Source organism: Cynocephalus volans, chromosome 15 (assembly GCF_027409185.1).
Source record: "Cynocephalus volans isolate mCynVol1 chromosome 15, mCynVol1.pri, whole genome shotgun sequence".
Classification (NCBI taxonomy): domain Eukaryota; kingdom Metazoa; phylum Chordata; class Mammalia; order Dermoptera; family Cynocephalidae; genus Cynocephalus; species Cynocephalus volans.
Window position 1 is genome coordinate 35089457 of NC_084474.1, and position 72089 is coordinate 35161545.

The following is a 72089-nucleotide window of genomic DNA, read 5'->3' on the forward strand; positions in this document are numbered from 1 at the left end:
ATCATTGTCGTGTCTCCTGGTGCAAGTATTCCTTTCTCTGGAACCAAGACCTATAGATCATCAGAGCCTACAGTTGAGGAGACAGGAAGCAAACGCTTTGCCGATGGATCACTAGGTTTAATAGTGTATAGAGTTACTCCCATTTCATCCCTTAATTCCTGAACCCATAAATCCTGGCCATGGCAGAAATAGCAACATATATTGGATGCTGACTTAAAGCACATACCTCATCCTGGAGGGAATTGCCCCAATCCTGCCTCCGGCTAGGTATTTCCATCTAGGTGGCAATGTAACTGAGTCTTCAAAAAACCATCCAACATTCTATCAAGCCAGCTGCTTCAACATGACTTGGAACATGGCAAGACTAGTGAATATCATGAGCATGAGTCCATTGTCACATTTAATTGCTATGAAGTGAGTTCCTTTGACCAGAAGCTGTGTGAAATACCATGATGGTGGATAAGGTATTCTGTAAGTTGATGGGTGTGTTTTGGCAGAAGCATTGCGTACAGGGAAAGCAAATTTATATCCAGAGTAAGTGTCTATTCCAGTAAGAACAAAGCACATTCAGTGATGAAAGTAGTTTGCTGTAGTTGACCGGCCATCACGTAGCTGGCTGATCATCTTGGGGAATGGCTCCATACTGGGGACTCAGGGTTGGTTTCTGCTGCTAGCGGAGTATAGGCCCAGGGGTGGCTATTGCCAGGTAACCCTTGGTGAGTGTAACTCCATGTTTCTGAGCCCATGCATGACCTGAAACTATAGCCACTTTGTACATGAGCACATTGGGCAGTGACAGAAATGACAGAAGAAAGAAATGATTGGTATCCATATAACAATTTATCCCATTTATTATTAAAAATCCTTCTCTGTTGAGGTCATGCTTTGCTGAGGATTCACATGAGACACAAATATATTCACCTACTTTGTCCATTCAGAGAAGTATATCTACACACCTCTTTCCCAGACCTCTTTGTCACCATTTTTTCCACTTATTTGTTTTCCAAGTTCCTGAACATGAGTCCAAATAATTGCCCTCAGCTTACTGAATGATATAGAATCATATCTATGATGATTTCTATTTCCAAGGAAAATGAACAACCAGGTAAACTGCTCTAAGTTCTGCCCATGGGAAAAATTTTCCTTCACTACTGTCCTTCGGGGATGTCCCAGAAAAAAGCTGTAGTGATGCAGCTGTTTGGGGCTGGTGCTGCATATAGTATAGAACATCTGTAAACCAGGCCTGGATTTCTCTTCCTCAGTCAACTGATAGTAGGAAATTCTTCATGAGACCATAGGTGTAAGCTAAGATGGAGAAGGTAATGTAGCAGGAGCAGGGGCATGGGCATTTGGATCACTTCCTCATGCAATTTACTGATGCCTTCAAAGCCTTTTCAAGCCTAGTCTCATATGTATCACTTCCATTCGATGACAAAATGCTGCTGTGAAAACCCAACTTTATGGCTTATTGGGTTAGACAGCACCCAGTTTGTGATGGGTAGTTCAGATCACATGATAACTTTGTGGTGCTCAATTAAATGATCGGTCTCCATTGAAGTCAAGTAGCAAGCCAAAACTGTTTCACAAAAGTAGAGTAATTACCTGTAGAGAATAGCAGAATTTTACTCCAAAATCCTAAGGATCTGTGTTGTGATTCATTTATAGTTACTGCCAAAGACTGCAAACAGAAACTCTCTCTGCTCTTGACACTTTAAACATCATCAGGTCTTCTAAATCATGCCTTGATGAGACACATGGCCCAAGTGTCAGAGCAGCAGGTTGGATCTGTTGCAAAGCCCTCTCTTGATCTTGGTCCTACTCAAAATTAGCAGCTTTTGGGGTCACTCAGTAAATGGGCTGAAGTAGCACACGGAAAGAACAAAGTGCTTCCTCCAAACTCTAATGAAGCTCGCTCGACATTGTGTATCTTTTATGGTTGTAGGAATGCCAGATGCAAAAACTTATTTTCCACCTTAGAAGGGATACTTTGACCTGTCTCTCAACATTAAACACCTAAACACCTAGAAACTTAGCTGAGATGGAAGGCCCCTCAATTTTCTGGGATATATTTCCCACTATCTGAAACAGAAACGTCTAGAGCAGTTGCTACTTTCTGCTCAGGTTCAATCAGCTTAATATCCTGTGGAACAGTGTAATATCCTGTGGAAAGGAAAAGCAATCAAGATATCCTTGGACTAAGTTATCAGCTATACTAAGAATTGGTACGTACCTTAAGTAGGATGGTGAAGGTGTATGGATTTCTCTTCCAACTGAAAGAAAACTATTTCCGTGATCTTTTACTAATATATATAATTTTTTTAAAAAATCATTTTTCAGGTGAATAGCTGCCCACAAAATATCAGGGGATGTGTTAATTTCCTCAAGCAGCAAAACCAGCAAAAATCTGTAATAGCAGCTGCAATTAAAATCACCACCTAATTAAGTTTATAATAATCACTGTCATTCTCCAAGATCTGTCTGTTTTGGGCACAAGCCAAATGGGTGAGTTAAGTGGAGGTGGGGTGGACAGTCACTGTGCCTGCCCTTTTCACATCCTCCAGGATTGCATTGTTGCTCTTGGTTTACTATTTTATTTTCCTAGGTAGAGGCAGTAATAGTGGCTTCCACTTGGTCTTTGCTTTTGTAATATCCCTTACTCCACAAATCAGGGAATCAATGTCAAGATTCTGCCACTTTCTCAATATGACTATTCTAATTATGATTCTGGAACTAGAGAAAAAAACCACAAGATGGGTTTGGGCACACAGTGAACCCAATGTGAGACAGACATGAGCTAAAATTCCTTTAATCATTTGACCTCCATAAGCCCCTACTATTATTGGTGGACACAATTATAGAATAAGAGTGAACACAGAGTTCTCAAGGATGCTGGAATTCTCCTTATAAATTTATTTATCATAGTCTTGGTAACGTGTGTACTCCGGACCCTCCTAATTGGTGAGCAGGTCTTATTGATAAATCCATCCTAAAATTCTAACTTTCACAAGACTTTGGATATGTTCCTCCACAATATACCAAGGCAGTCCTGGCATTTCAACTTAATTTAGTATAGGCTACCTTTAGGTCCACATTTCAACCAATGAACTGTCATCTCTCTCCCCCTGGGTGATGGAGATGCAAAGGATTACTCAAAGTCCATTTCTTCTGAGTAGTGAGAAGCCCCAAAGGGGTTAATTTTCCAGAAACCCTCAAGAGAGAGGCATTCCTCCTTAGAAAAATAACACTGGACTGGGGTCTTCTCCCAGTATTTCTTTTCCAGGGCAGGAGGTTACAGAAGAGGAACATAGGTGGTTAGAAAAAGAATACTAAGGTAATTGTCATGGCAACACTCATTAATTTGTAAAAAGTTAAGTCAATCCACCAACAAAAACTTGTTCTTAACAAACACTTTCTTTTCCTACAGCAATCTCCTCAGCATATTTACACAACAATCAAGCAACTTTCTCAACATATCAATCAGTAGGTTAATTTGTACTAAGGACATCTGCCGTTTGAGCCAGCAATTTTGCTGTGTTACAGTTCTTTATGTACAACAGAGCCTTTAGCTTGGGGAAAGTTTCCTGTCTTTTGCAAGCTTAACATTTCTATGTGTAATTTCAAAAAGTTAGGTCATGTGAAATACATTTGTTTTGTTAATGTTAGTACTTTCCATGATGAACCGAACAAACTGTTACTGCCCTTTCTAGTCCTTTGATCTTAATGAACCCATATTAATAAATTCAGCCTGATTCAACTTTATATTCCATGAGCCTACACTCTTAACATCCACTCCCACTCCTATTCCCCCAGATTTCTGTATATACAGATTAGAAAAATCGTGTTATTCTCATTGTGGATCATACTTCATACCTTACCCTTCGGGGTCTGCTGGGACTTACATCTAATTATAGGGCTAAATGCAGAGAGGGGTGATGGAGCTAGGTCCTGAGAAGAATCAGCAGTACCTTGCAAGGCAATTAAAGTTTCTTCAGGAAAAACAGGGATAACCTCCTCAGGCAGGGCAAAATGGCTACTTCTACTGGAGACAATCTGCAAAATTAGTGTTCAAGGTCCCCAGATTCACTGAAATCTATTAATATGTCCTCATTTCAATTTTCAGGATCTCATTCCTTCCCAATCATGTTAACATAAGACACCTTGTGAGGCTGGAAATTCAATTTGTGTTGTAATTCAGCCACTCACAGGATTAGACTCTGGATTTAAATTTCAGAAATCTCAGCCCCATAGCTATAGAAGTTAAGGGTTCCTTTCAGGGCATAAAAAGAGGGCATTAGGTCATTAATGTGAAACTTGAGCTGGAATTTGAAGCCCTGAGCTCATCCTTTTCTTTCCCTACTTTCTCCAGCACAATTAGAAGCAACTGACCAATTCCCTTCCACTCCTTATTCTGGCAAAAATATTCTAAGGTAGCAAACACATGGTGACCCATGACCTCACCTTGTATAGGAATTTGATCAGAACTGTTCAATGGTGATATTTTCCAGAACTCTTTTGCCATATTATGCCAAATAGAGGTGTAAAGAAAATGGAGTCAGTACGGTCAGGCCCCCCTCGCCCTCATATCGAGTTGGGTATGATTCAGCACATCTGTTGTAAATAAGTTGTGTAAGAGTAGTGTTACTGTGCTTGTGTCCCCAGATACTCCTTGGCTCATTGCCACTATTGTGTACTTTTGGTATAAAAGAAAACAGCTCTGGACCATGAGCAGGCATAGTCCATGTTGAAATAAAGCAAGTGTCCTTTGCCAACGGCTTCCAGGATCTCTTCTCAATTACCTACTCACGACCTGCACAGATCAGGGCTGAGAGATCTGTGATCCAGCCCAACAATGGGTTACTAGTGTCCTCTTTATCACTAAAAATAGAGTTATTAATGCTTTAAAATTTAATCACATTTAAAAACCAATTCCCAAAACAGTTCAGAAAACTCATCCTCTAGAGCAATATCTGGTACCAAATTGTCATCAGTCATCATTTATCCAGTGAAACAGACCAGAAGGATATATTTTAAGGGATTCTTTTTTTTAAGAAATTGGTTTACATGATTGTGGGCACTGGTGAGGCTAGTCTAAAATCCATAGGACAGATGACAGAAAGGCTGGCTGGAACTCTACGTTCAGGGTTGCAGCTGCTGGCCACAGGTGGAATTTCTCCTGCCTCAGAGAAGCCTCAGCCTTACTTTCAAGTCCTTTCAACTGATTAAATAAGACCCTGCCAGTTTATCTAGAATAATGTCCCTCTATTAAAGTAAACTGAATATTAACTTTACTTACCTCTACAAATTACCTTCCCAGCAACACCTATATTACTATTTGATTGAAAGCTGGGAACTGTAGCCTATCCAAGTCAACAATAAGTGCATCACAACATCACATAACAAAACTTCTACTTTATAGAAAAATGAGCTATAAGAGCCTAATGACTTTGTAACTTCTCTTCTCATATAAATTTTCTTTTAGTTCTTAAAGAAATTCCCCCAAATCTCCATATATCAATGTATTGAATTCAAGGGACCACAGCAAGATGAAGTTAAATATCAGTAGTAAAATTACTACACCAACATTTTAATGGTATCAGTTGAGTATGATATTGTTAAATATAAAAGTATTTTATGTATCATAAACCCACTTAAATCAATACACTTTCTAAAATTATTGAAAATGTTTGTAATAATATGTTAAGTGAAATAAAGCAGGGTGCTCTGATCTTAATGATTTCTTTCCATCTGCTAACTTTGGGTTTGGATTGTTCTTGTTTTTCTAGTTCTTTAAAGTGAAGTATTAGGTTGTTCACTTGCCATCTTTCCATTCTTCTGAAGTAAGCATTTAATGTGGTGAATTTCCCCTTAGTACTGCTTTTGCAGTATCCCACAGGTTTTGGTATGATGTATCATTGTTTTCATTAGTTTCAATAAATTTTTTGATTTCCGTTTGATTTCTTCTTGGACCCACATGTCATTAAATAGAATGCTATTTAATTTCCAAGTGTTTGTATAGTTTCCAGAATTTTATTTGTTATTGATTTCTAATTTTAATCCACTGTGGTCTGAAAAAATACATAGGATAATTCCAATTTTTTTGAATTTGTTGAGACTTGATTTGTGACCTAACATGTGATCTAATCTGGAGAGTGATCCATGTGCTGAGGAGAGGAATGAATATTCTGAGGTTGTTGGACAGAATGTTCTGTAGATATCTGCCAAGTCCAATTGGTCTAGAGTATTGTTTAGATAACATCTCACCCCAGTTAGGGTAGCTAATATCCAAAAGACTGTGAATGGTAAATGCTGGCAAGGTTGCGGAGAAAAAGGAACTCCCATACATTGTTGGTGGGACTGCAAAATGGTGCAGCCTCTATGGAAAATGGTATGGAGGTTCCTCAAACAATTGCAGATAGATCTACCATATGACCCAGCTATCCCACTGCTGGGAATATACCCAGAGGAATGGAAATCATCAAGTCAAAGGTGTACCTGTTCCCCAAAGTTCATCGCAGCACTCTTTACAATATACAAGAGTTGGAACCAGCCCAAATGTCCACCATCAGATGAGTGGATACAGAAAATGTGGTATATCTACACAATGGAATACTACTCTGCTATAAAAAAGAATGAAATACTGCCATTTGCAACAACATGGATTGACCTAGAGAGAATTCTATTAAGTGAAATGAGTCAGGCACAGAAAGAGAAATATCACATGTTCTCACTTATTTGTGGGAGCTAAAAATAAGTAAATAAATACACGAATAAACTGTGGGGGGGAGGGAAGAAGATACAACAATTACAATTCCTTGAAGTTGATATGACAAGCAAACAGATATGAGGTTGTTGGGAGGGAGGGGGGAGAGGGAGGAGGGAGGGAGGTTTCAGTAATGGGCCACAATAATCAACCACATTGTATATTGACAAAATAAAATAAAATGAAAAAAAGAGAAATAGAACAGGGTGTAAAATAGACTGAATACAATAATATTTGTGTTTGAGGTAGGTGTCTGAAGACAGAATTCAAGACATTATGTCAGTATCTTCCATGAATGAAGAGAGAACTGAAAATCAGCTTAGGGCTTATTTTTGTGATTTTGGCTTAATTATTTGAGTAATTTTCTTTATTTGTGATATTGTAAGCCATTCTATCAATCATTACTCCACAGCAAGTTGAAACAAGGCCTGTTGTGGCCAGAAAAGATGGCAATACCACTTGGTACAAGGAGTTCTCTTTATGGGAAGAAGTGGACAATTTACATAGGGACCAAAGATTCTCTTGGGAGGAAAGGAATGCCAACCTGATCCTTCCTCGTATAAAAATACACCATTGAATTGAGGCAGTCTGGATCAGGTCTCCTGGTAGAAAAGGACACCAAAGAGTCCAAAGAGGAAGTCATCTCCAGGGAAGGGGACATTGGGACTAGTGACTAGAGCTTAACATAAAAACTGAAATGATCCTGGGCAGGAGCTGGTTCTTCCTCAGCATGTGAAAGGAGGCAGAATCCCAAGTGCATGTGATGTCAGAGGTAGTTTCAGGGGACCTGATAGCCAGCCTCAGAACAACGGGTCCTCTTACCAGGTTGCTGACTCTGCCACAGGAAAGAATTCAAGGGCAAAGTCACAGTAGAAAGTGAGAACAAGTTTAATATAATAGATGAGAAATACAGGTTCCACAGACAGAGTGCAGCATAGCTCCAGAGACTGAGCAGGGCCCACACCAACTCTGACACAAAAGAGAAAAATACATACTTAAAGCTCAGTACAGAGTGCAGGCTGGCTCAAAAGAGCAAGCAGCTGCTTGCTGAAAGTAAGTTTGACACAAAAAGAAAGAAATATACACTCCACAGGCAGAGTGTGGGCTGGCTCCTTGAGAGTGGGCAACAGCCCTGCTTTCTACTGGGATTTGGCTTTTGTAGTTTTGCCATCTGATGAATATTAGGTTAAGGGGGCAGTTCCCCATTAGGTAACATTAGTCTCACACATGCTCAGTTGGTCACTTCTTGGAACATATTCATTGGTCAAATCCTGTCACATGCACCAGGCATATTCAAGAATGTTCTGTGCTCTCTAGCACCTCTAGTGGAAGGTTATTCAATTGCCAGGGTTATATAACCCTTCTCTACTGAGCATGCCCAGCCACTGGATTCACATAGCCAGCCCTTTTTGGTCTCATTTTCCCCCTGCTTGTGCTGTAAGTAGGTCTAACTGGCAACAGTAACTCTCAACTAGGGGAGAGCCTACAGGAGGGGGCCTGAGACCTTGGTGAGTGGCTGGAAACCCAGAGGTGTGTCCTGAAACCTGAATCCAGGGAAACTGATCACCTCCTATATCAGATGGAGCCCCATGGCAGACCTGTGGATGTTTCTGGAATAGCTGTGGTCTTCAAGCCTCAGGGTTTGGCACGAATGGATCCTTAGCAAAATAGTGATGAGATCACACTTTTTAAAAAAAGCACTCCTTTATTGCACTGATAGTTACAGATAACACTTAGCATAGAGATTGCTACAAGTATTAAACTCTATAACCATAGACTGTCACAAGTGCAACATAATGTAAAGCACATATAACTGCACACAATAATTATGAGAATTTTGTGTACAATAAGTCCTCTGAGAAGTGATTCCTTTGAAATTAACCTTCAGTGGCTCCTCAGTTTCTCAGTAGTCATCCTACATTACAGAAGCATGTTATGCCAGTGTATTAGTCCATTTCTGCTGCATATGACAGAATACACAGAACTGGGTTTTTTATAATGAAAACGAAATTTATTTGTTTACAGTTTCGGAGACTTGGAAGTCCAAAGTCCAGGAAACACATCTGGTGAGGGTCTTGGTGGTGACTTCAGTGACACGGTATCACATTGTGAAATGGCGGAGCAGAGAGAGCAGACAGAGAGCAGAGAGAGAGACAGATTCTCTTCTCTCTTCTTTTAAACCCCTTAGAACCATGCCCTGACCACCATTTTTAATCCATTCACTATGGCATTGTACTATAATCACCTCTTCAAGGCCCCACTTTTCAATTACCATAATAGGATTTCCTTAGCCAGTGGAGGCTAAGTTTCTAATATATGAAATGTGGGGCACACAATTCAAGCTTCAGAGAGTTTTGGGTGGACATAATTCAATCCACTACAGCCAGTTACATTAAAAGTGAAACCCATTCATTAAAGGAAAAGGCTGCAAGGGTATACACAAAATATTTAATGATATCTGTGTTAGGGTACATATTTTACTTCTTTTAGTTTCAGTTTTTATTAGATTATTTATTATTTTAATATTACATTCAATATCAAATTTATAATGAAGAATCTGATATTAGAATTTGAAATATATTTTCTATCTTTTATTTATTAATGTATATTTGTTATTTTCTTTGGTAGGTATGCTCAAAATCTTGAGATTATTTCATTTTGGTACATATTTAGCTATATAGAACTTTCCTTTAAACTTTGCCTATAGCATACACTAAAATGAAGTGTTGATAATTTCTTGAAAAATTTGATTAAACTGATAGACAATATTTTTCTCATTACAAGGTATTAGTCTGAAGCATTCCTAACTTTTTAAAATTGACACCTTAATAATTGAACATATTTATGGGGTATAATATGATGTTTTGGTACTTGTATACATTGTATAATGATTAAATCAGCACGGTAAGCATATCCATTATCTCATGCATTTATCATTTATTTTTGGTGAGAACATTCAAAAGACTCTTTTCTAGCTATTCTGAAATACACAATACATTATTGTTAACTATATTCACCCTACTGTGCAATAGAACACCAGAACTTATTTCTCCCATCTAATTGTAACTTTAGACCCATTGATCAACCTCTCCCCACCCTCCCTTCCCTACTCTCTTCCCAGTCTCTGGTAGCCAGTATTCTACTCTCTACTTCTATGAAATCAACATTTTTCAGATTTCACATACGAGTGAGATTATGTGGTATTTGTCTTTCTGCGTCTGGTTTATTTCACTTAACGTAATGTCCTTCAGGTTCATCTTTGTTGTCTCAAATGAATGGATAAAGAAAACATTGTTCATCTACACAATAGAACACTATTCAGCCATAAAAATTTTGTTTTCTATTCAGCCATAAAAAAGAATACAAATTTTTTATGGCCAAATAGTGTTCTTTATCCATTCATCTGCTGATAACATTTAGGTTGATTCCACATCATGGTTATCGTGAATTGTGCTGCTGTAAACATAGAAGTGCAGCTATCTCTTAGACATACTGATTTCGTTTCCTTTGGAAATGTAGTGCGATTGCCGGATTGTAGAGTAATTCTATTTTTGTTTTCAGAAACTTCCATACCATTTTCCATGATGGCTGTACTAATTTGCATTGCCACCAACAGTGTATAAGGATTCCTTTTTTTGCCTATCCTCACCAACACTTATCTTTAGTCTTTTTGATACTAGCCATTCTAACTGGAATTAAGTGATATCTCATTGTGGTTGTGATTTGTATAAAATACTCCTAGCTTTATACGTGTCTCTATTTTTGGACACAAGTTTTATGAATTGTTGAACGATGATTTGGATATTCCCTACTTTACCCTCCGGATACAACCTTCATCCTTTCTCAACCTGTTCTGTGCTTTGGGAGGCTGCCCCAAGTGGCCTACATCAATAAGCCTCCTCATCTTATAGCTTTCAGATCACTTTGGCCAATTAGAGGTTATGGCAGGAGATTAAAAAGGTGGCAGAAAAGTGATGTTGGGATTTTTTTAGCCTAGCTCCTTTCATGGTTTCCATGGGAGTTCCAAGGCAGCTTTTTTTTAATACAGCTCTCTCTTCAGGTTGTAATAACTGCTCTTTCTCTTGGCCATTAAGCTTATTGTTAGTAACCAATCTAGTTTTATTGGCTCTGGAGTTTTATATGATTCATTGGTGTATTGACTAAATCCTGCCCATGATTTTGTATTTAAGATAATCTATTAAATGATACTCAAGTTACCTAAAAAGCCATATGCTTGGGACCTCTAACTTTTTAGTCATTGGTAGCAGGTATGGCTCTAGAAAGCAAACTCTTAGAGTAAGATTCTGGATTGGAGTTGCTCTTATATTTAAGGTGTGTATAGATAACTTTCTCATGGGGAAGGGAGGGTGTGGTAATCCATGTCATGTGTTAGCATCAAAAATATTCAGATTACCACTGTGGCAGCATGGGATAATAAAGATGGAAGGTAAAACATTGAGTTGAAATGGCTGGATAATTTAGTTGTTAGGAAGACAATAATGATAATTAATATTGTGTATATTCAGCTTCTTATAAATGTCCTACAGAGCTTATGCAAGAAATAGTGGTAATAAAGGCTGTGAAATTCCAAGTCAGAATATAAATGCAAAATGAGAAAACCTTGATGGCAACTTTGAACAAATGCCTTTTCTCCTAAAGTGCCAGAGGAGATAAGGTGAGAGCCAATATCAGGACTGGATTGTAAAAGTTACAGTTGCAGTGCCAATAAGATGCTTAATTCACTTAGATCTCATGATAAGAAAAAGGCATTGCTGGGGAAGGAATGGGAGCCCAGGAAACAAGATGGAAAAATTGTGGCTGATACAACAAGGCTGAGAAATTTGAGTCTCCTAATTTCCCTAAATCTCCTTTGTCTTCACTTCACAACTCTACACCTATACTCAGCACAGGAAAATACACAAGGAAATAATGGTTCTTGTCAAGTAAAACTACGGGTCAGTGCTTTCTGTGCTAATATCAGATGGAACATGTTTATTGCAAGATCCTTCTCATATCCAAGAGTCAGTACACAAGATCAGGCAGTAGACTGACCTCTACCATTCAAAGTGTTCAATATGTATGTGGCAGCAGAATTCTAAGATGGCTCTGAGATTTGCACCTCACAGTGCACATACCCTGCATAATGCTCTCCTCTTGAATATAGGTGAAGCTTGTTGATATGATGTGATCACTTCCTTTATTATGTTTTATTATATACAAAAGGGATTTTTGCAAATGTAAGTAAAGTCTTTAAATCTTTTGAGTTAATTAGAATGGAGATTATCTAGTGAGGATCTGCTCTATTCAGGTGAGCTCTTAGAAGGGGAACTAGAGTTTAAAAATGTAAGGAATCCTCAATTTTCCTACAGCCTTGAAGAACAAATCAAAATAGCCATTTTTTGAATTTCCATAGAGAGGAGTTACCTTTAGAATCTGAGGGTCTCAGTACAATTGCAAGGAACTAAAGTCTGTCACAATTTAAATGATCTTGAGAGAAAACCCCACATTCCAAATGAGACTCAAGTCTGGCTTAATTTTGGACTTAATGTTAAGAAATTAATTTCGGGACATATATTTAATTCTTTAATTCAGTTTGAGTTGATTTTGGTATATGGAAAGAGGTAAGTTTTAGTTGCATTTTTCTACATAGGGATGTCCAATTTTCCTTGCACCATTTATTGAAGAGGCAGTCTTTTCTCCAGTGTGTGTTCTTGGTGCCTTTGTCAAAGATCAGTTGGCTATAAATATATGAGCTGATTTCTGGGTTCTCTGTTCTGTCCCATTGGTCTGTGTGTCTGTTTTTATGCCAGTACCATACTGTTTTAGTTCCTATAGCTTTGTAGTATAATTTGAATTCAGGTAGTCTTATGCCTCCAGCTTTATTTATTTATTTTTGCTCAGGATTGCTTTGGCTATTTGGGGTCTTTTCATTGTTCTAACAATGTTAGAATTGCTTTTTTCATTTCCATAAAAAATGTCATTGGTATTTTTATGGGGATTGCATTGAATGTGTAGATCACTTTGGGTAATATGGACATTTTCACAATGTTAATTCTTCTAATCCAAGAGCATGGAATATCTTTCCATCTTCCTGTGCTCTCTTTAATTTCTTTCCACAGAGATTTGTAGTTCTCATCACAGATAGCTTTCACATCCTTGGTTAACTTTACTCCTAAGTATTTTATTTTTTTGTTGATTATTGTAAATGGGCTAGGTTTCTTGGTTTCTTTCTCTGCTGGTACATTGTTGGAGTATGAAAATGCTACTGATTTTTACATGTTGATTTTGTTTTCTGCAACTTTGCTGAATTTGTTTATCAATTCTAAGAGATTTTTTGTAAAGTCTTAGGCTTCTCTCTATATGGGATCATGTCATCTGCAAATAGGGACAATTTGGCTTCATCTTTTCCAATCTGGATGTCCTTTATTTCTTTCTCTACCCTGATTGCTCTGGCTAGTACTTTCAATACACATAGGGGAAATGCTTCAGGAAGTACAACTGGGCATAGACTTTATGAATATGACCCCCAAAGCACAAGCAACAAAAGGAAAAATAAACAAATGGGATTATATCAAACTAAAATGCTTCTGCACAGCACAAGAAACAATCAATAGAATTAAAAGACAATCAACAGAGTGGGAGAAAATATTTGCAAAATATGCATCTGACAAAGGATTAGTATCCAGAATATACAAGGAACTCAGACAACTTAACAGTGAAAAAACAAGTAACCCAATTAAAAAATGGGCAAAGAACCTGAATAGGCATTTTTCAAAGGATGATATACAAATGACAAACAGGCATTTGAAAAAATGCTCAACATCACTCAGCATCTAGGAAATGCAAATCAAAACCAGATTGAGATATCATCTCACTCCAGTTAGACTGTTTATCATCAAAAAGACAGAAAATAACAAATGCTGAAGAGGATGCAGAGAAAGAGGAACCCTCCTACACTGTTGGCAGGATTATAAAATGGTGCAGCCATTATGGAAAATGGTATGGAATTTCCTCAAACAACTACAGATAGAACTGCTGTATAACCTGGCAATCCGACTGCTGGGTTTATACCCAAAGGAATGGAAATCATCATGTCAAAGGGACACTGTACTCCCATGTTTAATGCAGCTCTATTCACAATAGCCGAGTTGAAATCAATCTAAATGCCCATCATTCGTTGAGTGGATAAGGAAAATGTGGTACATTTATACAATGGATTACTATTCCACCTTAAAAAGAATGAAATACTGCCATTCACAGCAATATGGATGGATTTAGAGAAAATCACATTAAGTGAAATAAGCCAGGCTCAGAAAGAGAAATATTGCATGTCCTCACATATATGTGGGGGAGCTAATAAATAAATAAACAAATGAAAAATAAAAAAGATACTACAATCACAATAAGATGTTGAACTTTTTAAGACAAGAGAACAGAACTGAAGTTGCCAGAGGTGGGAAAGGGGGGTGAGGGAGAGAGGATAGGGAAGAATTGGTAAAGGGAAAAAATTAAAAAATTAAAAAATCAATGCATTTAATACACCCAATCTACTGAATATCATAGCTTAGCCTGGCCTACCTTAAGTGTTCTCAGAACACTTACATTGGCCTATAGTTGGGCAGAATCATCTAACACAAAGCCTATTTTATAATAAAGTGCTGGCTATTCATATAATCTATCGAATACGGCACTGAAAAACAGAATGATTATATGGGTTCTCGAAGAATGGTTTCTACTAAATGCATATTGATTTATTCCTAGATACTTGATAAGTGAATACTATTATGAATGGTATGATTTAAAAAAATTTTTATTTTCTAATTGTGTATTAATCAATAATTTAATTACTAATTGAAATTTAATTTAACCATCTAATTTAATAATTAGATTATTGTTAATCTAGTTGTTTGTTGCTGGTAGGAAGAAATACAATTGATTTTTAATTTTGTCTTTGATTTAGTGACAGTAATAAATCCAACTATTTCTAATTAAAATTTAAAAAAGAAATTAATCTTACTTGAAATTTAAAAATTTAATTGAAATTTTATTGAAATTAAGAAATTGTCACATTAATTTCAGCCTTGTGAGACTCTGACCAGAGAATCCCCTTGAGCTGTGCCTGAACATTTGATCTACAGAACTGTAAGTTGATAAATGGGTAAGTGGCTTATTTTGAGCCACTAAGTCTGTGGTGGTATATCATGTAGCAATAGAAAACTAACGTAATATGTATATATAGAAAACTAATGACAACCTGCCCTAACTTTGTGGAAAATTACCTAGAACAACCATTCAGCAATCATTTGTAAGTTGATGTGACTGCTTTTCATCACTTTGACTTAAAGCTAAATATCACACACCACATACACATTTTTATTTATAGATATTAAAATTTGAAAGGTCCTTAGATATTATTAAATATAGCCTCCTTCACTTTATGTCAGAAAAAATAGGTATCAAAATGAATAATGAGTTTGTCCCAAATTATACACCAGCCAGTGGCCAAGGGAAGGATTGAGTCAAGGTCTTAGTTACAAGTTTGATTTGCTTTTAACTAAGAAAAATAAAAATCTTTTAAAAAGATTTCTCAACTTTTTCAAAAGCTAAGGAATGAATGGAAATGTAGACAGTGACTGTCATGGATGCTGTGATGTGCTGCCTAGATCCCCTGCAGAAATAAAGGGCTTGTTTCTCCAGCTGCTGGAAGCACTCAGCTGTCAGCTCTCTCCAGTAAATTCTCAGCTGGAGTGTGAGCTGCCTTGCCCCATGTCATGCCTCCTTCCTGGGGCAGTCCATATCCAATGACCGGTCAAGGAAGGGAGATAAAGTCTGGCTTTCTCCCACAGCTTGAGACAATTCTGAAGGGCCATATCAGTTTTAGAACTCTCTGTAGGATCAATTGTACCCTTCACTGAATCAACACAAAGCCCAACTCTCTCGGTTTAATTTTGCTTCCTCCTTTCCATGTGTTTATCCCTAATAAAGGTCCTGCACACTAATCTCCATTTCAGAGTCACCTTCCCAGGGAACCCAGTCTGTAACAGGGATGGATATAACCACATCTCTGTACAATTGGTAATGTGAGAACTAAAAGAAATAATGCCTTTTAAACCACTTAACTTTCAAGAAAAATATGACATATAAAATTAGGTGTTGTGATGTTAATTTATACATATTTTTAAAAGTTATAATTCCAGAAAATAAATATGGAGTTAACATTTGCATAAAGCATAAATTATTGTGGTAAGGGATGGAGTCATTACTTGTTTTAATTTTATTTATTTATTTTTACATTTTATTAATATTTTTTTTTACATTTTATATTGTTGTTGTAGAGCAGTTGGGAGGGAAAGGGAGGGGGTAAAGGGGAAGGAAATGGCATGGTAGAAGAAGGAAGGAGGATGGGTGGGATTGAGGCTTATGGCACTCCCCACATTCCCATAGGGGAGACCAGTGGGCTGCCAGTGGTGGCTTGGTTATTGCCGGGCTGGGTGCAGATGTCAAGGGGGTGTGGCAATAGTCCTTGCCCCCCACCACCCCAGCTCAGGAACCCGGGGCCCTTCTTGCTGAAGCTTGCTAGTTGCCACTGGGCTGGTTGCTTGTGTGGGGAGGGCGTGGATGAGGCCCTCAGTCCCCCACTTCCCAAGCTTGAGAGAGCCCAGGGCATTTCCTGCTGCATCTTGGTGGTCGTCACTGGGGTGGCTGGACTTGTTGGAGGCGTTTGGCCGAGGCCCAAGGCCCCCATCCTTGGGACTGGTTGTGGGTGTTGGAGGGCATGGCTGAGGCCCCCGGCCCTCCCCCATTCCTGGCTTGGTAGCCCAGGGGACTTTCAGTCCTTCTAGGTGTTATAGGTGTTCTTTTTTGAAATGAGACCTTTACTAGTTATCAAACTTTGTGTCTGGTTGTGGGTACTTTGATTTTTCTTTCAGTTCTGTGTTGGATTGTTTGCTGTTCCCACCACTTAAACTCTGCACTGGAACTAATTTGCTGTCCTTTGCTTACTTCAAAAGTGGGGGGACTTCCTGTGGGGACCAGTACTTGAGCTCTGGGGCTGAGTTAAATTGCTGCTTTGCTGCTGATTCCCTAGGGAAGGCTTTTTGTGCAGCTCACGTTTTAATGGTTGACTTCATAGGTACTTCTGGATCTGGTGAAATCTGGTGCACCTGGGTTGTATAGAAACACTGGTCTGGGCCTGAGTCTTTTCATCAAACTGCACCCCTTGTGATTCTGTATTCGTGAGTAGTCCTACACTGATTGGGGGGCAGATCAGCTGTCCTCACTGTGCCGCAGCATTCCTCTGGTGGGCCTCTCTCCCCCACCACCCATGCTGCAAACACTTCCCATGGGATGGGCCATGCTCCAGTCCTCTGTGATGACTCACCAGCCTCTGAGTGGCTCCTTTTTTTCAGTTGTTGTGGCTCCTCAGTCCTGTGTCGGTCCACAGAAATCCTGTTGGTGGTACTGCTGGCCTGGGGGCCACCAAGGCCCTCTTCTCCCCTGCTGCCTCCAAGAAACTCCATCTGAAGGGCACAGCTGCAGCTTTTTGCCAGCTCCTGCTCTGTGCTCAGCAGCTCCAGCCTTAAAGTGGCCGAGGCTCGAAATGGTCAGAGAGGTTTTTTCTTTCTCTCATTGTGGCTTCTCCCACCTTCATGCACTCTGTAGATCTCTCCTCCCCTTTCCTGAGCTCTAGCAGCCCCAGCTTGGCTGTTGTTGCTTTTTAATAGTTTTCAATTTGTTGATTTATGGGAGAGAGTGACACTGGGGAATGTCTATTCTGCCATCTTGACCAGAAGCCTCTGTAGTCATTACTTGTGTTACTGGCTTCAGGAAAAGGCTCCATCACCTTCTCTTCCCAAAGTTATTTAAATCATACTTATTGAGAAAACATCATTAAAAAATTTTTTTTAGACATTTTTTAAGCAACTTAAAAATTTTAACATTTACTTCTACATGTTTGTGGGGTGCAATGTGTTGTTTCAATCCATTCATGTACTGCACAATGATTCACTTAGGTGAATGATAGCATAGTTTTGTACCCATTAGTCCACCACTTCTTTAACGATTCATTCAAAAAATTGTTTTGAGAGCCTACTTTAAGCCTGGAATTATGCTAATCTATTGTCCTCATGAAAAAAAAATATTTTCTACCATGGGAAATAGAATGAACATAATCCTGCTATATGCCTGGCTTACCTCTTTTGTCTCAGCATCTTACATGGTTTAGGGTTTCTTCTTGATTTTATTTCATTTTTTATATTGTAAGAAAATATTTTTACTAATGGTTTTTAAAAATAAACTGGGATGGCTTTGGTAGAATTCCACATTTTGCTTTCAGCATGGTATTAATTAGTAGTATGTGAGTCACTTACAGTGAACAGAGTTTTCAAATTAACATGTGGTTAAATTTCAAAAATAATTAACAATTGTTTCTGTGATGCATTGTAACTAATGCTTTCAAATATGCTATTCATTTGGTTACTAGAAGTGGGAAAGGGGGAGAGGGAGAGAGAGAGTGGTTAGGGAAAAATTGTGTAATGGACACAAAGAATAATTACGATTTGTAATGATGAGCATGCTAACAATACTGATTTGATCATCACATACTGTACACAAATACTGATAGTGAACTCTGTTCCCCACAAATATGTATAATCAATTATGTTTCAATTAAAAAATAAATAAAATAGAAGAAATTATAGGGAAAAAGAATGCTGTTCGTCATGTTCTCTGATTTAAAAAAGAAAACAAACAAACAAAAAATAACAATATGGTCTATCCATACAGTGAAATACTATTCAACAATAAAAAGGAATAAAGTACTGTTACATGCTACGACATGAATGAACCCTGAAAATATTATGCAAACTGAAAGAAGCCAGTTACAAGACCAAATATCATATGAATAGATTTACATGAAATGGCCAGAATAGACAAATATAAATAGAGAGAAATAAACTAGTGATTTCCTAGTGCTGGGCTGGGAGAGGGGATGAAGAACAACTTCTAATGAATATGAGGATTTTGAGGGGATAACAAAAATATTGTAAAATTAGCTTGTGGGGATGATTGCACAATTCTGAGTATGACATTGAGTCATGTACTTTAAGTGAACTATTTTATGGAATGTAAATTATATCTTAATAAAGTCGTTTAAAAACTAATTCTTTGATATGAGTGGCTTAGAGACAGCTATTCTGGTGGTGACGGGAGAATATTGGGGTCATTTGATGAACCAACTAATTGTACCACGGCTGTGTGGCTACCACCTATGAGGTCAGTGGGAAATATGGAAAATTATAGCTTAGGTATGTGGGAAATATGTATGGGAAACAAAGACTAAAGAGTCCTACCATAAAACTATAGAAAGCAGTCTTGAAAATGTTTTTATTATTTACTGTATCATTTAATTCAACAACTGTTTACCATTTCAGAGGCAACAAGTGTTTTTAAAAAGGGAAGTGCACATTTAACAAAAGTTTGAGGACTGTATTTCCATTTCTCAAAAAAGGTAGTGATGAATGTGTAAATTGCACAAAGTATTTGTTGATATTTACTACTACAGTGGAGTCTGTAGTGATGTCATTGACCACGTGAAAACTAGATGATGCGTATTCGCTGAAAAAATCACTAGCACCTACTTCAAATACTAGCAGTTATTTTAAAAAGACTTGTTCACCAAGATGATGGTTTAACATGTTCAAGCTCAGAAAATCCATTTACATATTTCTTTCTGAAGCCTGACTTTTCATTTCTAACAAATGATTGATTAATGTACTCATTATTGATTTCAAAAATTCTTCTGAACGTATAAGAAATGAAACAAGAGCTCTTAATATGTTCGTTCCATCAGCAGATGAACTAGAAATTAAACGATACCACTATCACTGGATGCTTCAAATAGAAAATCAGTTAATTCCAGTAATAGACTGAATTTTCATCTAAGTCATGGACTCAAAGTAAAACTTTTCAAAGTTTATTTTGTTGAACACCTTGTGTTATTGTGAATGACACTGCAAATTAATTTAAAAGTTCAACATTGAAGATAATTATTTTTGCTGTCATAGTGTGAATACAAAGTTTGTTGAGACACAGCATGCATGATGAAAACAATGATGTTGTTAAGAAAAGTTTTTTAGTAGAAATGTGCTTGGAATTCATGGTGCCCTACGTATTATTCACAATTAATATCCCTCTCATTGAAATAGAAGCCATCATTGTCAGAATAACTGTATTTTTGTGATGAAGCTGGTTTTCAATACAAACATATTCTAAGTCATGGAGGCTATGCAGTTTCTCTTCGTGCTAGCCATTGTCAATTAGAATAAGACATCCTTGAGCACTTGAAGAACACTATGTAACTCAACCTAAATCAAAATGTTTAACAATTGTGATGCCAAAAAAACTTCAGCTTGTAAAACTTTATTAATTTGCAATTCTTGAAAGCAAAGCTTACGAAGAGGAAGACATTGAAATTAATCCCTATAGGAGCAAAGAAGAAACTGAACCAATTAAGCAATAATAGCCCACACAATGTAAAATACTTAATTTTGAAGTTATATTATTAGACTCCAGAATATTTCAATCTATGAAAAGTATTTTGATAAAACTTTTATTTTTAATTGGATAAACTTATATACCAGGAAGGCATGAAATTGAGAATGAATTTTGCATGATCTGAATAATCATAAATTGAGCCAACTTCTCTGATGACTTTTATCAAAAGAACATCTACTGAAGAAAAATACTCTTAATGGAAGCAAAAAGATAGAACCTTTAAAAATATTTAGACTAAAATATTTACACATTTCAATATCAAAGGAAAAAGTTTAAATTGATAATATGCCGTAGTTAGCAAAAGAAGTTTATTACCAGGTATTTCAGTACATGTAGAACCAGTATTTTCTCAATTAAAATACTATGTTCTACAGAAACCAGGCAATTGAAGATTTCAACAATCTCAAATTTATTAGCATAAAACACAACTATGAAGAATATTGTAGGCAATTCTATGAAAAAAAATTGAAAACAATATGACTATTTCAAAAATACATTCGCCACAAGTAAAATAACAATGACACAGTATTACATGTAAACAAAATATATATCAAGAATAATCATTCTGCTTGTTATTTTTAATGTGCAAATAATTCAATCAAAGATTTTTTTTACTTTTATGAATACGAATGTATGTTGCTTTTTAAAGAAATATTTTATTTAAAAAAAATTCTTAAAGAACTTTTATAGGTCCAAATCTCATTTGTCAATAAACACTTACTTTACACATGTATAAAATTGTAGTTATTTTTATGCCCTTTTTTATTTTAAGAGTGTCTGGTTTGGATGGTAAATTATATGGACTCCCTATTTATAGACAAATAAGCAGACAATCATCATATTACCGTGTGATACTGGGGTAGGGGAATACAGGATTCTTTAGCAACCCAGGAAGAAAGGTGTTTAGCCCATTCTCTGGTGGAAAGGGAGTCATGGGATGGTTTTTACAGGAAGTTCATGACTACATTAAGACCTGAAAGATAAAAAGGAGTTTTTCCATGTAAGAAAACAGAGAACAATATTTCAGAGAAGTTGAACAGCATAAAACTGACTTAGAAGCAAAGTCATGCCCTGCCCTTGTTATAAGCAGAGTCTTTGGAGTTACATAAGGTAATTTCAAATTAAACCAAAGGTAAGGGGGAAATCATTACAGTGTTATAAACAGGATAGTGCCCTGAGGAAGATTTTCTGAGGAACATTTAGAAGATTGACTCCAAAATACGCAAGTTCCCTCAGTTTTTTTATTCTGACTTAACGAATTTTCTAGACTGGCTAGTTGTACCGCTAACTTGGTGATCTTTTGTACAGGGTTAGAAATTTTGATTCTTATTTGACTTTTAGTATAGGGTTTTTAGGTAATGCATGCATGGGACAAAAATCCTCGGATAGGAGGCAAGAGCCTGCAGCTAGAGTGCAAGAGCCCACCAAATCAATTCTAATCAAGCATATGTTGATTTTCAGTTGATTTTGAATATAGGGTTTTTAGGTAATGCGTGTATGGGACAGAAGTCCTCAGACAGGAAGCAAAAGCTTACAGCTAGTGGGAAAGAGCCCACCGAATCAATTCTAATTACTGTTTAGGTAAGGGATTATGCACACTGATTGTTAATATAATGGGCTCATTGGAAGATTTTATGAGAAGGAAACTCACACAGGTTTAAAGCCTTTAATGTGAACAAGAGAACTGAAACTAAACAGGGATTGTTCCGAGGGCAATAACCCTTAATACAACAGAGCTTAAATGATGGGAAAATATGTGAGTTAAGATTTCCAAGGATGTTTTGCTAGATTAGTTAGTACATGGGTTTTTTTCTGCACATTTTGCTTTAAGCTGTTCCTTTGAGTTTCTCAAGAAGTAAGGCACTTTCATGATTGTCTTATTGTTTCTTTTGCCTGTCACCTAGGTTAAATTTGTGACTCTTTTGATGGTATTTTGTTTAAACTATTTTGAACCATGCATGCTTGGATGAAGATTGTTACATAGCCAATTTCTTTTATGTTCTTACTGTGATTGATTAACCGTCTGTTCTTTTCCTGTAATTTCCTTGTCTTTTCAACAAAAACTGAAGCAAAAACCGACTCGGGGCTGTACCCAGCTTCTCCTTCTAACAGAAGGAGAAGCTTCTCATTGCTTCATGTTGCTTTGAGTAATCTTTTTGCATCTCTGTTACACAGTGAGAGGTGTAACACTCTTTTTTCCATATGGCTTCCTTGGGTTCAGAAATCCCAAAGTATAACTCTCTAAAATTACAAATCAAAGGCTCTATTAATACTCGTGTCCCCATCTTATGGCAGGTTACAGGTATGAATTACTTACTACATTTGTATAGATGTGGCATGATTACCCAAAGCTGGAGTAAACTAAACAGCCTGAATGATAAGCCCTAGTTTATAGATACAGTTAAGCTGAATGCTTTCATAGGTTCTAAATTGTCAGTCTAGGAAGAGAGCATTATTCCTTAACAAAGTCTAACTCAGTGTACAGTATACAACAAGCACTCAATAAATAATTATTAGATGAATAAAACTAATCTCAATTCTGTTTTAGGCCTATCACCATCAAAGAAATTTTGGAAAAACATTGTTTCATTTTGGGGGTTTTGTTCTTATTCTAATTGTCTTTTTTTGTTTTGTTTTGATTGGTGATGAAAATAATGCTTCCCTTCGCTGAGATTCTTAGAACAAAGGCTCCACAAGTGTATATGGAGGATGCTATTACTCACTCATTACTGACAGTTACATGGAGTGTTGATGAAAAACATTATTTTTCAGTGACAATGGGATAATTGCAGTCTTGTCATCTTTGAATAGCCCTTGATCACCACTATTGCCGGTTCTCCATCATTGTGTTTGGTGTCAGCTGGGTCCCAGTGGACTGTCAACACTCTCTTCATCCTGTAATCTGAAATTAATTTTGCTGAGTTAACTAAGCAAACTAATGCCCTGGATCAACTGAGGGATCTTGGATAAATTCATGTAGATAGGTCAGATTATTCTTAAATAAACCATAAACATAGTATATTCTTATAATCAGCAAAAGACCATGTTCTGTCTAGTCAAGCAGATAACTTCAATTTTAGGCATATGCTGTAAAAAGTAGAAAAATGTATCAAAGAACAGAATTGTTAAACTTCCTCTGTTTTAAGCCACCCAGTTTGTAGGAATTAGTTATGGCAGCCCTAGAAAACTAATACTCTGTATAATGGAATATTATTTAGGCATAAAAAGGAATTAGGTACTAATACATGCTAAAACATGGACGGACCTTGAAAACATTATACTAAATGAATAAAATGAGACGCACAATATATATTATATGATGCCATTTACTTGAAATATCCAAAATAGGCATATCTACAGTGAGAGAAAGTACATTAGTGGTTGTATAGGGCTGGGGAGTGAGGGTTGGCAGCGAATAGTGAGTGAATGCTAATGAGTACAAAGTTACTTTTTGGGGTGATAAAAATGTGCTAAAATTGTGGTGATGGTCATGCATTCTGTGATTATGATAAAAACATTGAATTGTACACTGTAAATGGGTAAATTCTATGGTATTCAAACTATATCTCAATACCTTGCTGGCCTCTGCTCCCTTTTGTATTTTCTGTCATCGTGAGTACACCAAAAGTCCATTTGGTTATTAAATCCAGAAACTTAGGAGGAATTTTTATGTCTGCCCTTTCTCTTACCCATTCCCTCTTACAAACTCCACCCCATTCCTCACATTTGAAAAATTACCATTTTATTCCCTAAAGTTTTTCCTAAACGCTTTTCTTGTCTATCTCTACTGTCTCAGCTTCACTCAGGATCCCATTGTTTTATTTTTTCTCTTCCAGAACTAATGTAATATTCCTCTAATTAGTCTCTCAGTTTAGTATTGCTCTTAGCTAATCCATCCTTCAATAACTGTCAAAGTGATCTTAAGTCACATATATCAATCATTATGTTACTCTCTTTTAAAACTCCTTCAATGAATTCCATATTTTTAAAAAAATCCAAATAATACACTTAATCTGAATGTACTTGAAGACTTACTTTTCAGAGTTTACGTGAAGAAAATAAAAAGTCAAGTAAAACAGCTCAACTATAATTATCTTCCTCACTTAAAAAAAAATGGCCCTTATCTCTTCCTCTAACCTCATTTTCTATTTTTTTTTAAATACTTGCTCTCTCTCCATATAGTCTACATTAGGATCTTAGTGCATAGGAGCTTTTATGTTTTCATATATTTAAATGTGTTATTTCTACACCTGAGGTGAAATCAAAATCATTCTTCAAGTCCCAGATGAATTGTCATCTCCATCATAAAGTCTTCTTTAATCCCTCTAAGCAAATTTTATCACTGCCTTCTTGATCTGCAAAAACAAAAAATGCATTTGATTATGTTATAGTTCTTTACATTGTTATCATAATTGTATATTTCATGGCTATTGCTACTACAGAAAATGAATTCTCTTTGTTATTATGTTCTCTAAACCTAATATAGTGCCTGACATATATGTGCTCTGTAAGTATTTGTCAAATGTGTGAATGATCGATTGGATCAATGAATGTATAAATGAATGAATAAATAAAATGGCAATATGTATTATGTGGCTCAAGCAACTAATACTGGGGATTCAAGCTTGTTACCTGAAGACCAAGAACTATATTTCTGTTTCTGCAAGAAAAAAGATGAAAGTAGCATAATAATTCCAGGGAACTAAGAAATGAGGCAGTGAGCCAAGTAAGTGACTAAGGGACAATGGGATGTTAGGGACACATGGTTATAGAGGAGAAAAGTAAATACTTGATTACTTGGAACAGAGAACTAGTGAGGGACAAATCATGGCTGAGATGGCTTGATACAAAGAAGCTATATGCATCACTTTGTACTTAGACCAAGACCAGGCTGAATAACATAGTTTAGAGAAGTGACTTCAGCTTTGTGAATTACTAGTGTGTGACTAGAGCATAGGTCAATGAAATCAATATGTGATTTTGCTCTTCATCTTGATTCTCTCTCTTCAAATAAACAAACAGAAAACTTTTCTCTAATTGTTAGCAGCCGGTGGGAAGCATATTTGTGAAACTGAATAATTTCTATTGAGAAGGCAAAACAACTGTGTACATTGTTCACCGTTTGATTGATTAAGGAGTGTATGGTGCATACCTTTTTGGGTGTATGATTATACATGTATGTGTACTTACAAATATATAATCTGATCCAATAAAAAGTGTGATTGCAAGTGTTTCAGTCATATTGCATTAATATGTGCTTACCTTATATCTGAATTGTAAAATTTGAAAATGATCTGTAAGCTCCACACCCCATGTAATCATATAACTGAGATCACAATGTTTAAGTTTGATAAAGAGCCAAATAAATTTCTTCTTCGATTGAGTCCATTACTGTATATGATAGAAAAAAACCCTCTCTTTTATTCAAATAGTTAAGTACTGAATTATAATATGATAACTGTAAACTAATTTTCAAATGATGCTTTACAAAATGACTCAGAAAGTTTTAGGACACAGAATGGTTACCTTTAGGCACCCCATCTTCTTGATCCAATCATTTGATTATTTTTCATTTTTACTTTATTATCTTTTTAAATGTAACATTTGATATAGTTGATAGATATGTAAGGCATGAAGTCTAATCATAAAATGAATACTTATAAACCCACTTCACATTAGAACTGCAACGCATAAAAGTTTTTTTTTTTGTTTTTTTTTTTTCCCCTAAACATACTTTTTAAACTTGAGGAGCATAAAACTCCTCAGGAATGTTGTCATATGTGCATATGTTTCCTTCCTCCCGCCATGGTAATCATGGAGACATCTGTTTGTTGAAATGGACCTTCTGCTACTACAGGTCCATGAATGACTACTTATGAGCAGATATCCCTTATTGACCCACTTCATATGTGCAATGCAATGATAGAAACAAATTCTTGTTTAAGTCATGTATTTGGCAAATTTTTTTCTCACTACAGCATAAACTAGCCTATCCTGACTAATTCATAATAAACGGACATAATTGAGATTTTTCGTTTACATTATATTGGAAACACCCCCACCCATGTTGTTAAATGCTCTGTAAAATTATCATTTCAATAGTCTTCTATGTGGCATTATTTAAAAAATCCAGTAATTATGGAATAGTTATGTTTTTACTTTTTGATATTTTATGTTACTCTGCAACATATCTCATTGAACTTGAATATATTCATCTCCATTTCTTTAAGATAAAGAAACAGAAGCAGAATAGGTCAAAGGAGGGAGGTCTGTTAAAGAGTTTGGTGCAGTTTGCTCCTGTTTTCCAGAAAAATAATTGATAAATTTATCACTTCACCAGCTGTTTGAGCATGCTCATTTCTACTCATTGTCACCAACAATGAAAATTGTAAAACTGGTCTTTGACAATTTAAGAAGTGATAATAATATCTTGTTTTCATGATATGTTAAGTTCAAATTACTAATGATAAGTTTTCCATATACTTGGCAGTTTGAGTTTGTAATTTTATAAATTTGATAATTCACACAACCCATTTTTTGTTATGTATTAAGTAGTATATTGAACATTTTTTGCCATAAATTTAAAAAATATTTTACATCAATATTTGCTTTTAATTAGATTTATGATATTATTTTTAATAAACAGAAATTTAAATTTTTGTGTGACCAAATCCAGCAGTCTTGTACTTTGTGACTTCTATTCTTTATTTTCACATTTAGAAATCTTCTCTCACCTTGAGATTCAAAATTACCCCTAATTTTTTTCCCATTATCTTGGTTTCTTATTTTTATATTCAACCCTTTGACTCATCAAAAATGTATTTAGTTTTAAGGAGTGAAATAAACGTATTTTCCCCACGTAATTTTTACCTTTACAAAACTAATATATATGTGTGTTAGATGTTGTAAAGTTAAATATTATGTATTTGTAATATATATGTAATATATGTTTATTGGTTGTAGGTGAATATACACATATATGTGTGTGTATACCTATATACACATATCTTAAATAATTTATATTATATGGGTATAAATATTTCCTGGTTAATTCTTGTTTATGCTTTAAGCTTTCTTCAGGCTATCTCTCTAGATGTTTCATGCTTTATTGCAATAGATTAGACTTCCAGAAAATGTTAAGCAGTAGTGATGTCAGACATTGTCTTCTGGCTCCAATTATTTGCTTTTTAAATAAATACTTATAGGGACCAGGGAGTGTTCTGAGGGCCCATGTTTGAGGATCTGGCAGATGGACCAGGCCGTGTTTTTGGACCCGAGGATGAATTGGTAAACATGACAGGCAAGCTTCCTTTTGTGGAGCTTAGTTTCTAGTTGGGAAGAGATAGTTACTGAGTAGACAAAGAAATGGACAAGATAACTGTAGACACTGATAAGAAGTGGGGAGAAAAGGAAAGGAAAGCTAGAACAGTGATTAGGTGATTGAGGGGTGGTACTGTAGTTTCCATGATAAAGAAACGTCTTCCTAAAGAGGTGTCCTTTAGAGAGGAGGAGACATGAATGAGACAGAAATGCTGGTGAATAATGTTCAGGACGAATAGGGACAAATACATAGTAAATTCAGAAGTGTTAAGGCACATGGTATTTGAAAGGCCAGGGGATGATTGCTGTGTCTGTAATTTAGTGAATAAGGGAAGGAGAGAGGGGAGCACTAGTAGCAGGTTTGGCTACAGTGTGCTTTTATAAGCTTGGCAGGCCAAGAAAAAGATTTTGGTTTTGCTGAGAGTGCAAGTCAAGTTACTTGATGAGGTTTACATTTTTAGAAAGAATCATTGTGACTGTTATGTCAAGAATAGATATAGAAGGGTAAGAAGAATAGATATAGAAGGGTAAGAGGGAGGCAGGGAGGTCACAAAGGAAGTCTGTTAGAATGTCTGGGTGAAAGACAGTACTAAGCAAGCTAGCAATGAGCATGGAGAAAAGTGGGTGCATTCTGGATATATTTTGAAGGTAAAGTTGTCACTACTTGCTGATTGGTTTGCAATTATGGTAAAGGAAAAAAAAGAATCTAGGATAATTGCTACAGATTGACTACTGGATAGAAAAAGGAGTAATGTAGTGAGATGAGGAAGACTCACCTACCTTTATCAATTTCCTTAATCCTCTGATATTTGTTATTTGACATGTGGCTTTGTGCTTATACATGCCATTTGTTGTATACTTGCAATTAAACCAGTGTAACTGCTCAAGAAATTTCCACCAGCCAGAAATCTGGATATAATTCTATGTTTAGCAGTATAGTTTTTAAAAGTACATGGCCAAGAACTATTTTTTTGCAAGAGTAATAATACTTATAAATATATTTCCTTTCATCATTATCTCATCACATTTAAAGATAACTAACTTAGCCATTAACTAGCCTCATTCTTAATGGTGAAATGCAAGAGACAGTAAAATTATTTCTATTCTTTAAATTGCTATAGCTTTATATTAATTCTAGGGCAATTATTCCTTCATTCTTTATCTTCTTCTTTAAAATAATTGGTCTTTAATACTTTCATATGAATTTTAGTATCAGCTTATTAGGTTCCATAATGAACTGTGTCATACTTTGTCCTATTTATTTATTTTTATTTTTCATTTTGGTTAGATTTTCTGGGATTTTAGGAAGTAGGGAAAGATTTTTTTTATAAATGCTTTATTTAAAAAAAATTTTTTAAAACAGTTTATTTTTACTTATTTATTTATTTTTTATTTTACTTCTCAAAATACATTGTACTTGATTTTCATGCCCTTTTACCTGTTCTTCCCCACCCCCTTCCCTCTCCCCCCACATCGTATCTGTTCACTTGACTTAAATAGTTCAAGGAATTTTTATTTCGATGTTCAACATTATACAGTGTAATAGTTTTTCATATTTCTTTACCAATTCCTCCTTTACTCCCTTCTTCCTCCCCCTTTCCCATCTCTGATAACCTCAGTTCCATTTTCTCCTGTTCAAAGTTCCACATATTATTATGATGGTTGATTATCTTACTTTCTTTCTTTCTTTTTAAATTTGTTTATCTTTTAGCTCCTACTTATGAGTGAGGACATGCAGTATTTTTTTTCCTGTGCCTCGCTTATATCACTTAACATGGTTTTCCCTAAGTTCATCCATTTTGCTGAAAACGACAGTATTTCATTTTTTTAATGGCAAAATAGTATTCCATTGTGTATGTATACCACATTTTCCTTATCCTGTTGTAAATAGAGCTGTGATAAACATGGGGGTGCAGGTATCCCTTTGACATGACTTCCCTTCCTTTGGGTATATACCCAGCAGTGGAATTCCTGGCATGCTTTGATTTAAATTGAGGGGTTTTTTTCCCAAGAATAATTGAGGGAAATTGCCATATTTTTTTGTTTTTTTGGTAAAAAACTTCTCATTCATTAATGTATCTCTCCATTTATTGTTTTTTTTAAAGGATTTTTTACATTTTGATTGGTTTTTCTTAGAAATATTATTTTTCATTGTTATTATAGTTACTTTATTATTTTGTTTATCACATTTTTAACTGTTTTCTGCATGTGTGTAAAATTCTATTGACTTTTATATGTTGACCTTTGATCCAGTAACATTACTGAACTCTCTTAGCTTAATAGTTCATTTGTAAAGTTGCTCAGATTTTCCATGTATTAAATAATATGATATTCAAATAACGAAAAATTTCTCTGTCTCCTTCCAGATCTTAGCCAATATATTCTATATTCTTCCCTTAGCACATTGGCCACAACTCATATAGGACATTTTCAAAAATTACATTGGTCGGAATGAGATTACTAAAGGGGAAAGTAGAAATAGAGGAGAAAAAGCCTGAAAACGAAAGTTTGGAGAATTTTTGTGGTTAGAGAACCCAAAGAAGAGCCAGAGAAGGTCAAAATGATTAGAGCAGAAAATAAATCTGAATATTACAGTGTCACAGTCACAGAATTGCTGGAAGGCTTTCAAGAAGAAAGCTATTACAAGCAGTATTGATGGTTGCAAAGAGGCAATTATTTCTGAGGAAAGTCTGCTGGGTTTTGTAATCCTTGATGATTATTGAGAAACCAGTTTTAGAAGCATGGCTAGGGCAAAACTCAGCTTCCAATTGGCAAAATACTAAAAAGACAGCAAAGAGTTAAACTAGGGAAAAAACTATTTCAAATTTTTCAGGAGAAAAGAAAGAAAGAAAATGGAATAGGAGCTTAAATGATAAATGGTTGAGAAGGAATTTTCTGGTTTTAAAGAATAGGGAAGGTCAGAATTTACTGTAAGCAGAAAGGAAGTGTCCATTGATGACAGAATGATTGAAAAGCAAGATTAAGTTCCAAAATAAGACGAAGATGATATAAAAACATAGGACAAGTAGCAGATTTGGGTGTACTAAAAACAAAACAACAACAATAAAAAACCATAGGACGAGAAGTTAAGTCTGACATAAAGAAAGAAAACTATCTCAAATACTGGTGTGAAAGAAAAAAGGGAGAGTAAAGATAAAGAAATGTTACGAGGAGTTGAGGACCCATTTTTTATGTTCAAGAATGATTGCTGGGATTAATACGACTAACTGATAGCTCTGTATCAAGATCATCCTCTAACCTAGTTCCCATATTTTTATGCTTGTGAAAGGTTACAATAAAGGTCCAGGTACTGAACAAAAGTTCAGTTCTACTAGCATCTCTCTAGGACCTTGTGAAAGCACAAGATAGCTCTGCTGAGTTCAGCACAAGGGCCCAGCAAATTTTAGAGCAAGATGTACAAACCCATATGAAAAAAGACATTGCAGTGGCAAAGAATAAACTCATTGGAAAGTACCGTTTCCATTGAAGTTCAACACCCTTAAAATATCTCACTATAAAAACAACAAGGACAGCAACAACAAAATAATATCACCACCAACAAAATCTTTGGCCCGGATTTAATCTGTGAGAAAAGCCACACATCTGGAGGAGATGTTGACTGTGGCTTGATCTTGGAGACTTAGCAGCAGTATTCAAAGTTCTGAGTCTTGGACAGAATTCCCTCTTCCCTCCCATCTCCCCTGACTCAACAACCAAAGGTTGGACAAGCAGGAGGCAGCCTGATGAATTGAATCAAGATACTGTTTTCCGGGGTCCAGCACTATTTTTTTTTAAATTTAATTATATTTTTTCAATATACAATGGGGTTGGTTATTGTGGCCCATTACCGAAACCTCCTTCCCTCTCCTTCGCCCCCCTTGATCCCAACAACCTCATATCTGTTTGCTTGTCATATCAATTTCAAGGAATTGTAAGTGTTGTGTCTTCTTCCGTCCCCCCGACTGAGTTTATATGTGTATTTATTTATTTCCCACAAATTAGTGAGAACATGTAGTATTTCTCTTTCTGTGCCTGACTCGTTTCACTTAATATAATTCTCTCTAGGTCAATCCTTGTTGTTGCAAGTGGCAGTATTTCATTCTTTTTTATAGCAGAATAGTATTCCATTGTGTAGATATACCACATTTTCTGTATCCACTCATCTGATGGTGGACATTTGGGCTGGTTCCAACTCTTAGCTATTGTAAATAGTGCTGCAATGAACACTGGGGAACAGGTATACCTTCGACTTGATGATTTCCATTCCTCTGGGTATATTCCCAGCAGTGGGATAGCTGGTCATATCGTAGATCTATCTGCAATTATTTGAGGAACCTCGATACCATTTTCCAAAGAGGCTGCACCATTTTGCTGTCCCACAAACCGTGTATGAGAGTATCTTTGCCTCCGCAACCTTGCCAGCATTTATCATTCACAGTCTTTTGGATATTAGCCATCATAACGGGGGTGAGATGGTATTTCAGTGTGGTTTTGATTTGCATTTCCCAAATGCTGAGTGATGTTGAGCATTTTTTCACGTGTCTGTTGGCCATTCATATATGTTCCTTTGGGAAATGCCTATTTAGCTCTTTTTTGTTGTTGTAAAGTTGTTTCAGTTCCTTGTATATTCTGGATGTTAATCCCTTGTCAGGTGTATGTTTTGCAAATATTTTTCTCCCACTCTGTTGGTTGTCTTATAACTCTTTTAATTGTTTCTTTTGCTGTGCAGAAGCTTTTTTGTTTGAAATAATCCCATTTGTTTTTTTTCCTTTGGTTACCCGTGCTTTTGGGGTCGTATTCATAAAGTCTGTGCCCAGTCCTACTTCCTGAAGTGTTTCTCCTATGTTTTCTTTAAGAAGTTTTATTGTTCAGTGTGTATATTTAATTATTTAATCCATTTTGAGTTGATTTTAGTATATGGTGAGAGGTATGGGTCTAGTTTCATTCTCCTGCATATGGATATCCAGTTATCGCAGCACCATTTGCTGAAGAGGCAGTCTCTTCCCCAGTGTACAGGCTTGGTGCCTTTTTCAAATATCAGATGGCTGTAGGTGTGTGGGTTGATTTCTGGATTCTCTGTTCTATTCCATTGACCGGTGTGTCTGTTTTTATGCCAGTATTTTGCTGTTTTGGTTATTATAGCTTCATAGTATAGTTTAAAGTCAGGTAGTGTTATGTCTCCAGCTATATTTTTTTGCTCAGAATTGCTTTGGTTATGCATAGTCTTTTGTTATTCCATGTAAATGTCTGAGTAGTTTTTTCCATTTCTGAGAAAAATGTCATTGGAATTTTGATGGGGATTGCATTGAATTTGTATATCACTTTGGGTAGTATGGACATTTTCACTATGTTGATTCTTCCAATCCAAGAGCATGGGATATCTTTCCATCTTCTTGTATCCTCTCTAATTTCTCTCAGCAGTGGTTTGTAGTTCTCATTACAGAGATTTTTCACATCCTTGGTTAACTCTTCTCCTAAGTATTTTATTTTTTTTGGTGGCTATTGTAAATGAGCAAGCTTTCTTGATTTCTCTTTCAGCATGTTCACTATTGGAGAATAGAAATGCTACTGATTTTTTTTGTGTTAATTTTGTATACTGAAACTTTGCTGAAATCATTTATCAACTCCAAAAGTTTTTTTGTAGAGGCTTTAGGCTGTTTGAGATATAGGATCACATCATCTGCAAACAGGGACAGGTTCACTTCATCTTTTCTAATCTGGATGCCCTTTATTTCCTTCTCTTCTCTGATTGCTCTGGCTAGTACTTCCAACACTATGTTGAATAGGAGTGGTGAGAGTGGGAATCCTTGTCTAGTTCCTCTTCTTAATGGAAAAGCTTTCCGCTTTTCCCTATTCAGGATGATATTGGCAGTGGGTTTATCATATATGGCTTTAATTATGTTGAGATACTTTCCATCTATACCTAACTTGTAGAGAGTCTTTATCATGATCAGGTGTTGAATTTTATCAAATGGTTTTTCAGCATCTGTAGAGATTATCATATGGTCCTTGTGTTTGATTTTATTTATATGGTGCATCACATTTATTGATTTGCACATGTTGAACCAACCTTGCATCCCTGGGATGAATGCCACTTCATCATGGTGTATAATTTTGCATATGTGTAGCTGTATTCTGTTAGCTAGTATTTTATTAAGGATTTTTGTGTCTGTATTCATCAAGGATATTGGCCTGTAGTTTTCTTTTTTAGTTGTATCTTTACCTGGTTTTGGTATCAGGGTGATGTTTGCTTCATAGAATGAGTTTGGGATAATGGCCTCTGTTTCAATCTTTTGGAATAGTTTGTAGAGAATTGGTGTCAATTCCTCTTTGAGTGTTTGGTAGAATTCTGCTGTGAACCCATCTGGTCCTGGGGTTTTCTTTGTTGGGAGCCATCTGATAACAGCTTCAATCTCTTTTATTGTTATTGATCTGTTCAGACTTCTGCATCATCTTGGCTCAGTTTTTGTAGTTTGTGTGTGTCCAGAAATGTATCCATTTCCTCCAGATTTTCAAATTTGTTGGCATATAGTTGTTTGCAGTAGTCTCAAATGATTCCTTGTATTTCAGAGGTATCTGTTGTAATATCACCTTTTTCATTTCTAATTTTTGTTATTTGGATCTTCTCTCTTCTTTTTTTTAGTTTGCTATGATAATGGTTTGTCAATTTTATTTATCTTTTCAGAAAACCAACTTTTTGATTTATTGATCCTTTGTATCATTTTTGGGGTTTCAAGTTCATTAAGTTCTGCTCTGATCTTAATGATTTCTTTCCATCTGCTAACTTTGGGTTTGGATTGTTCTTGTTTTTCTAGTTCTTTAAAGTGGAATATTAGATTGTTCACTTGCCATCTTTCTATTCTTCTGAAGTAAGCATTTAATGTGATAAAATTCCCCCTTAGTACTGCTTTTGCAGTATCCCACATGCTTTGTTATGATGTATCATTGTTTTCATTAGTTTCAGCAAATTTTTTGATTTCCTGTTTGATTTCTTCTTGGACCCATATGTCATTAAGTACAATGCTGTTTAATTTCCAAGTGTTTGTATAGTTTACAGAATTTCATCTGTTATCGATTTCTAATTTTAATCCATTGTGGTCTGAAAAAGTATGTGGGATAATTCCATTTTTTTTTTAATTTGTTGAGACTTGATTTGTGACCTAACATGTGATCTATCCTGGAGAATGATCCATGTGCTGCTGAGAAGAATGAATATTCTAAGGTTGTTGGATGGAATGTTCTGTAGACGTCTGCCAAGTCCAATTGCTCTAGAGTGTTGTTTAGATCTTGTGTTTCCCTGCTGAATCTTTGCCTAGATAATCTGTCCTATATTGATAGTGGGGTGTTCAGGTCCCTTGCTATTATGGTATTATTGTATATTTCCTTCTTTATGTCTAATAGAGTTTGCTTCATAAATCTGGCTGCTCCAACATTGGGTGCATATATATTTATGATTGTTATGTCTTCTTGATGGATCAATCCTTTTATCATTATGTAGTGGCCCTCATTATCTCTTTTTACGGTTTTTAGTTTAAAGTCTATTTTATCAGATAAAAGAATAGCTACTCCAGCTCATTTTCCATTTCTGTTTCCATGGTAAATCTCTTTCCATCCTTTCACTCTTAGTCTATGTAAGTCTTTATAGGTGAGGTGGGTCTCTTGAAGCTAGCATATAGTTGGGTCATCCTTTTTAATCCTATCAGCCAGTCTGTGTCTTTTGATTGGGGAATTTAATCCTTTTACATTAAGAGATGTCATTGAAAAGTGTCAATTTACTCCTAGCATTTTATTGATTTTTGTTTGGATGTCATAAGTGTCTTTAGCTCCTTTCTTTCTGATTTGCTGTTTGTCTTCTACATTTGTGGTTTCTTGGGTTGTAGATAAACTTTTTTTTTTCTCTTCATTGTTGGCATTTTTATTTTACTAGTGGATTTTGATTTTTCTTGAGTTTTTCTGGCAGTGTTAGTTATTTTTCAGGTACCAGATCCAGTACTCCCTTGAGAATTTCTTGTAAGGGTGGTCGTGTGGTAGTGAACTCCTGCAGTTTTTGTTTGTCTGAGAAATATACTATTTGCCCTTCATTTTGGAAGGATAGCTTTGTAGGGTAGTGTATTCTTACCTGGCAATATCTGTCTTTTAGTATTTTGAATGTATTATCCAATTCCTTTCTGGCTTTTAGGGTTTGTGATGAAAAATCTTATGTTAGTCTGATTGGTGCTCCCTTATAGGTGATTTGATGCTTCTCACTTGCTGCTTTTAAGATTCTTTCTCTGTCTTTGAGTTCTGCCAATTTGACTATAACATGTCTTGGAAAAGACCTTTTTAGGTCAAGTACATTTGGGGATCTTTGAGCTTCCTGAATCTGAAGATCTGTGTCTTTTCCTATACCTGGGAATTTTTCTGCCTCTATTTTGTTGAATGTTTTCAATGTAGTCTCTTTTTTTCCTCTCCTTCTGGAATACCCATGACTTGGATTTTTGAGCACTTAAGGTTGTCTGCTATCTCTCTTAGATTATCTTCAATGTTTTTAATTCTCTTTTCTTTCTTTCTTTCTTTTTTTTTGTCTGCCTGTGTTATTTCAAACAGCCCATCTTCAAGGTCAGAAGTTCTCTCTTATGCTTCTGCAAGCCTGCTGGTTAAACTCTTTGTTGTGTTTTTTATTTCATTGAATGAATTCTTCAGCTCAGCAAGCTCCATTACATTCTTTTTCAAGGCATTGATTTCCTTGTACATTTCTTCTTTCAGGTCCTGTATACATTTCCTCGTTTCATCATGTTCTCTAGCTGAGTTTTCTTGTATCTCCTTTAGTTTCCTTAGCATTATCACTTGAAATTCCTTGTCAGACATTTCAAGGGCTTCTTGTTCTATAGGATCTAGAGCTTGAGAGTTATTATACTTTTGTGGTGTACTTTTTGATTTTTCATATTTCTAGTATCTTTCCTTTGATGTTTAGTCATTGTGGCAAGGGATTTCATGGTCCACTGGTTTGACACTATTGTCTGGCTAGGATCCTGCCTGGGCTGCCAATTTGGCATGGCTGCCTCAGTGTCAATTGGTCACCTGTTGGCGCCTTGGGCACATAGTTGTTGTGGGTCTTGAGCCTCTCCAGGGGGTGCCTCTCTGGTCAGTGCACACTCAACTGGGCTGGAGATCGGTCCAGGAGGGGTGAGGCCTTCCTTCTAGGTAATTCACTGGTGCTGCGGGGTGTGTGGTCTCTGCAGGAATGGGCCTTCTCTGGGGAGTTGCCTCTCTGTTCCACGTGCACTCGGCCGGGCTAAGGATGGAGTCTGGTGGCGGTGAGGCCTACCTACTCAGTCATGAGCTGGCACCGCATGGCACGTGGTCTCTGCAGGACTCGGGCCTCTCTAGGGGGGCACCTTTCTGGTCGGTGTGCACTTAGCCAGGCTGGGGATGTGGTCTGGTGGCAGCAAACCCTACCTGCTCAGTCTCATGTTGGCACTGTAGGCAGGGTGCATGGTCTCCATGGTTCTCGGGCCTCTCCAGAGAGGCACCTCTCTGGTTGGCATGCACTCGGCCAGGCTGGGGATGGGGTCCAGTGGCAGTGAGGCTTTCCTGCTAGGTCATGTGCTGGTGCCACAGGGCGCATGGTCTCCACAGGACTTGGGCCTCTCCAGGGATATGCCTTTCTGTTCGGCGTGCACTCGGCCGGGCTAGGGATGAAGCCTGGTGGCGGCGAGGCCTACCTACTTGGTCGTGAGCTGGCGCCACATGGTACATGGTCTCTGTGGGAGTCAGGCCTCCCTGGGAGGGGGGGTGCCTCTCTGGTCAGCGTGCACTCTGCTGGGCTGGGGATGAGGTCCAGTGGCGGCGAGGCCTACCTGCTTGGTCATGTGCTGGCACGGCAGGGCTTGTGGTCTCCACAGGACTCGGGCCTCTGCAACACTGGTTTTTAATAATTAGTACATATTAATAATGTTGCTGGATGCCATTATTGGCAAATGTTTTAAAATATGATGCATATGGTCAAATATAAGAAATGTCAAGAACTATGTATATCATTAGTGCTGCACTAATTTGTTATACAGTCACTGTATGCATTAGATTGTTCTCATTTTGGTACTAATTTATGCTGGAATATGAACTGAAGTCTTGGTGTCATAAACTACACAATGTACCCTAGACTCTAAAGAGGTCTCAACAGAATGCACAGCTCATCGTATCTAGTTATTACAAAAAAGTAAAGAGAAGTATCACTATAATGCATTGTGCCTGAGATAGTAGTGCTCACCAAACACTCTATCTGCCACCCTCCATTTCTCACCAAACTTCAGAGTCAGGGCCATATCAATAATTCTGGCCAACATCCTTTGGCCAAAACTGATGTCTGGGTCAAAGCATAAAAGAGCAGTTTGCGAACCTCTAATTGACCACTGGATTTAACATCATGAGTGTTACTGGTGAACATGGCAAAAAAAGTTTAGGCATAGAAAGGAATTGGAGACAGTATAGACATACAGATAATTATTTGAAGGAATTGTACTACAAAGGTGAGCTGAAAAATGGGTGGTACCAATTTGGGTAAGTAAGATCAAAAGATTTTTTTCAACAGCAAAAGAAATAGCATGTTATACTCTGATGGAAATGATCCAGTAGAGAAGGTGAAATTAAGAATAACATAGGATAAAAGAGGAGGTTTTCTGGAGCCATGTTCTTGAGCAGGCAGTAGGAGTGAGTCCTGGTGTTCTAGAAGAGGGATTAGTCTTTGGAGCACTGAGAGTTCATCCATAACAGGAAAGAAAGAAACGTGTATGGGTACAGATGCTGGTCAGTGGGGAGACTCCTCATTTTATAAAGGGTATTCATACCAGTGTGCTTTATACTAATGAACTTTAGTGGTATTTTAAAAATATAATTTCATTTACATAATACAATGAAAAGATGAATTTTAGATATAAAATTAGCTACCTAGTATAGCTAAGGAATCTTAAACAAATATTATGAAGTTTTAGAGCTAAATGTTAGAGTACTGTTTTCCCAAGGAAAGGGAAAAAAAAATCAATGGGAATGTTAATAATATGGTTTTCCATGAGTAGCTGTACTCACTGAAAAAGTGCTTCCAGTTCAGCATGTGCTATAGATCAGGATTTGCAATGGCCTTTGGGTCAAATCAGACTGCCATCTGTTTAGGTAAAGGAGGATTTGTTGGAGCAAAGCCATGCACATTCATTTAGTATTGTCAATGGCTGCTTTCATGATGCAAAGTCAAAGTTGAGTGTGATGGAGACCTTATTTTCTACAAAGCCAAAAACGTTAAGTATTTAACTTTTTACAAAACAAGTTTTCAGACCCTTGATTAAAAACTATTGGCTAAATTAAGGATGGCCCCTGAAATTTTAGATACAAATAATACATTTCCATTGAAAACATAATTTTTAATTAAAATAACTTTCATTGAATGTTTCTTGTAATAAAACATTAAAATAATGTTTTGTGAACAACTTTGGTTTTTTCAATTACACTTAGCTTTTTAACTTAATGATTATAGCATTTTATATGGGTAGTGGTGGTAATGGTGGAGCAGTGTGTAACTGTTTATGTGTGTGTGTTTACTTTTAAATTACTTTTGTTATTTTGTTTGATGATTGGCACTGAGATGCCGTAGCTGGAATGAAAAGCCCTGGGAACAAAATTAAAATATTATACATTTAGTGGTGTAGAGAGGAATTATAACACATTATCCTATTTTAGTTTGCTTTATTTTTTTAAATTTTCAATAAACTTAATTGTTTTAGAGCAGTTTTAGGTTCAGTTTCATAGCGAAACTGAGTAGAAAGTACAGAGAATTCCTATAGACCCTCTGCACCCACAGATGCACAACCTCCTGCAGTACCAACATCCTGTACCAGAGTGGTACACTTGTTGCAATCAGTGAACTAACATTGACACATCATTATCACCCAAACTCCATAGTTGGCACTAGGGTTCACTTTGGAGTTGTACATTCTATGGGTTTTGACAAATGTACAATGACATGTATCCACCATTATAGTATCACACAGAAGAGTTTCACTGCCCTCTGTGCTCTATTTATTCCTCCCTCTCCCTCCTTGGCAGCCATTAATCTTTTCATTGTCTTCATAGTTTTACCTTTTTTAAAGTTTCTTATAGTTGACACCAAATAGTATGTAGACTTTTCAGTTTGGCTTCTTTTGCTTATTAATATGTATTGAAAATTCCTCCATGTACTAGTGTTTTCATGGCTTGATAGTTTATTTCATTTTAGAGCTGAATAATATTCTATTATCTGGATGTACTACAGTTTATCCATTCACCTACTGAAAGACATTCTGGTTGCTTCCAAATTTTGTCAATTTATGAGTAAAGCTGCAATAAATGTTTGAGTGCTAGCTTTGAGGGGATATAAGTTTTCAATTGATTTGGGTCAGCACTATGGAGTACAGTATCTGGATCACATGATGAGAGTATGTTTAGTTTTTTAAGAAAATGCCGAACTGTTTTCCAAATGGCTATGCATTCTGCTTTCCCACACAGTAAAGAGTGAGAGTTCCTATTGCTCCCTGACCTTGTCAGCATTTGATACTATGTGTTTTGAACTTTGGCCATTCTGATAAGTATGTAGTGATATCCCATTGTTGTTTTAATTTGAAATTCCCTGATGACTTATTATGTTGGACACCTTTTCATATACATATTTACCATTTGTATATATTCTTTGGTGAGATGTCTGTTCAGGTCTTTCATCCATTTTTAATCAGATTTTTCATTTTCCAACTGTTGAATTTTAAGAGCTCCCTGTGTATTTTGGAAAATAGCCCTTCATCTGGTGTGTCTTTTGCAAATATTTTCTCCCAGTCTGTGGCTTGTCTTCTCATTCTCTTAACATTGTCTTTCTCATAGCAGTTTTTAATTTTAATGAAGTCCAGCATATCAATTACTTGTTTCATGGATTGATTGTGCCCTTGGTGTTGTATATAAAAAGTAATTTCCATACCCAAGCATCTAAATTTTTCCCTCTATTACCTTAGGAGTTTTACAGTTTTGCATTTTGCATTTAGGTCTATGATTCATTTTGAGTTATTTTTTTGTGAATGATGTAAGATTAATTTTTTTGAGTAGGGATGTCCAGTTGTCCTAGCACAATTTGTTGTAAACACTATCTTTTCTGTATTGTATTGCTTTTTCCTCTTTGTCAAAGACCAAAATCAAGATCTATTTCTGAGCTCTTTATTCTGTTCCATTGAACATCTTTTGCCATTACCACCCTGTTTTGATTGCTGTATCTTTACAGTAAGTCTTAAAGTAGTGTCAGTCCTCTAACTTTGTTCTTCCATATTTAGTTGGTTGTTCTGGGTCTTTTGCCTCTCCATTTAAACTTTAGACTAAGTTTGTTGATATCTACAAAATAAATTGCCAGGATTTTGATTGGGATTCAATTGAATCTATAGATAGGGTTGGGAAGAAATGACATATTGACAATATTGAGTTTTCCTATCCATAAACATGGAATATCTCTCCATTTATGCAGTTTTTCTTTTATTTCTTTCACCAGGATTTTTGGTTTTCCTCATACAGATCTCATACATATATTGTTAGACTTATACATAAGTTTTTCATTTTGAGGGATGCTAATGTAAATGGTAATGTGTTTTTAATTTCAAGTTTCATTTGTTCATTTTTAGTATATAAGAAAGAGATTGATGTTTGTATATTAACCGTGTATCCTGAAAGCTTGCCATAATTGCTTGTTAGTTACAGGAATTTTTTGGTTTTTGTTTCTGTTTGTTTGTTTATTGCCAATTTTTTTTCATGTTTTCTACATAGATAATCATGTTGTCAACAAAGGAAGTTTTATCTCTTCCTTCCCATTCTATATGCCTTTTATTTCTTTTCCTGGTCTTATTGTATTACCTAGGTCTTCCAGTATGATGTTGATAAGAACAGTAAGAGGAGACATCCTTGCTTTGTTCCTGATCTGAGTGGGAAATATTCAAATTTCTCACCGTTAAGTTTAATGTCACCTGTAGTTTTTGTAGATGTTCTTTATCAAGTTGATCACGTTTCCCTCTATTCCCAGTTTGCTAACAGTTTGTACCACGAATAAGTGTTGGATTTCGTCAAATGCTTTTTTTGGATCTACTGGTATGATGATGTGACTTTTCTTCTTTAGCCTGTCAATGGGGTGGTTCACATCAATTGATTTCTGAATGTTGAACCAGCTTGCATCCCTGGAAAAAAATCCTACTTGGTTGTGATATATAACTACTTTCATCCATTGTTGAATTCAATTTGGTAATATTTTGTTGAGAATTTTTGCATATATATTCATGAGAGATATTGATCTGTAGTTTTTATTTCTTGTAATGTCATTTTCTGGTTTTGGTGTTAAGGTAATGTTGACCTCATAAAATAAGTTAGAAATCATTACCTCTGCTCTTATCTTCTGCAAGAGATTGTAGAGTATTGGTATAGTTCTTCATTAAATGATTAGTAGAATTCACTGATGAACCCATTGGGGCCTGGTGCTTTCCATTTAAAGGTTATTAATTCTTAATTCAATTTATTTAATAGATATAAGCCTATTTCAATTGTCTGTTTCTTCTTGTTTGAGTTTCCACATATTGTGTCTTTCAAGAAATTGGTCCAATTTATATAGTTAATTAAAATTGTGGATATATAGTTATTCATAGTATTTCCTTATCATCTTTTTAATGTTCACAGGATCTGTAGTCATGTTCTCTCTTTCATTTATGATATCAGTAATTTGTGTTTTCTCTCTTTTTCCCTTAGCTTGGTTAGAGATATCAATTTTATTTATCTTTTCAGAAAATCAGCTTTTTGTTTCATTTTTTTTTCTACTGATGTCCTGTTTTTCAATTTCATTGATTTCTGTTCTAATTTTTAAATTAAATTAAATTAAATTTTTTAACTTTTTACTACGAAAAATTTAATACATGTACAATAAATCCAGCTACAGCAATCAACAGCTCATGACCAATCTTACCTTATTTGTACCCCCACCCAATTTCTGCCTTCCCTCTACATTATTTTGAGTAAATCCCAGTATCATAGCATTCATCTGTACATATTTCAGTATGTGTCTCTAAAAGATAAGAACTCTTTTATAAAATACATAACTGCATATATAATCACATTCTTAAAATCAATAATAATTCCTTAATATAATCATACATTTAACATGTTTAAATTTCTTCAATTCTCTCATCATCCCCCTTTCTTTCTTACAATTGATTTGTTTACATTGGGATCCAAACAAGTTCTGCTTGTTCCATTGGTTGCTACGTCAACTGTCTCTTAAGTTTCTTATAATCTATAGGTTCTCCCTTCATCTAATTTTTCCCCCTTTACCCCATAAAGTTTTCCAAGGTCTGGATTTGCTGGATCCAACCTAGTAGAGTCATTTAACATGTTCCACCATCCCCTGCATTTCCCAGTGATTGGTTGCTGGATCCTGGGGCTTGGTCTCACTCAGGTTAGATTTGACTTCAGAGGTATATGTTATTACTGCAGGAGGCCCATTATGTCTTGTCATCACTCTGTGATGTTAGCAGACATGGATGATAATTTGCTAGATCCATTATTTCAATAGAGGTTTGCAAAATACGATATTCTAATTATTTAATTCTCACCTTATTTATTAGCCGGATATCTATTATAAATGTTCCCCACTCAGCTATTTATGGTTACCCAGAGGAACTCATATAGAAAAGATGGGAAAACTGCTTTATTCTTCCCTTTTCCTTACTATTTTTAGAAAAGTGAACTGTTTCCTTATCATCTTCCAAAGAGACTGATAGTTTCTTTGCTTTTATTTCATTGCCATAATGGGTTTTTTAAAATTTAATTAAATGTAATTTTACTTCTCAAATTATATCGCATTTGATTTTCATGCACCTTTACCTGTTCCTGCCCTCCCCCACCCCCGCTCATTGTATCTGTGCACTTGGCTTAAATAGTTCAAGGAATTTTTGTGATTATTCTGTCTTCTTCCCCCCGCCCTTTATTTGTTGGTGTGTTTATTTATTTATTAATTTTTAGCCCCCACAAATAAGTTAGAACATGTGGTATTTCTCTTTCTGTGCCTGATTTGTTTCCCTTAATATAATGCTCTCTAGGTCGCTCCATGTTGTTGCGAATGGCAGTATTTTGTTCTTTTTTATAGCAGAGTATTACTCTATTGTGTAGATGCACCACAGTTTCCTTATCCACTCATCAGATGATGGACATTTGGGCTGGTTCCAGCTCTTGGTTATTGTATATAGAGCTGCAATAAACATTGGAGTACAGGTATCCCTTCAGCATGATGATTTCCATTCTTCCGGGTATAATCCCAGCAGTGGGATCGCTGGATCATATGGTAGATCTATCTGTAATTGTTTGAGGAACCTCCATATCATTTTCCATGAAGTCTGCACCATTTTGCAGCCCCACCAACAGTGGATGAGAGTTTCTTTTTCTCTGCAACCTCTCCAGCACTTACTGTTCTCAGTCTTTTGGATGTTAGCCATCCTAACTGGAGTGAGATGGTATCTCAGTGTGGTTTTGATTTGCATTTCCCGGATGTTGAGTGATATTGAGCACTTTTTTGTGTGTCTGTTGGCCATTTGTATATCTTCCATTGAGATATATCCATTCAGCTCCTTTGCCCATTTTTAATTGGGTTATTTGGTTTTTATGTTATAAAGTTGTTTGAGTTCCTTGTATATTCTGGATATTAATCCTTTGTCAGATGTACATTTTGCAAATATTTTCTCCCACTCTGTTGGTTGTTTTTTTACTGTGTTGATTGTTTCTTTGGTTATGCAGAAGCTTTTTAGTTAGATATAATCCCATTTGTTTATTTTACCTTGAGTTGCCTGGGCTTTTGGGGTCCTATTCATGAATTCTGTGCCCACTCCTACTTCCGAGAATATTTCCCCTATGTTTTCTTTAAATAGTTTTATTGTTTCAGGATGTATATTTAATTCTTTAACCCACTTTGAGTTGATTTTGGTATATGGTGAAAAACATGGGTCTGGTTTCATTATCCTATGAATGATTATCCAGTTTTCCCAGCACCATTTGTTGAAAAGGCAGTCTCTTACCCAGTATGTAGACTTGCTGCCTTTGTCAAAGATCAGATGGCTGTAGGCATATGGGTTAATTTCTGTTTTCTCTATTCTGTTCCATTGATCCATATGTCTGTTTTTATGACAGTACCATGCTGTTTTGGTTATTATAGCTTTGCAATATAGTTTAAATTCAGGTAGTGTTATACCACCAGATTTTTTTTTCCTTTTGCTCAGGATTGCTTTGGCTATGCGTGGCCTTTTGCTGCTCCATATCAATGTCTGGATAGCTTTTTCCATCTCAGAGAAAAATGTCATTGGAATCTTGATGGGGATTGCATTGAATAGGTAGATCAGTTTGGGTAGTATGGACATTTTCACAATGTTAATTCTTCCAATCCAAGATCATGGGATATCTCCATCTTCTTGTGTCCTCCTTAATTTCTCTCAACAGTGGTTTGTAGTTCTCTTTGAAGAGATTTTTCACATCCTTGGTCAGCTTTATTCATAAGTATTTTAATGTTTTGGTGGCTATTGTAAATGGGCTAGCTTTCTTGATTTCTTTTTCTGCATGGTCACTGGTGTAGTATGGAAATGCTACTGATTTTTGCGTGTTGACTTTGTACCCTGCAACTTTGCTGAAATCTTTTGTCAACTCTAGGAGTTTTTTTTATAGAAGCTTTAGGTTGTTCAATATATAGGATCATATCACCTGCAAAAAGGGACAGCTTGACTTCATCTGTTCCAATCTGATGCCCTTTATTTCCTTCTCTTCTCTGATTGCTCTGGCTAGTCCTTTCAACACTGTGTTGAATAGGAGAGGTGAGAGTGGGCATCCTGTTGAGTTCCTGTTTTTAACGGAACAGCTTTCATCTTTTCCCCGTTCAGGATTAGATTGACAGTGGGCTTCTCATGTATGGCTTTAGTTATGCTGAGATACTTTCCATCTATGCCTAATTTGTAGAGAGTCTTAACATGAAAGGATGTTGAATTTGTCAAATTCTTTTTCAGAGTCAATAGAGATGATCATGTGGTTTTTGTCTTTGCTTTTATTAACATGGTGCATCACATTCATTGATTTGCATATGTTGAACCAACCTTGCATTCCTGGGATGAATTTCACTTGATCATGGTGTATAATTCTCTGTATGTGTTGCTGTATTGTGTTAGCTAGTATTTCATTGAGGATTTTTGCATCTAAATTCATCAAGGATATTGGCTTGTAGTTTTCTATTTTTGATGCATTTTTGTCTGATTTTGAATCAGGGTGATATTCGCCTCATAGAATGAGTTTGAGAGAATGGCCTCTGTTTCAATCTTTTGAAACAGTTTGTAGAGAATTGGTGTCAGTTCCTCTTTGAAGATTTGGTAGAACTCTGCAGTGAACCCATCCGGTCCTGGGTTTTTCTTTGTTGGGAGCCTTCTGATAACAGCTTCAATATCTTTTATTGTTACTGGTCTGTTCAGATTTTCTATATCTTATTGCCTCAGTTTTGGTAGCTTGTGTGCATCCAGAAATTTATCTGTTTCCTCCAGATTTTCAAATTTGTTTGCATATAGTTGTTTAGTAGTCTCTAGTGATTTCTTGTATTTCTGAGGTGTCAGTTGTAATTTCACCTTTTTTCTTTCTAATTTTTGTTATTTGTGTCTTCTCTCTTCTTTTCTTAGTCTTGCTAAAGGTTTGTCAATTTTATTAATCTTTTCAAAGAACCAACTTTTTGATTCATTGATCTTTTGTATTTTTTGTGTATGTGTCTCTATTTCATTTAGTTCTGCTCTGATCTAAATTATTTCTTTCCGTCTACTAATTTTAGGTTTAGATTGTTCTTGTTTTTCTAGTTCTTTAAGGTGAAGTGTTAGATTATTTGTTTGCCATCTTTCCATTCTTCTGAAGTAAGCATTTAATGCAATAAATTTCCCCCTTAAAACTGCTTTTGCAGTATCCCAAAGGTTTTGGTATGATGTGTCAGTATTTTCATTATATTCAGGAAATTTTTTGATTTCCTGTTTAATTTCTTCTTGGACCCACATGTTGTTAAGTAGAATGTAGCTAAATTTCCATGAGTTTGTACAGTTTTCAGAGTTTGTTTATTATCGATTTCTAATTTTAATGCATTGTGATCAGAAAAAATACATAAAATAATTCCAATTTTTTTGAATTTGTTAAAACTTGCTTTGTGACCTAACGTGGTCTATCCTGGAGAATGTTCCATGTTCTGATGACAAGAATGAATATTCTGAGGTTGTGGGTGGAGTGTTCTGTAGATATCTGCCAAATCCAATTGGTCTAAAGTATTGTTTAGATCTTGTGTTTCTCTGTTGACTTTTTGCCTAGATGGTTTATCCAATGATGAGAGTGGGGTGTTCAGGTCCCCCACTATTATGGTGTTAGTGTCTAGTTTTTTCTTTAGATCTAAAAGCGTTGGCTTTGTAAATCTGGCTGCTCCAACATTAGGTGTGTATATATTTATGATTATTATGTCTTCTTAATGGATAGATCCTTTTATCACTACATATTGTCCATCTTTATCTCTTTTAATGGTTTTTGCTTTAAAGTCTAGTTTATCTGATATAAGAATAACTACTCCAGTTCATTTTTCATTCCTAATTGCATGATATATCTTTCTCCATCCTTTCACTCTTATTCTATGTGTGTCTTTACAGTTCAAGTGAGTCTCTTGAAGGCAGCATTTTGTTGGGTCAATCTTTTTAATCCCATCAGTCAGTCTGTGTCTTTTGAATGGGGAATTCAGTCCCTTTACATTCAGAGTTATTATTGAAAGGTGTTGATTTACTCTTAGCACTATACTGATATTTGTTTAGATGTCTTAAGTATCTTTTGTTCCTTTCTTTCAAATTTTCTTTTTTTCTTGTGTATTTGATGGTTTCTCGGGTTGATAGGTAAACTATTTTTTCTCTCTTTTGTTAACATTTTTGTTTTGCTGGTAGGTATTGTTCTTTCTTGTGTATTCATGGTAGTGATGGTTGTTTTTGTGGTATCAAACCCAGTACTTCCTTGAGAATTTCTTGTAGGACTGGTCATGCGGTAGTGAACTCCCTCAGTTTTTGTTTGTCTGAGAAATGTACCATTTGGCCTTCATTTTGGAAGGATAGCCTTGCTGGGTAAGGTATTCTTGGCTGGCAATTTTTGTCCTTTAATGTTTTGAATATATTATCCCTTTCTTTTCTGGATTTTAGAGTTTCTAATGAAAAGTCTGATGTTATTCTGATTGGTGCTCCCTTATAAGTGACTTGCTGATTCTCTCTTGCAGCTTTTAAGATTCTCTCTTTGTCTGTGATTTTTATCAATTTGATTATCACTTGTCTTGGAGAGTACCTTTTTGGGTTGAATGTGTTTGGTGATCTTTGGGCTTCCTGAATCTGGGGATCTGTGACTTCCGTATACCTGGGAAGTTTTCTGCTATTATCTCATTGAATATGTTTTCAATGCCATTTCCTTTTTCCTCCCCTTCTGGAATACTCATGACATAGATACTTGAGCACTTAAGGTTGTCAGTTGTCTCTCTTAAATTTGCTTCAATTTTTTTGATTCTCTTTACCTTTTTTGGTGGGGGGGGGGGTCTGCCTGTGATAATTCAAACAGCCTGTCTTTGAGGTCAGAAATTCTCTCTTCTGCTTGTTCAAGTCTGCTGGTTAAACTCTCTGTTGTGTTTTTTATTTCACTGAATGCATCCTTCAGCTCCACAAGCTCAGCTACATTCTTTTTCAAGGCATTGATTTCTTTGTACCTTTATTCTTTCAGAACCTATATGTTTTTTTCTCATTTCATTGTGTTGTTTCACTTAGTTTTCTTGTATCTTATTTAGTTTCCTTAGAATAGTTATTCTAAATTCCTTGTCTGTCATTTCAAAGACTTCCTGTTGTATAGGATCTAGCACTTGTAAGTTATTAATTTCCTTTGGTGGCGATGTACTTTCTTGATTTTTTATATTTCTGGTGTCTTTCCTTTGGTGTTTTGTCATTGTGGCTGGGGGTATCACAGTTCACTCCTTTCACCCTGATGTCTGGCTTGGATTTGGAAGGGTCTGCTGCTTCTGGATAGCAGAAACTATCCTGGCCTGGAAGTCCCCCCGCCCCCACCTGCCTTCACTGGCTGGTTGGGTGGCATGGGAGTCCAGAGCCTCTCAAGTCACTCATGAGACAGACAACCTGGGCTGGAAATCCCACCCCACCTGCCTTCACTGGGTTGTCAGGCTTGGTGCTTGGAAGTCCGTGTCTCTCCGGTTGCTCACAGAGACACGTAGTGTGGGCTGCAAGTCCTGCCCTATCAGCCTTAACCAGCTCATCTGGCTTGGGGCTTGGGAACCCCTGCCTCACAGGTTGTTCAAGGAGATGGATGGCCTGCGCCGGAAGTCTGGGCCCAGCCCCATCTGCCTTCTCTGGCCAGCAGGCTCAGTGCATGTGGGCCCAAAAGCTCTAAAGCTCTAAACTCTCTTTAGGAAATGGGGGCAACCTGAACTGGGGTCCTGTGGTGAGTGGCTCCTGTCCATTCTAGCACAGATTTTGGGTCCTCTGTTGCTGCTCCTCAAAAGCTGCAAATTGGTTGCTCTGTGGGAGAAAGCAACACCAGAAACCAACTACTCTGCTATCTTCGACTCTCCATTCATTGTTATAATGGTTTTTTTTGGTGGTAAGATTTAGCTTCTTCTCTTGCTCATTTGCATATTTGTTCTATCAGTGGATTTTGTTCTTTCTTGTGTATTCATGGGAGTGATTATTGTTTATCAGATTCCAGATGCAGGACTCCTCTGAAAATTTCTTGTGAGGGGAAGTTGTGTGGTAGTGAAATCCCACCGTTTTTGTTTGTCTGGAAAATACACTATTTTTCTCATTTTTGAAGGATAGCTTTGCCTGGTATAGTATTCTTGGCTGGAGGTTTTTATCTTTTAGTATTTTGAACATATCATCCGATTTTCTTCTGGCCTGTAGAGTTTCTGTTGAGAGATCTGCTGTTAGTCAGATGGGGCTCCTTTATAGGTGATTTGATGCTTTTCTCTTTCTTCTGTTAAGCTTTCTTTGTTCTTCTTTGAGCTTTGCCAGTTTAACTATAATATGTCTTAGAGAGGATCTTTTTGGGTTGAATCTGTTTGGGGATTTTTGAGCCTCCTGAATCTGAATTTGTGTCTTTCCCTATACCTGGTAAGTTTTCTGTTGTTATTTCAGTGAATAAATTTTCCATTCCTTTTCCTTCATCCTCCCCTTCTGGAAAACCCATGATTTGAATGTTCTCTGCTAGCTGTCTTAGACTTTCTTGATTTTTGAAAATTCTTTTTTCCTTTTTTTTTTTTTTGTTCACCTGGAATATTTCTAGAAGACTATCTTCAAGGTCAGAAATTCTTTCTTCTGCTTGTTCTAGCTTAATGTTTAAGCTCTCAGTTGTGTTTTTTATTTTGTGGAGTGAATCTTTCAGTTCCATGAGTTCTGCTACATTTTTTAAGGTATCAATCTCTTTGTAAATTTCCTCCTTTATATCCTGGATTTTTTTTTTGTTGTTTCATTATGTTGTTTAACTGGGTCTTCTGAGTTTCCTTAAGATTGTTGCTCAGAATTCCTTTTCAGTCATTTCAAGGGTTTCCTGCTCAACAGGGTCTGGTATTTGAGAGTTACTATTTTATTTTGGTGGTGTCATATTTTCTTGGGTTTTTGTATTTCTATTTTTAATGTCTTGTCATCTGGTAAATTAGTTTGTTTCTTCTGTTACTCTGGAGTGGGCTTTCAGAAAGACTTCCTCTTCTTTTCCTGGTCTCCACTGGTGACTTCTTGTGTCAATGCAATTGATTGTGGCTGTGGTTACTGTTGTGGTGGCGAGCCACTTTTGTGGCAGTTGTGACTGTGGCAGTGGCTGTGGTAAGCCATCCATGCAGAAGTGGTGTTTTTGGTGTGCTCCTTACCTGCTTCTGGGCAGGAGGTGCTGCCCTTAGCTCCTGACTAGGACCTGGGGCATGCTTCTTGCCTGCTTCCAGGTGGTGGGGGCTTCCAATGGCTTCTGCCTAGGACCCTGTACTCGTTCAATTTCTGCTCTAATTTTTATCATTTATTTTCTTCTTACTTTGAATTTAATTTGCACATCTTTTCCTAGTTTTCTAAGTTGGAAACTTAGCTCATTGATTTCATCTCTCTCATTTTTTCTAATATATGCAATAAGTACCATATATTTCCCTCCAAGTACTGCTTTCCCTACACCCCACACATTTAGATAAGTTATATTTTCATTTTCTTTCTTTATTAAATAATTTATTTTACATATTTGTGGGATACAGAGTTGAATATCAATACCTGTGTACAATGTGTGATAATAAAATGAGGATAATTAGCTTGTTAACCATTACAAAACATCATCATTCCTTTTGCCTATTAACCAATTTCTTGCTAACTACCTCCTCCTCCTTTCCCACCTCTAGTAACCACAGTTCTGTTCTCTCCTTCTGAAAGTTTCATGCATTATTGTGACTGTTGTTTCTTTTATTTATTTTAGTAAATACTTACTTATGAGTGAGGACAGGTGGTTTTTCTCTTTCTGTGCCTGGCTTGTTTCATGTAACATCATTTTTCCCCCAAGGTCATCCATACTGCTATGAATAGCAGAATTTCATTCTTTTTTTATGGCAGAATAGTATTCCATTGTGTATATATACCACAATTTTCTTATCCAGTCATACATTGATGGACATTTATGTTGGTTCCATAGCTTGGCTGTTGTAAATAGAACTGTGATAAACATGGGAGTGCAGCATGATGGTTTCCCTTCAGCATGATGATTCCCCTTCCTTTGGGTACATACCCAGTAATGGGATTGCTGGAGCATATGGTAGTTCTATCGGTAGCTGTTTAAGAAACCTCCATACTGTTTTACATAGTGGCTGTACTAATTTACAGTTCCACCAACAGTGTAGGAGAGTTCTCCTTTCTCCACATCCTCACCAGCATTTGTTATTTTCTGTCTTCTTGATAATAGCCAGTTTAACTGGAGTGACATGATGTCTCAAAGTGGCTTTGATTTGCATTTTCCTGATGATTAGCGATGTTGAACATTTTTTTCATATATTTGTTGACCATTTTATGTCTTCTTTTGAGAAATGTTTGTTCAGTTCATTTGCCCATTTCTTAATTAGATTATTTGGTTTTTCTTTTACTGTTCAGTTGTTTCAGTTCCTTGTATATTTTGGGTATGAATTCCTTGGAGGATGAATAATTCACAAATATTTTCTCCTATTCTGTAGGTTGTCTTTTTCATTTAGTTCAAAATATTTTTTAATTACTTTTGAGCTCCCTTCTTTAACTCATTTGTTATTTAGAAATATATTGTTTGAAGTAACCCTATTAAAAAATGGGCAAAAGAGCTAAATAGGCATTTCTCAAAGGAAGATATACGAATGGCCAACAGACATATGAAAAAATTATCAACATCACTCAGCATCTGGGAAATGCAAATCAAAACCACACTTAGATCCCATCTCACCCCAGTTAGGATGGCTAACATCCAAAAGACTGTGAACAATAAATGCTGGTGAGGTTGTGGAGAAAAAGGAACTCTCATACATTGTTAGTAGGACTGCAAAATGGTGCAGCCTCTATGGAAAATGGTATGGAGGTTCCTCAAATAATTGCAGATAGATCTACCATATGACCCAGCTATCCCACTGCTGGGAATATACCCAGAGGAATGGAAATCATCAAGTCGAAGGTATACCTGTTCCCCAGTGTTCATCGCAGCACTCTTTACAATAGCCAAGAGTTGGAACCAGCCCAAATGTCCATCATCATATGAGTGGATACAGAAAATATGGTATATCTACACAATGGAATACTACTCAGCTATAAAAAATGATGAAATACTGCCATTTGCAATGACATGGATGGACCTAGGGAGAATTAAGTGAAATAAGTCAGGCACAGAAACAGAAAGACAAATATCACGTTCTCACTTATTTGTGGGAGCTAAAAATAAACAAATAAGTACACAAAAAACCCGGTGGGGGGGGAGGGAAGAAGATACAACAATTACAACTTCTTTAAATTGATATGACAAGCGAACAGAAAGGACATTGTTGGGAGGGAGGGGGGAAAGGGAGGAGGGATGGAGTTTTGGATAATGGGCCACAATAATCAACCACGTTGTATATTGACACAATAAAATAAAATTTGGAAGAAAAAAAAAAAGAAATACATTGTTTGTTCTTCAAGTATTTAGGGATTTTCCAGCTCTCTTTCTGTCACTAATTTCTGCTTTAAATCCACTGTAATCTGAAAGAAGTACTGTACATATATGTATAGAAGTATAATTCCTATATTTTTAAATTTGTTAAGGTGTGTTATATGGCCCAGAATGTGGACTATCTTGGTAAGTATTCCATATGAACTTAATAATACTGTGTGTTCTGTTGTTGTTCGATGAAGTAGTTCATAGATGTCAATTATATCTGTTTGATTGATGGTGTTGTTGAGTTGAACATCTTTACTGCTTTTCTGCCTATTGAATCTTTACTATATTTCTGATAGAAGGTCTTTAACAAAAATAAAAATGACTATTTTTTCTAGATTTGGAAAATATGATATTCTCATTTGTATGCCATTCAGCTAATGTACATTGAGCAATTATTTTGTGTTAGTGACTGGTGATAAATTAATGAGCAAAAACAGAGCAAGAATTTCTTGCTTTGGGGGACCTCGCCTGTTTTGCAAGAGATATATTTGGTCTAATATGCATACAATGTTATATTTAGAAGTAGAATTCATATCTCCTAACAAGCTCTCAAAAACATTTAACCAATTTCCTGAAAAACATGAATAATAATAGTCTTCAGACATATGGGATACTGCCCAGACTGTACAATTTTTTAGTAAATCGTTTTTTATAAAGTGGATCTCTCTAGGAAGAAATATAAATTTTCTAAGGCAAAATTTTTCCCCCTCAGACCTATTTTGATTACTTTCTTTCAGCATAGAAGTTTCTGAAATGTCTATTCTATAGATTTTTATGTAGCCCAAGACACGTCGTAATATCTAAGTTCTCCTTCCTCCTAAAGTTTTTAAGAATAATGTGACTTGCTAAGGTAGGACAAAAAGAGCCTGATCTTTCTTCATCTCATATTTGCCCATTTTGTAGAGTGGGAAAGTTATTCTGTTCTTTAGTTGAACACTGAGCTGATAAACTGGAATAAAATGTGTACTGTACACACTTTTAAGAGGATCAAAAACAGAACCTGCCTGGAAAAGTCAGTTTCCATTTTCAAGTACATGTGAGTTCCTCTTTCTTTTTCCATTCCCTTCTTTGGCATCACAGGTCGGGCTGTGGACAAATGCCTTGTGCCTGATGAGTAGTATTAGCTTCCAAATCCTAGGAAAAGAGTGTATTTTGGCCCTGAAATTATTCTTGACTATGCCTTTGAAGATCCATTCATTCCATACTAGAGGGCAAGGTGTGCCCAAAGAGCTGGGACTGAGGAGATACTATTTATTATAACAGGTTAGCCTAATTGGCCTCCCCAAAATGAAAAGTTCATGCTGAAGTAAAAGAGAAGTAAGTAAAAGGGATTTATGTGTGCAATAAAAGAATTTGGAATAAGGTAATCTCCAATGAATTGCCATCTATGGAAAGCAGAATTCCTCAGTCTCAGAACCATCATAATTGTTTTGGAAAAACCAAGCAGAAGTAAAGGATTAGGCAATAAAATAGTCAGCTGAGGATTAGTTTTAAAGATGTTTTCCATTTGCCAACCACAGTCATGTTTTTATTTTATTTTGGCAAACTAAAAATTCTTTAAGTTTTGTCAGTTATCTTTATGGATTACATAATTAACAATCGAGTATGCAAAAGTTCTAAAAATTGAGTTAGATGTGCAGGACAATATTCTGTTCCCTATACAGACCTGTGGAAGAATACGCTGAAGAATGTCACAATCATCTTTCCAGAATTCATCCTCAAAGGTTAGGTAGAACCCTATTTCTCTCAGAACGCATGTAAGAGCATTATTCTTATTTCTTTCCTCAAATCTGCTTTGAATTAATTTATATGGCCTTTTGCAGATAACAAGGTCCCCAGTTTTTGTTGTACATTGTGTACATTGTGTTAAAGGTGCTTTTTTTAGGTCACTCAGATTTCGAAACTTAATCTCAGTTAATTATTTAAGGGTTTGGTAAAGGGGTCTGAGTTTACTTTACCCAGGTTATCCAGGGTGTTATATATTTAGATGGTGTCCCTCTCTTATTCTCTGACTTTCATGGATTTTAAGGATGTAGGGAAACTGGAGTACTCTTACCAATATTGGGTAAAATGTAAAATCGTTCATCTTCTTTGAAGGGTGTCAGTTTAGTATTATCTACCAAAATTTAACATGTTCACATCATCCATTGACCCAGCAATTGCTTAAGAATTATCTTACATAAATACTCATACATGCTTGCCAAAAGATGTATGCATGTGTAAAAAGGATGTTTGGTCTAATATTTATGTACTGATATAGGTAAGCTGATGTTGAAAGATCTCAAAAAATCATTTTAGGTAAATAGAAAAAAGGCAAGTTATATAAGAATAGTATAAACATATATAAAGATGTGTAAAACAAGGAACATATGTACATGTTTATATTTATAGTTTATGATATTTTGGGGGATTGGGATTGGGAGTCAGGTACATGTTTTCTGTTTTAAAGTCTTTCTTGTATATATATATTTTTTTCAGTACACATGTATTGTTTTTTCAGTAAACTACTGCATTTTATCAAATGTAAGATGCTGGTAATTCTAGAAACTAACAGAAAATATCAACAGGAAGTTTTCAATTAACCACATCAGGACTGCCACAAACCCAAATGTGCTTATTAGACTCCATTGATTGGTGAATCTCAAGGTTCTTTAATTGAAAATAAATTTTTAAAACATTCATATGAATTGTCAAGAACACCAAGAAATTCTAAATTAAAACTATTTTAAGTAATTCTCAGGCTAAATATAAAACAAAAATAATACCTCATCATTTAAAATTAAATCCTCTGGGAGATTTTATTTTTAACCCATAAAATTGACAATTAAAAAAGATATGTCAAGTTTTATAATGCCTGGTGAATATGCAAATTGTCACAACATTCTGGAGGACCATTTGGTAAAACTTTAAACATCTTTCATTCAGTTATTCCCAGGAATAAACCAAATATGCACACAAAGACCTAGGTACAAGAATTTTTATCACATTTTTGTTAGAAAGAAATGGTTATTCAAATTTGGTATGTCCATAATAGAATTAATAATGACCTAAAGAAAAGCTTGTGTTCAAGAAGTATTTAATGACTTGGGAAAATATTCATGATAAAATGCTAAACAAAGATCAAGAGACAAAGTTAAATCTACATTATGATTTCAAATTTGAAATATATGTGTATATCATATATGTGATATATCATATAAGCATATGTGGGTGGATAAACACACAGACATATGAAGAGTCTTCCAAAAGTTCACGGAAGGATTTGTATTATCTTTTATTTCGATTTTTTCCATGAACATTGTGAAGTGCCATTGTGTGTATATTGCATATTAATGTGCAATGAAATCTAAATTATATATTATGTATATTCAAAGTAATGAATGAAAAGAAGAAAGAAATTAATTATTTTAGGGTAGTGAAATTGGATTAAATTCTGTTTCCCCTTTGTAATTGTCTGTACAACTGTACAACTAAACCTCTACACAATTCGTAAATACTACCTTTATAATCTACTGTTGTTACCATGACTTCTGTGAATTCTACTGTCACATATTGTCCTCTTGGCTTCTAAGCATTTTTCTGTTGCTTTGACCAATTCTGAGTTTTATTCACTTCCTTGTTCTGCACTGTATATTTGCCTTCACAGTGTACTTTTTCTGTTGTATCAGGGCTTCATACTCTCAGGAAATAGAGAGTTCACGGTCAATAAATTAAGTGGTCACTGGGTTTCCTCACTTTTATGGATCTCCTTGCCTTTATGAGGTATGCTGATGTTTTAACACTAAGCACAGCATCACTTCCCACACTGGTCTCTCTTGGACCTGTGCACTATCCTTGTCTGATAGGGTCCTTCTCACTCCTTCCCAGTGTTAGCCTGACCTTTTGCAGTATAACAGAACTGTAGATCTGCTTCCTAGAGCACTGGAAAGGAATCTAGATGTCACAATTTGAAGCAAAAAAGAATCGCTCTAAAGAAAAGGTGACTTTAAGGTGTCTATCCTTTTGAAAATAACAGGCTCCTTTTTTCCACATTCTCTTCCAGGGTCACTTTTAGCCCTCACTATAGCAGGCTATCAAGAATTAAAGTCAACAAAGGTGGCCAAATTGGAAACCCTTCCAAAGATATTTTAATGTCTTTTCTGATTATTAAAGTAACCAGTGTATGGAATTTCTTAAATGGTGTTAATCATACAAAATGAAAAAAAAAAAAAACCTAATATTCCAATCCCTAATACAATTGATATTTCCATGTATGTCTTGTCACGTTTTTACATGTATGTATACAGGTATGTGTGTATGTATGTACATATGTTTGTGTGTGAGTATGAGATTTGTTTTACTTATGCCTATCCTAACAATACTTTTCAAAAGCTCTTGTCTTCTAAATCCCTTTGGTGGATGTGAGATATAAGATTGATCCATCTGGAGCTTCATAAGATTCCTCCTTTAACCTTTTTTAATGTTGAGTTTTGTTCATGAAGGGACACTTTTGTAGAATAGGTTTTCAGTTTTTCCTTAAAAATGTAAATATCCTGGGTGGGTAACATTTGTTTTAATTAATTTATCATCATTTATTTTTTAATTCAACTTAGAAAATTAACCAATATTTTATCTAGAACCCTCGATCTTTATTTCAGAAAAGGATCAGAAGAAATGAATTCATGTTTATTGAATATTTACTGTGGGTCAGATGCTGCTGTAGGCACTTTGTATGCAAGTTCTATGTAACTCTCATGGAATCTAAGTCACTGGGGGGGGGGGGTATTGTTATCTCTCATGAAGAATCCGACACTAAAGAGTGGGTTTTTTTGCTACTAAGTAGCCAAACCCAATTCAAACCTCAAGTCAGCTTGATTCTGGTGCACAAATTCCTCGTCATACAGTGCTGTCTCCTCACACTCTGTCTCCATAGTACATGAGTGGGGGAACCATGACAATATTGGCATAAATAAATTTTGAAGAGTTACGTCAGGCCATCACTTACATTCAGTATCATCCTGCTGTTTATAAAAATAAACAGAACACAGAACAAACATTATTTCTAAAGGATTTGTTAGTGGTTTCACAGTGCCTACTATGAAATATTGCAGTGTTAAATAAAAAAGCAAATAGTTCAAGTTAACTCAAAAAGTTGAAAAGTAGAAATTATAAGTTTTAATAAGTTGAAAATACTTTTTAATAAGTAATTAAACCCTGTCTTTGCTTCATGATCCTTGCTAGTAGGACTAAGAAAATTACCTACTAAGGATACGATAAATATATCTTTACAAATGAGTTTATAATCATTGACATTTAGAATGGGAAGGAGTTTAAGTAGGAACTAGCCCAATTATTGCATTTTGCTAAGATGATTAAATTATTTGCCCAAGGTCACATATCCTGTGTGTTATACCATATGGTTAAACTTGATGATATAATATTTATACTTCCTACAACTAAAAAATCATTTAGTTCAAGAGATAACAGAATATTGTTGCTATTATTGTTATTTTACATAAAGTTTTTGTGTGTTTATATGCAAAGCAATAACTTTATTTACCTTTTTTAAACTGTACATATTTCCGGGGTATGCATATATTGTAGATACACAGGGTAGATAGCATATCTATCATCTAAACATTTATCTCTTCTTTGTGTTGATTATGGTCAAGACCCTCTTTTTTAGCTATTTACAAGTACAGTTATACAATACAATATTATTAGCTATAATCAGCCTAGAACACCAGAATTTGTTCTTTTTAATCTCTCCTGTAACTTTGAACCCATTAATCCACCTCTTCTCCTCCCGCCTCCAGACCTTATCTCTTCCTGGACTCCGGTAACGATTATTCTACTCTCTACTTCTATGAGAACCACTTTTTTTGTTGTTTTTAGATTCTGCATATGAGTGAGATCATGTGGTCTTTGTCTTTCTGTGCCTGATTTACTTCACTGAACATGATGGTCTTCAGTTTCATCCATGTTGCTGCAAATATTATTAAAGTATAACAAATGTAGAGAAAAATGTGCAAATCACAACTGTACAGCTCAATTAATTTTCATAAAGCAATCACACAAAGTTGGCACCCCCAAAAACCTCTTTGCTATCCCTCCCAGTGACCACTGTTCTGACTTCTAACAGCATAACTTAATTTTTATTTGAAGAATATAGAGAATACTTTAATAAAATTCTATTTAATCACTCCATGTTTATCAAATGTTAATATTTTGCCTTCTTGAAATACCTTTTTAAATACTTTAAAGGTTATCTTTTTAATTTTTATACAGGGAATATATTTTTTTGCTATATAGTTCTATGAGTTTGGATAAATGTGTACAATCTAATTTACAGTCAAGATACAGAAAAATAACCTCCCAAAATTCCATCAGACCCCCACCAGCTTTAACCCCTGACAACAACTGATCTATTCTCCATCCCTAGAATTTGCATTTTCTAGCATGTCAAATTAATGAAATCACACAGTATTTGCCCTTTGGGGTCTGCCATTTTCCACTTAGCCATAACACATTTGAGATACATCTACATTGTAGCATGTATGAACAGTTCAGTTATTTTTATCAATGAATAATATTTCATTGTATAGAGGTACAGCAGTTTGTTCATCCACACACCATTTAACTACTGTAGAATATCTAAGCTATTTACAGATTCTGGTGACTATGAATAAAATGCAATAAATATTCATATAAAGGATTTTGTGCAAACGTAAGTTTTCATTACTCTTGATCACGGGATTGCTGGTAAATGAGATTACTGGATGATTGGAGGATGATAAGTGTGTGTTTAACTTTATAAAAAACTGCCAAAATGTTTTCCAAAGAGGTTGTTTCATTTTGCAATCCCCCACAGCAATGTATGAGGGTGTCAGAGGCTCTACAACCTTCCTCACCCATGACATTTTTTAAAAATTTTATGTAATCTAATAGATGTGTAATAGTATCTCACTGTGGTTTTAATTTGTTTTTCATTAATAACTAATGATGTTAAGCATCTTTTCATGTGCTTAATATGTTAATGAATACCCTTCTATTACTAGTTCGATGAGTCCTTTTTGTTTTATTATGAATGGATGTTGAATATTTTCATGTGCTTTTTCTGCATCTACTGAGATAGCCATATGTTTCTTTTGCTTTAGTGTGTTCGCATGATGAATTATAATTCTTGATTTTTGAATGTCAAAACAATCTTGCACCCTGGCATAAAGTCCACTTTGTTTTGATGTATTATCCTTTCTTTATATATTGCTGGATGTAATTTTCTAATTCTTAATTGGGAATTTTTTATGTATATTCATGAGGAATATTTGTCTGCTGTGTCCTTTTATTATAATGTCTGTTTGCTTTTGGTATCAAGATAATGCTGGCATGCTGGCTTTAGTAAAGGAATTGAGAAGTATCTTCCTTTTTTTTTTTCTCTATTCTGGGTGGTATGAGGTAGAGTTGTTATAATTCTTCCTTAAATATTTAGTAGAATTCACCAATGAAACCATCTGGGCCTTGGATTTTCACTGTTGGAAGTTCATTAAGTATGAGTTCATTTTAAAAAATAGATATGGAACTGTTCTGATTATAAATTTCTTTCTGAGAATATTTGGGTAGTTTGTGTCTTTTGTCAAATTGATCTTTTCATCTAAACTGTGAAATTTATCTTCATAAATTATGCACTAGTTTTTCCTTATTATCCTATTAATGTCTCTAGTGTCTGTAGTGGTATCCCCCTTTCATTTCAAACATGGCAATTTTCATATTTCCTTTATTTATCTTGGTCAGTCTGGAAAATGATTTATCAATTGCATTGTTCAAAAAGCAGCTTTTGATTGCATTGATTGCTTCTATCTATTTTGTATTTTTAATTATACATATGTTTGTTCTTATCTTTATTATTTTCTTTCTTTTGCTTGCTTTGAATTTAGTTTGCTTTTCTTTTTCTGATTTTTAAGGTAGAATCTTATTTATTTGAGAACTTCTTTCCTAATGTAAGCATTTTTCTTCTATAAATTTCTCTTTGAAATTTACAGTAGTTGTAGCTCACAAATTTTGATATGTTGTAATTTTCCTTTTCTTCAGTTGAAAATATTTTCTAATTTCACTTGTGACTTCCTCTTTGACTCATGGTTTATTTAGAAGTGTCATGTTTAGTTTCTAAATGTGTGGATTTCCCAGAGGTCTTTCTGTTACTGATTTCTAGTTCAATGCTATTATCATCTGAAACATATTTTGCATGATTTCTATTCTTTAATTTTGTTGAAGTATTTTTTATGCCCAGAATTGGTTTGCCTTGATTCCATGCATATAGTACTCTGGACAGAATGAGATGTTTCTCTCCAAGTTTGTGTTGATTATGCCTGCTGTACAGCTTCTCTAAGAGCTTGGGTGTATTAACCATGTGTTTCTGATGTTTTGACATCTGGGGCCTTGCTGACCTTGAAAGAGACGGATCCCATAGGGCTAAACAATTCCTAGAGGCAGTAAACAACTCACCTGCCAGAGCTGACACCCCTCCACACCTCCATCAGGTTCTTACACTCTGCTCCACTCTTCTCCTGTCTCATTCATCCCAGGGACAGACACCAGACTACTAGAGACAGCTTCTATACCCCAGAGACTGCTGAAATTATTCAAACAGGCCAATCCTAGACCTGCTTAGCCCACCTCACCTGTTTCTTCCCACAGAAAGCACAGCTGAAGAACCTGACTATGTTTTCCCCTCACTCCTTCCTGTCTCCTGGCCAACGCTGCTGCTTCTTGTTTGGCTCCTGAGTGGCATAGTGATGGCAGTTGTCTCCTGTTCTATTTGCCTCACTATACCTGAATAATAATAAAACCTACATTTGAAAACATTGAATCAGTCTTGGGCTGAAAATGGAGGAAAATAAAATCAAGAAACTCATCACTGTGCTGGTTATTCTTCAATTTCTTACTTTCTTCCCCAGATGTATTTATATTTATCTGCTGTTGTTTACTTTTTAGAGTCTTTGGTTAGTTTCTCTCTGTATTCTGTCCAGAGATTTTCGCTGCAGTTAGGGAGAAAGATAGGCTGCAGTGCATTTATTTTATCTCAACTGGGACAAGAAATCAAATAGCTTAGTTTTACCTGTTTTTAAAATTTATATAAATGGAATTGCACAACATGTACTCTGGTTTTCAGTTTCTCTCACCCAACACTATGTTTGTGAGATTCATTTATGTTCTTTCATATGACAATGCTGTATTCATTCTTATTGCAGGAGAATATTCTGCTGCATAAATATAACACAATTTTATTTCCAGGATGTTTATCTGTATCGAAAAATTTAGGAGTCCTTAGAATAAGCCCTGAGCAGGATAAATAAAAACACATCTACTCTTAGACAGTCCTAGTAACTGAAACTGCCAAGTACTGAAGAAAAAAGGGAAAATATTAAAAATTAATCAGAGTATAAAGACAAATTATTTACAAAATAACATCAATGATGCTATTCATCTGCAACAAAAGATGGCAGGAAACAATTAAGTCGTGTCCTCAAAGGACTAAAGGAAAGCCATCATGGGCCCGGAATTCTGAACTAAGCTAAATAATCACCTAAGAGAGAAGCAAGAAGAAAGACAGCTTAAGGCAAACAAATACTTAGGGTGTTTATTACTTGCAGGCCTTTGCCAAAAGAGCTACTGCTAAATATACTTCAGAAGAAGAAACCAAATCCCAAGGAAAGAAAATGGTGTGCATGAAACGACAGTGAGGAAAGACAATGTTGAACACACTTAGTCATCCTTGACTGAATGAAAGATAAGCACAATGATAATTTACTTGGTATGGCTTAAATGTAGGTTTAACAAAAATAGTAAATCATATATATTAAGGCGTTTTACAGACTTTGTCAAGGAAGTATTATAAAGTTTTGAAACTAACCACTAAAAGGATGAAAACAGAACCAATGGTATCCAGAAGTGGAAAAAAAGCAAGAGAGAGAGAGAGGCGGAGGGAGAAAGTGAGGGAAGGAAGGAAAGAAGGAAGGAAACCCGATTAAGTCAGTGTAAGGAGGGAAGGCATAATAAAGGCTAAGAGAAAAGATGGTTAACTGAAACCACAAAATGTCAAAAATAAATCTAAATATATTTATAATTAAGTTAAACAAATTACAAGATTTTATTTACAGAAAGAGAGAGAGAGACTCATCTAAAAATAAAAAATCTAGATGTAGGTTGTTAACAAGTCTTTGTCTACACTGCTGCATACTGACTCTGGATAAGGTATTGGATAGTCCTGCTGAATGCAACCAGTTTTCAGGAGGTTATATTTCAGAATATAACCAGTTTTCAGGAGTAGGGTATTACCATGAAATACTTTTCCCCCAATGATTTCTTTTTATCAAACTCTATTGGTACTTCTTTCCTGCTCTTCAACAACTTCCTGATATGATATAAAAAATGCCAAGTTAGTTGCATTTATTTAATATCTAGTTCAGTGTGATTTAAAACTTAGATCAATATCAACTTAACCTTATCCCCCCACACTTTCCCTTTATCCAAGGAAGGGAGGAAATCGATCCTGATTTTGCCCTTTCCAGTAGTTCATGCCCTTAACCTACTTTCCAACTGTGTAGAAATTGCCTTTGCAACGCTACAGATCCAGCCTCCTATGTTTGCCTTTGGGTTTTTGTTTGTTTTAAACGAACTCTTCTACATGGAGCAAAGGGGATCACTGAGTTCCTCTTCTGCTGGTACAGGGTACTGAAGTGTAGCATTCCCTTTTTCTTCACCATGTTTATTACTAGCCTACTTTTATTGGCTGCTTTAGCAAAACTCCTGACCTCAAACATTTCTGAGCAAAAAGTATGCCCCAATACTACAGAAGACATAGAACTCTTCCAGGATCTCTCCTTATGCTCTGCTCACCTCAATGGCAGTGCTCAAATGGCCTTCATCCAGCATGCAGCTGGTGAGTAAGACATGTCTCTCATCCTTGAGGTACCCCCATAACTCTATGAACGATACCTTGAACTGCTCCCCTCACTCAGCTTTGAGGTGATTACATGAAATATGTCTCTCAGCACTGTGTCTATTGCTTGTTTTTTCACTTTTTTCATCATGCACTGGGCGTCCTGGATATAAAAATGAGTGAGCCATGATATCGACCCTCAAGTAGCTTGTACTCCAGTCAACCTCCTGGGAAAGCTGTTTTGTGGATTACATTTATGTACACATAAATCACAAAGACTACAGTACCTTTGAAATATGTTCAGTTTGCTTAATGTCTAGATCTTTTCATTTTTCTCAACTTAAATAGGCAATTTAAATTAATGAAAACAAAACCTTCTAAGTGTATGTTAGCTGTGTTCTAATCCAGTAACACCCTGGGCTAGGCAATGCCACAGTAATAAATTCCAAAATTATAGTGGGTTTCTGGACAGAAAGTTTATTTCTTGCCCAGGAAAATGTTGGCTGAAGTCGTGAACACTCAAGAAAAACCACCCTCCATGTGATAATTTAGTAATAAAGAGAGCTGGGACCTTGTTGCTACACCTCCTCTACAAGAAGCCTCTACAGTGTCTGAGGCAGGGAAGGAGTGGAGTTGGAGAGTCACTGTATCAGATAGGACTCTATCAGGGAAGCAAGACCATAATATGACTATTGTGAACTAAGGGACTTGTTCTAGGAATGAGGCCTTACATATTTTTTTTTTTAATTTTATTTTGTCGATATACATTGTAGCTGATTATTGCTCCCCATCACCAAAACCTCCCTCCCTTCTCCCTCCCCCCCTCCCCCCCAAAAATGTCCTTTCTGTTTGCTTGTCGTATCAACTTCAAATAATTGTGGTTGTTATATCTTCTTCCCCCCCCGCCCGGTTTGTGTGTGTGTGTGTGTGTGTGTGTGTGTGTGTGTGTGCGTGAATTTATATATTAATTTTTAGCTCCCACCAATAAGTGAGAACATGTGGTATTTCTCTTTCTGTGTCTGACTTGTTTCACTTAATATAATTCTCTCAAGGTCCATCCATGTTGTTGCAAATGGCAGTATTTCATTCGTTTTTATAGCTGAGTAGTATTCCATTGTGTAGATGTACCACATTTTCCGTATCCACTCATCTGATGATGGGCATTTGGGCTGGTTCCAACTCTTGGCTATTGTAAAGAGTGCTGCGATAAACATTGGGGAACAGGTATACCTTCGACTTGATGATTTCCATTCCTCTGGGTATATTCCCAACAGTGGGATAGCTGGGTCGTATGGTAGATCTATCTGCAATTGTTTAAGGAACCTCCATACCATTTTCCATAGAGGCTGCACCATTTTGCAGTCCCACCAACAATGTATGAGAGTTCCTTTTTCTCCGCAGCCTCGCCAGCATTTATCGTTCATAGTCTTTTGGCTTTTAGCCATCCTAACTGGGGTTAGATGGTATCTCAATGTGGTTTTGATTTGCATTTCCCGGATGCTGAGTGATGTTGAGCATTTTTTCATATGTCTGTTGGCCATTTGTATATCTTCCTTAGAGAAATGCCTACTTAGCTCTTTTGCCCATTTTTTAATTGGGTTGCTTGTTTTTTTCTTGTAAAGTTGTTTGAGTTCCTTGTATATTCTGGATATTAATCCTTTGTCAGATGTATATTTTGCAAATATTTTCTCCCACTCTGTTGGTTGTCTTTTAACTCTTTTAATTGTTTCTTTTGCTGTGCAGAAGCTTTTTAGTTTGATATAATCCCATTTGTTTATTTTTCCTTTAGTTGCCCATGCTTTTGGGGTCGTATTCATGAAGTCTGTGCCCAGTCCTATTTCCTGAAGTGTTTCTCCTTCCATACTACCCAAAGTGATATACAAATTCAATGCAATCCCCATCAAAATTCCAAAGACATTTTTCTCAGAAATGGAAAAAACTGTTCAGACATTTATATGGAACAATAAAAGACCATGCATAGCCAAAGCAATGCTGAGCAAAAAAAATAAAGCTGGAGGCATAACACTACCTGACTTTAAGCTATACTACAAAGCTATAATAACCAAAACAGTATGGTACTGGCATAAAAACAGACACACTGACCAATGGAATAGAATAGAGAATCCAGAAATCAACCCACACACTTACTGCCAGCTGATCTTTGACAAAGGCACCAAGCCTATTCACTGGCGAAGGGACTGCCTCTTCAGCAAATGGTGCTGGGATAACTGGATATCCATATGCAGGAGAATGAAACTAGATCCATACCTCTCACCGTATACTAAAATCAACTCAAAATGGATTAAGGATTTAAATATACACCCTGAAACAATAAAACACCTTACATATTTATAAGAGGATCTGGGGGAGTAAGTGTCTGAGAGACAGAATTGGAAAATCACAGAAAAGCCACAAATAATCCTACTTCTGCATTGGCTTGTGTGGACAAGTTGGAACTTGCAAGAGAATTTGGAAAGCCAGGGGTATCTGATTGCCAGAGCAGGGCTGCAAAGAGTTGCTGGCAGAAAAGCACTGGAAGGCTGCTGCCTTTGCATCTGGTAGTGGATGTGGGCTTGCCATTGGTCAATACCAATGCTCAAGAAGAGACAGATGTGGAGGGTGGAGCATAAAGATAAGCTGGAACATAAATGCCCCCTCCATCAGTCTTTCATTGCATCTAACCATAAAGACCTTCAGAAAGTGATGACAGAAACTTATCTTCTGCCTTTAAACCTGTATGAATTTCTCTTTAGGCCAACTCTACCTCAGAATCATACGAGGAAGGAAATGTTTCAAAACATAGTTCCAGCTTAGTTAATAGAGTCAACACAAACCATCACCCTCACCTCCCAGTTTTTACATGACATGGCCTGGAATTGAAACACATAATTTTCATTCATAGCCCCTTGAACAGAACCAGCCATGTGACCTCACCTAACTGCAAGGGGCCAGGAAATGTGGGAAAGCACATTGATATTTTTTCGGTGACCATTAAATGTCCCTGCCACACTTACTATGTCAGGAGGAAACATTTATGGATCTCAGTATACAACAATTTGTGTAAGTTGTCAACTTGACCTCTAACAAAATACTTTGCTTGAGTGAATGCATTTATCTTATTAGAACTTTTTAATTAGTATTAGAACTACTGTCACTGCATCCAGGATTTTATCTGCAAGTCTGAAAATTATGGGTTTTACTCTTAGCCTTTTTCAGGGAAAACCTCTCTGTAGAGAAATCTTTAGTTCCTTGTCCCCTCTCATGCTTTTTTTAAACATTTTTAAATCTAAGCATTATTAGTTTCAAGCATTGAGCTTTCCTAATTGCAGCATTCAACAGCCCTTGGAGTATGGATTCAACTACAGTTTCTTTGGTGGGTTGGAGAGCAGGAAGGAGAAAGTATGAAATGGAAGATTAAAGAAACCTTGCAAATTAGAAAACTAATAGAGCATTCCTTTATGTATTCTTGCAGCAAATTTGATGGCACCTGGAGTGGAAATATGAACATTTAGGGAAAGTAAATTTTTTGCTACATTTTGGAAATAGAAAAGTTGGTCATTTTATACTGATGAGTCATTCTGGACAATATGAGGATTACAGTAGAACTGTGAATGTATGACTCTTCATTTAAGGCTGTTATGCAATGGCAATAACAGGAATCTGGCACAAAGCAACTACAGTTATTTCCTTTCCCAATGAAGGGAAGAAAGAATTAAAGCTCTTTTTAAAAAAAAATTATCATCAAAAATAGAAAAAGAGACTTGCTCACTCAGGCAAAAACAACAACAGCAACAACAACCTTTTATAAATCTGTTGGGCTGGTCCAAATTTATGTAACAAGAACAAATTAGTATAGGGTTTGATTTTATTTGAGATTAAAATTAAACATTATTACAGCATAAAATGAATGCTTATTCTAGGAATTACTCTTTTGTTTTACATAAAAAATGAAACATAGAGAAACAACAATGGAGAATTCTTGATGAAACTTTCTCTACTCAGGTCTAGCACTGCATTAGCCACCTGATCATTAAGGCATTTTCCAGGAGATCTGGACTGGAAGTCAGAAGTTCAAGAATTTAATCCTGACCCTGACTAGTCGTGTGGTCTTAGACAAGCCCCCTTAACCTCTCTGAACCTTGGTTTTCTTGCCTGCAAAATTAACTATTTTGGTGAGGTATCCTCTACAGCATGGCCAATGTAAGTATAATGTGAGGTACATATGTAATTTTAAATTTTCAAGTGGACACATTTTAAAAACTAAAAAGAAATGATAAAATAATTTAATAATATATTATATTTAACCTAATATATTCAAAATGATATCACTTCTCAACGTAATCAGCATACATTTAGAAAATTAGTAATGAGACGATATTTCACATTTTTCTTTACAATCTGATATGTATATTTTACTTATAGCACATCTAATGTTGGAGGCTAAATTTTATTAAAAATACTTAATCTGTATGTAGATTAAATAAAATTTACAGTTGAAAAAGTTGATTTACATACCTGTTATTACACACATATGTGAATTTTTCCAATAACTGAGTTAAATGTCAGTTTTTAAATTTGAATTAGTTTAAATTAAATAAAATTAAAAATCTACTTTCTGAACAATGACAAGCCAACAAATTGGATAGCCTAGAAAAAAAGAGATGAATTCCTAGACACATACAACCAATACTGAGCCACAAATAAACAGAAAATCTGAACAGACCAGTAATGAATAAGAGAACCGAATAGTAATAAAAAGTCTCTTATCAAAGAAACCATCTCATTTGATGGTTTCACTACTGAATTCTACCAAACTCTTAAGAAATTCCAATCCTTCTCAAACTCTTCCAGAAAATTGAAGAGGAGGGAATAATTCCAAACTCCTTTTGCAAGTCCATCATTACTCTGACATCAAAGCCAGACAGGGACCTTAAAAGAAAAGAAATTTACAGGGCAATATCCCAAATAAACACAGATGCAAAAATCCTCAAGAAAATACCAGCAATCTGAATTCAACAACACATTAAAAGGATCATTCACCATGATCAAGTGGGATTTATCCCAGAGATGCAAGGATGGATCAGCATATGCAAATCTATGATATGATACATATTAACAGAATGAAGAACAAAAACCATCTGTGCAACAATGCAGAAAAAGCCCTTGATAAAATTTGACATCCTTTAATGATAAAAAAACCTCTCAACAAATTAGACATAGAAGGAATATTCTTAGCACAATAAAGGCAATATATATGAAAAGTCTACAGTTAACATCATGCTCAACAGTAAAAAGTTGAAAGCTTTTCCTCTAAGATCAGGAAAAAAGACAAAGATGCCCACGCTCACCACTTATATTCAACACAGTACTGGAAGTGCTAGCCAAAGCAATTAGGCAAGTGCCTTGGATTGAGTGTCCCCCCAAAACTTGACCCCCACTGTGACAGTGTTAAGAAGGTGAGAAATCCTATTATGGTAATGTTAAGGTGGGATCTTGAAGAGGTGATTATATTGTAGTGAATAGATTAAAAATGGTGGCTATGGGGTATGGTTCTGAGGGCTTTAAAAGAAGAGCACATGAGGAGCTACTTCTCTGCCATTTTGCAATGTGATACTCTGAGTCACTGAAGTCACCAGCAAAGAAAGCTCCTATCAGATGCGTTCTCTGGACTTTAGCCTCTGAAATTGTAAGCAATAAATTTCATTTCCTTACAAACTACCCAGTTCTGTGTATTTTGTTATAAGCAACAGGAAATGGACTAATACAACAAGAGAAAAAAATAAAAGGCATCCACACTGGAAAGGAAGAACTTAAATTGTCACTATTTGTAGACAATATGATCTAATATACAGAAAACTCTAAAGACTCCATCAAACAACTATTAGGACTGATAAACAAATTCAGTAAAGTTGCGGGATATAAAAACATACAAAAATTAGTAGCATTTCTATAAAGGAACAAACTATCTGAAAAAAATTAAGAAAACAATCCTTTTTACAATAGCTACAAAAAATAAAACACCTAGGAATAAATTTAAACAAGGTTATGAAAGACCTATGCACTGAAAATTATAAAATATTGATAAAAGAAATTGAAGAAGATACAAATAATGGAAATAATCTTATGTTCATGAATTGGAAGAATTTATGTTGCTGAAGTGTTCATACTACCCAAAGCAATCTACAGATTCAATGTAATTCCTATCAAAGTTCCAATGACATTTTTCACAGAAATAGAAAAAACATTCCCCAAATCTTGTGGAATCACAAAAAACACCAACAATCCAAAGCAAACTTGAGTAAAAATAATAAAGCTGAAGGCATCACACTACTTGACTTCAAAATATGCACAAAGCTATGGTAATAAAAACAGCATAGTACAGGCATGAAAACAGACACACAAAACAATGAAACAAAATAGAGACCCCAGAAATAAACCTTCACATTTACAGTCAATTGATTTTTGACAAAGATGCCAAGAATACACAATGGAGAAAGGAGAGTCTATTTATTGAAATGGTGTTAAGACAACTGGATATCCACATGTAGAAGAATGAAATTAGACCCTTATCTCACACCATATGGAAAATCAACTCAAAATGGAGTAAAGTCTTAAAGGTAAGACCTGAAACTGGAAAAGTACTGGAAGAAAACATCAGGGAAAAGCTCAATGATATTGGTCTGAGCAATGATATTTTGGATATGAACCCAAAAGCACAGGCAACAAAAGCAAAAATAGACATATGGAATTACATTAAATTAAAAAGCTTCTATACAGCCAGGGAACAATCAACCAAGTAAAGAGATAACCTATGGAATGGGAGAAAATATTTTCAAACTATACATCTGGTAAGATGTTAATATGCAAAATATGTAAGAAACTCAAACAGCTCAATAGCAAGAAAACAAATAAACCAATTTTAAAAAATGGGCAAAGGATCTGAATAGACATTACTGCAAAGAAGATATTAAGATACCTTTAAAAGTTCACAGATTTGTATTCAATTCTATTTTCCACAAACCTTTTGAAGTACCTTTGTATAAATGGCCAACAGGTATATTGAAAATGCTCAAAACTGCTAATCAACAGAGAAATACAATTAAAAACACCATGAGATTTTTACCTCATACCTATTAGAATGTTATCAAAAAGACAAACAAAACCAAGTGTTGCAGGGGATGTAAAGAAGAGGGAACCCTTGCACACTGTTGGTGCAATGTAAATTAATACTGCCAGTATAGAAAACAATATGGAGGCTCCTCAAAAAATTAAAAATAGAACTACCTTATGATCCAGCAATGTCCAAAGGAAACGAAATCAGTATTTCAAAGAGATCAAAGAGATATCTGCAGTCCCATGCTCATTCCAGCATTATTCATAATAGCCAAGATATGGAATCAACTAAATGTTCATGAGCAGATGAATCGATCAAATACACACACACACACACACACACACACACACACACACACACACACACACACACACACACACACACAAAGTAATACTATTCACCTTTTCGAAAATGGAGGAAATCCTGTCATTTGGAAAAACATGAATGAATCTGGAGTACATTATATTAAATGAAATAATCCAGGTACAGAAAGACAAATACCACATGACCTCACTTATATTTGGAATCTAAACTAGTTGAACTTGAAGAAGTAGAGTAGAAAGGTAGTTACCAGGGGCTGGGGTGGGCTGTTAGTCAAAGGATACAAAATTTCAGTTAGACAGGAGTAATAAGTTCAAGAGATCTATTGTACAATATTGTGACTATAATTATTAACATTGTATTCTTAAAAGTTGCTAAGGTAATAGATTTTAAGTGTCCTCACCACACCAAAAAAATAAGCATGTGATGTAATGCACATGTTAATTATCTCTATTTGGCCATTCCACAATGTATATATATTTCAAAACAACATGTCATACACAACAAATACATACAATTTCTATTTGTCAATTTTTTAAAAATCTACTTTCTCAGTTACATTAGCCACAGTTCAGTGCTGTATACTTTTATGGAGCTGTTGACTACTGTTTTGGACAAAATAGTTCTAAAATCTCAGCTACCTCTCCTCCTAACTCTGTGAAGCTCTTATGAAGAAGATGCTCTTTTAAAATAAGAAGGTCCAACTTCATAATCTCTATCATTTGAGGAGGGTACTGATTACCGAGGGAGATACACTGTAGTTCCATTCCCTGTGCCACCCTCCTTCACTCTAGGTACTCTTTCTTGTAGATAAAATTCGTAAGTTCTAC